General features: G+C 47.6%; 22 non-coding genes and 2 pseudogenes across 22 annotated transcripts; all 24 read left to right on the top strand.

The window, feature by feature from the left end:
• The first annotated feature begins 37,834 nt into the window (after window positions 1–37,834).
• Window positions 37,835–37,998, top strand: LOC135021148 (U1 spliceosomal RNA). The gene has a single exon (XR_010218462.1). It is a non-coding gene; the product is annotated as a U1 spliceosomal RNA (small nuclear RNA).
• Window positions 37,999–38,150: 152 nt separating this feature from the next.
• LOC135021053 (U1 spliceosomal RNA) lies at window positions 38,151–38,302 on the top strand (annotated as a pseudogene).
• Window positions 38,303–38,984: 682 nt separating this feature from the next.
• Window positions 38,985–39,148, top strand: LOC135021115 (U1 spliceosomal RNA). Its single transcript, XR_010218430.1, has one exon. It is a non-coding gene; the product is annotated as a U1 spliceosomal RNA (small nuclear RNA).
• A 152-nt stretch (window positions 39,149–39,300) lies between these two features.
• Window positions 39,301–39,463, top strand: LOC135021057 (U1 spliceosomal RNA). The gene has a single exon (XR_010218374.1). It is a non-coding gene; the product is annotated as a U1 spliceosomal RNA (small nuclear RNA).
• A 671-nt stretch (window positions 39,464–40,134) lies between these two features.
• LOC135021099 (U1 spliceosomal RNA) lies at window positions 40,135–40,298 on the top strand. The gene has a single exon (XR_010218414.1). It is a non-coding gene; the product is annotated as a U1 spliceosomal RNA (small nuclear RNA).
• Window positions 40,299–40,450: 152 nt separating this feature from the next.
• LOC135021074 (U1 spliceosomal RNA) lies at window positions 40,451–40,613 on the top strand. Its single transcript, XR_010218391.1, has one exon. It is a non-coding gene; the product is annotated as a U1 spliceosomal RNA (small nuclear RNA).
• Window positions 40,614–41,287: 674 nt separating this feature from the next.
• Window positions 41,288–41,451, top strand: LOC135021134 (U1 spliceosomal RNA). The gene has a single exon (XR_010218449.1). It is a non-coding gene; the product is annotated as a U1 spliceosomal RNA (small nuclear RNA).
• A 152-nt stretch (window positions 41,452–41,603) lies between these two features.
• On the top strand, window positions 41,604–41,766 carry LOC135021073 (U1 spliceosomal RNA). The gene has a single exon (XR_010218390.1). It is a non-coding gene; the product is annotated as a U1 spliceosomal RNA (small nuclear RNA).
• A 671-nt stretch (window positions 41,767–42,437) lies between these two features.
• Window positions 42,438–42,601, top strand: LOC135021132 (U1 spliceosomal RNA). The gene has a single exon (XR_010218447.1). It is a non-coding gene; the product is annotated as a U1 spliceosomal RNA (small nuclear RNA).
• A 956-nt stretch (window positions 42,602–43,557) lies between these two features.
• On the top strand, window positions 43,558–43,721 carry LOC135021122 (U1 spliceosomal RNA). Its single transcript, XR_010218437.1, has one exon. It is a non-coding gene; the product is annotated as a U1 spliceosomal RNA (small nuclear RNA).
• A 956-nt stretch (window positions 43,722–44,677) lies between these two features.
• LOC135021112 (U1 spliceosomal RNA) lies at window positions 44,678–44,841 on the top strand. Its single transcript, XR_010218427.1, has one exon. It is a non-coding gene; the product is annotated as a U1 spliceosomal RNA (small nuclear RNA).
• A 152-nt stretch (window positions 44,842–44,993) lies between these two features.
• Window positions 44,994–45,156, top strand: LOC135021065 (U1 spliceosomal RNA). Its single transcript, XR_010218382.1, has one exon. It is a non-coding gene; the product is annotated as a U1 spliceosomal RNA (small nuclear RNA).
• A 674-nt stretch (window positions 45,157–45,830) lies between these two features.
• On the top strand, window positions 45,831–45,994 carry LOC135021151 (U1 spliceosomal RNA). The gene has a single exon (XR_010218464.1). It is a non-coding gene; the product is annotated as a U1 spliceosomal RNA (small nuclear RNA).
• A 152-nt stretch (window positions 45,995–46,146) lies between these two features.
• Window positions 46,147–46,309, top strand: LOC135021104 (U1 spliceosomal RNA). Its single transcript, XR_010218419.1, has one exon. It is a non-coding gene; the product is annotated as a U1 spliceosomal RNA (small nuclear RNA).
• Window positions 46,310–46,980: 671 nt separating this feature from the next.
• LOC135021131 (U1 spliceosomal RNA) lies at window positions 46,981–47,144 on the top strand. The gene has a single exon (XR_010218446.1). It is a non-coding gene; the product is annotated as a U1 spliceosomal RNA (small nuclear RNA).
• Window positions 47,145–48,100: 956 nt separating this feature from the next.
• Window positions 48,101–48,264, top strand: LOC135021121 (U1 spliceosomal RNA). Its single transcript, XR_010218436.1, has one exon. It is a non-coding gene; the product is annotated as a U1 spliceosomal RNA (small nuclear RNA).
• A 956-nt stretch (window positions 48,265–49,220) lies between these two features.
• On the top strand, window positions 49,221–49,384 carry LOC135021111 (U1 spliceosomal RNA). The gene has a single exon (XR_010218426.1). It is a non-coding gene; the product is annotated as a U1 spliceosomal RNA (small nuclear RNA).
• Window positions 49,385–49,536: 152 nt separating this feature from the next.
• Window positions 49,537–49,699, top strand: LOC135021064 (U1 spliceosomal RNA). Its single transcript, XR_010218381.1, has one exon. It is a non-coding gene; the product is annotated as a U1 spliceosomal RNA (small nuclear RNA).
• A 674-nt stretch (window positions 49,700–50,373) lies between these two features.
• Window positions 50,374–50,537, top strand: LOC135021150 (U1 spliceosomal RNA). Its single transcript, XR_010218463.1, has one exon. It is a non-coding gene; the product is annotated as a U1 spliceosomal RNA (small nuclear RNA).
• Window positions 50,538–50,689: 152 nt separating this feature from the next.
• LOC135021103 (U1 spliceosomal RNA) lies at window positions 50,690–50,852 on the top strand. Its single transcript, XR_010218418.1, has one exon. It is a non-coding gene; the product is annotated as a U1 spliceosomal RNA (small nuclear RNA).
• Window positions 50,853–53,472: 2,620 nt separating this feature from the next.
• Window positions 53,473–53,636, top strand: LOC135021139 (U1 spliceosomal RNA). Its single transcript, XR_010218453.1, has one exon. It is a non-coding gene; the product is annotated as a U1 spliceosomal RNA (small nuclear RNA).
• A 151-nt stretch (window positions 53,637–53,787) lies between these two features.
• On the top strand, window positions 53,788–53,929 carry LOC135021092 (U1 spliceosomal RNA; annotated as a pseudogene).
• Window positions 53,930–54,621: 692 nt separating this feature from the next.
• Window positions 54,622–54,785, top strand: LOC135021048 (U1 spliceosomal RNA). Its single transcript, XR_010218368.1, has one exon. It is a non-coding gene; the product is annotated as a U1 spliceosomal RNA (small nuclear RNA).
• A 152-nt stretch (window positions 54,786–54,937) lies between these two features.
• LOC135021107 (U1 spliceosomal RNA) lies at window positions 54,938–55,100 on the top strand. The gene has a single exon (XR_010218422.1). It is a non-coding gene; the product is annotated as a U1 spliceosomal RNA (small nuclear RNA).
• The last annotated feature ends 14,365 nt before the right edge of the window (window positions 55,101–69,465 follow it).

Genomic DNA, 69,465 nt, shown 5'->3' with positions numbered 1-69,465 from the left:
GGTCATAGGGGGAGGAGCCAGTGCACACCACCTGATACTCAAGCTTTTATTTTGTGCCCTGTCTCCTGCGGAGCCGCTATTCCCCATGGTCCTTACGGAATCCCAGCATCCACTACGGACTATGAGAAATAGATTTATCGGTAAGTAAAATCTTATTTTTGTATTGTTCATACTGTTAACTGGGTTTGGTTATCACAAGTTATACGGTGTGATTGGTGTGTCTGGTATGAGTCTTACCCTGGATTCCAAAATCCTTTCCTTGTAATGTTTCCTTAACTGAGGTCTGGAGGATGGACATAGGGGGAGGAGCCAGTGAACACCAGTAGACCTAATTCTTTTCTAGAGTGCCCTATCTCCTGCGGAGCCAGTCTATTCCCTATGGTCCTTACGGAGTCCCCAGCATCCACTACGGACTACGAGAAATAGATTTACCGGTGAGTAAAATCTTATTTTTGCTATGTGTGTTTAGCTGTTTGTGTGTTTTGTTATATGTGTGTATGTATGTTTTGCTATATGTTTGTCTTTTACTATGTGAGTGTATATACAGGGCCGGCCTGACCGTTACATCGCGGAGAGTACCATATGTGGAGGGTGCTGCTGCTGCCTTCTCATGTCCTCCCGAGGTGTGCTCGCACACCTGCTGCACTGCTCAAAGAGAGAGCCTGGATCACAGGGTGAGGTGAGTGGGGAGCCAGGGAGGGAAACCACTGGGACAGGGTCGCACACTGCGGCCGCCATCTTTCTGCACCTCTGCCTTAGTCACTCTATACCTGTCACCCACTATCTCCCTGTCAGCCCTGTCTCAGTCAAAGTATAGATAGCGTGGCGAGCCACCGTGCCCGCAGCATGGCGAGCCCGCAAGGGGCTCTTTTGCGCTTGCCCAGCTGTCGGTATGCCGGCGGTCGGGATTCCGGCGCCGGTATGCTGGTCGACGGGAGCCCGGCCGCCAGCATACCCTGCTACACCCGGGCAAGCGCAAATGAGCCCCTTGTGGGCTCGCCACGCTGCACGCACGGTGGCTCGCCATGCTATCTATACTTTCTCCAGGGCGCTCATGGACCCCCAAGAGGGAGAAAAGATGTCGGTATGCCGGCGGTCGGGATTCCGGCGCCAGTATGTTGATCGTTAGGAGTCCGGCCAACAGAAGACCACCCCAGTCACCCACTGTCTCCCTGTCACCCCTGCCTCAGTCACCCACTATCTCCTTGTCTCTCCTGCCTCAGTCACCCACTATCTCCCTGTCATCCCTGCCTCAGTCACCCACTATTTCCCTGTCGCCCCTGCCTCAGTCACCCACTATCTCCCTGTCCCCCTGGCCTCAGTCACCCACTATCTCCCTGCCACCCCTGCCTCAGTCATCTACTCTCTACTTGTCACCCCTGCCTCAGTCACCCACTATGTCCATGTCACCCCTGCCTCAGTCACCCACTATATCCCTGTCAGCTCTGCCTCAGTCATCCACTATCTCCCTGTCACCCCTGCCTCAGTCATCTACTCTCTACTTGTCATCCCGGCCTCACCAGTCACCCACTATCTCCTTGTCACCCCTGCCTCAGTCACCCACTATCTACCAGTCACTCCTGCCTTACTCGCACACTATCTCCCTGTCACCCCTGCTTCAGTCACCCACTATCTCCCTGTCACCCCTGCCTCAGTCACCAACTCTACCTGTCACCCTTGCCTCAGTCATCTACTCTCTACTTGTCACCCCTGCCTCAGTCACCCACTATGTTCATGTCACCCCTGCTTCAGTCACCCACTATCTACCTGTCACTCTTGCCTTACTTGCATACTATCTCCCTGTCTACCCTACTTCAGTCACCCACTTACAGTTTTTTTTGTGGTGCATGCGATCCCTAATTTTAGTAAGGGAGAGGGGCCCAATGCATATTGTTGCACCTGGGCCCACTATTCTCTAATTCCGCCACTTCCTTTGTCTGTCTCTGTCTCTCTCGTTGGCCCTGGTATCTCTGTCTCTCTCGCTGCCCCTGGTCTGTCTGTCTCTCTCTTGCTGCCCCTGGTCTTTCTCTCTCTCTCTCTCATGCTGCCCGTGGTCTGTGTCTCTTTCCTCTTTCGCTGTTCCGCCATTGTGGAAATGTAAAAGCTGCAGAATGCTGTGCTCCAGGCAAGGGGCGTGTGCTCATTAAAATGGGCATGACCTCACCAGAAAAGACTACCTTACAGCCCAGTTTTTGGCCCTGCACCAACAGACCTTGGCCACCACAGGGAAAAAAATATTTCACCATATTAAGCCCCACACTGCACCATATGCCCCACACTTTAATGCTCGTGATACATTATGCCCTACAGTAAAGCTTCTACACGCTGTGTGTCATGCTCGTTCCCTGGGGTTTCTTAGGCTTGCTGTCTTGCTCATTGCCAGGGATTTCATGCTCTGGGACAGGTGTCATACTCATGTCAGGGGTTTGTAATGCTTGTGGCCAGGGGAAATGCTTGTTGCCAGGGGTGTGTTATTGTTAAACATTTTAAAAAAATCAAATGTTTATTCTTACAGTGAAATTTTACATTTCTGAATTACAAAAAATAAATTGAAAAAAAGCTATGAAATTCCATAGACAAAAAACCTTACGGTTTCACAGGTCCCATTAAGGCTTCTTACACATGATCTGGCATTTCAGAAACCTGTTGTGACTCTTCCACTCAAACTCCAAAAAGCAATGAAATTCCGATTATTAAGGCTGACGCCTTAATGGACGTGTTCCTTGCGCAATACAGATATGGTATGCCATCACAGCCTGTGGGTAAGTTTAGATTCAGCACTCTCACAGAGTGAGATTGCTGTCACTCACACAATGGTGGAGCTGCTAATTCACAGATTTGTGTGCTCATTGGAATACACACATGCAGTCTATGCAACTGAAGGTCTGAGCAGTGTTGTGGAGCTCCCATCCCACACAGTGCCCACAACCATCCCATTCGGTCATCACAACAATCCCACCATTTTACAACAGCCTTCTCACTCCATCTCATTTAGTCTACAGATTTAGCTCCCTCAAACATCTTGGTTAATTGCTAAAACTATAATACCCCATCTATGGTCTATGCATCTACACTTAATTCCCCTATACACCCCCATGCTGCCCTGTCTTCCCCAATCCCTACTGCTGTGTTCTTCCATCTGTGCTAGTCTGTACTAACTTATCTGCACCATCTGTCTTTCCCCACCTGTGCCTTGTCTGTATCACCGTTTCCTTCTCTCTGTGCTGCTCAGTGTTTCCCTCTTCAACGTCACTCTGTCTCCTCCAGTACAGGGCACACTGTCTTCTCTCCCATCTGCACCAGTTTTCTACCCATCCGTGCCAGTGTTTTCAACCCATCTGCACCATTTCCCCCATCCGCACCGCTCTGTCTCCCTTCCCATACTTACTGCTTAATCTACCCCCTATCCACACCACTCTTACCCTATTCATATAGCTGTCATCCTGAAGGTAAGTTCCGTGGGTCACTATTGGGGGGGGGGGGGGGGGAGTTTCCCTATCCAACCCACCCAAGGATTGGGCCTAGCTGCCACCCCCCAAGGGGAGGTAAAAATACTTATCCCCTCCGATGTTGGGACTGTATTCCCCTCATCCATGCTGCTCTGCCTTCCTCATCCATGCCATTTCTTTCCATCTATACTGCTCTTACCCCTCCCACATCTGTGCTGCTTTTTCCCCCTCATCCACACGGCACTGTCCACCCATCCACGCAGCTGTCTCCCCACCATCTGTACCACTGTCTTTCCCCCATCTGTCTTACCCCCCCCCCCATCTACAATCTATTCAGAATTGATTGTAGATGTGCCAAATTTCGCACATCTACAATCATTTACTCTAACATGCGATGTGACGCCCAGCACAGGGCTTGTCCGCCCCGCATGTCAGGCCCTCCCCCTCCCCTCACTGGACTCCCGGGTACGCACGCACAGTGCGGCCATTGCGCATTCGCACCCCACAAACTAATTTAGACTGCGGTCGCTGCAGTCTGAATTATCCCGTGTTTCTTTGTCCCCACCCATCAATGCTACTTAGTCTTCCCTCGATCCACACACCCCCATCCACAATGCTCTGTCTTCTCCCTCCAATCAACAACACTCTTACCTCATCCGAGCATCTTTGTCTTCCGCTGAGACCTTCAGTTGCATAGACTGCATGTGGTGTATTCCAATGAGCACACAAATCTGTGAATTAGCAGCTCCACCATTGTGTGAGTGACAGCAATCTCACTCTGTGAGAGTGCTGAATCTAAACTTACCCACAGGCTGTGATGGCATACCATATCTGTATTGCGCAAGGAACACGTCCATTAAGGCGTCAGCCTTAATAATCGGAATTTCATTGCTTTTGGAGTTGAGTGGAAGAGTCACAACAGGTTTCTGAAATGCCAGATCATGTGTAAGAAGCCTTAATGGGGCCTGTGAAACCGTAAGGTTTTTTGTCTATGGAATATATATATATATATATATATATATATATATATATATATTATATGTAATAAAAAATATAGAATATATGAAATTATTTATTTGTTTTTATTGAACTTTGAGCCATATCATACTATTTATAGCGCAAGAGGAGATTAGTTCAGTGAACTGATAAAGTGCAAGGTGATAAAGTACAAGCCAGTCTGCTCCTAACTGTCATTTTTCAAACCCAGCCTGTGACATGGCAATTAGGAGCTGATTGGCTGGTACTTTATCACCATGCAAATTATCATTTCACCAGGTTTAATAATCGTCCGCTTATTCATTTATGTACGAGTAGTTAGAAGTAGAAGAACTCTAACAGAAACCACTAAGCTCATCTACAGCCACACCACACTGTATATGCCAATATCACCTGATTTTAGGCCTGGTTTGTTCTTGGATGTGAGACCACTGGGAATACCAGGTGCTGTAGGTAGTTTTATACTACCAACACCGTTCTCTTGATGCATTCTATTTTGAAACTTATTCATTGATGTTGAAGTTAGAAACAGCAAAAATCATCTACAGCCGCATCACACTGGATATGTCCAATCTCATCTGATGATGGAAGCTAAGCAGTGTTGTGCCTGGTTTGTTTTGGATTTCAAGTCCTGCCTTCTGGTTTGGCCACGGCACCTCGGATATTCACCAAGGTCATGGCCGTGATGACGACCCTTCACCATCAGAGAATCAGGATCCTGCCAAATCTGGACGACTTGCTGATCCTGGTGAACTCCCAAGAGGTTCTCCACAGTTATCTGGAACTGGCGGTCCAATTCCTACAAGTCCACGGGTGGCTCATCAACTGAAAAAAGTCCTCGCTGGTCCCTGCTCGGAACATGGTGCACCTAGGGGCACTGCTGGACACACACAGCCAACAATTGTTTCTGTCTCCAGAGAAAGTCCTGAAAATTCAGGACAGTATCTTTCTCTCTCGCCCAAGAGTGTTGATACACACGGCGATGCAAGTACTAGACCTCATGGTGTCGGCTTTCGATATGGTAGAGTACGCTCAATTTCATTACCGCCCTCTGCAGAGGTTAATCCTCTCCAAGTGGGACGGCCTGCCTCATCGGATAATGTCTCAAATGATCTCCTTGACTCCGGAGGTTCGTCTGACACTGAGCTGGTGGCTACAGGACCAACAGTTGAGCAGGGGCCATCCCTTCTGGATCTCCAACTGTGTCCTCCTGACAATGGATGCCAGTCTTTTGGGCTGGGCCACGGTGTTGGAGCAACACTTTCTCCAGGGTCGGTGAACCTGGGAGGAATCTCTCCTCCTGATATACATTCTGGAATTGCAGGCAGTGTTCAATTAATTGACACTGGCCCTGCCTCTAGTACAGAACAGGCCTGTTCAAGTACAATCTGACAACGCCACCACGGTAGTGTACACAAATCATCAAGGCGGCACTCGAAACTAGGCGGCACTCGAAACTGCATGGCAAAGCTGGAAGTATCAAAAATCCTCCGTTGGGTAGAATGTCATCTGACAGCAATATCGGCAGTGTTCATTCCCGGAGTCCTCAACTGGGAAGCGGATTTCCTCAGTCGTCAGGACGTTCACGCTGGAGAGTGGAGAGGCCGCAGCAGAAATGTCTGCACTGGTGTCAGTAGGTGACTGAGGCAGGGATGACTGGGAGATAGTGGGTGACTCAAGCATGTATGAGTGGGAGATTGTGGGTGACTGAGGCCGGGGTGACTGGGAGATAGTGGGTGACAGGGAGATAGTGGGTTACTGAGGGAGGGGTGATAGGAAGGGGTTGGGTAAGTATGGGAAGAAAGTGGGTGACAGGGATAATAAATGACTAAGGCAGGGGTGATAGGGAGATAGTGGATGATTGTGGCAGGGGTGACAGGGACAGTAAGAGACTGAGGCAGGGGTGACAGGGATAGTGGCTGACTGAGGCAGGGGTGACTGGGAGATAGTGGGTGACTGAGGCAGGGTTGACAGGGATAGTGGGTGACTGAAGCAGGGGTGATAGGGTGACAGTGGGTGACTAAAGCAGGGGTGACTGGTATAGTGGGTGACTGAGGCAGGGATCGCAGGTATAGTGGTTGACTGAGGCAGCGGTGACTGGGAGATAGTGGGTAACTGAGGCAGGGGTGACAGGGAAAGTGTGTGACTCAGGCAGGGGTGACAGGGAGATAGTGGGCAGCATATCTCTGCCTCACTGCAGCAGCACATTCCTGCTTCAATGACAGCAGCACATCCCTGCCTCGCTGACAGCAGCACATCCCTGCCTCGCTGACAGCAGCACATCCCTGCCTCGCTGACAGCAGCACATCCCTGCCTCGCTGACAGCAGCACATCCCTGCCTCGCTGACAGCAGCACATCCCTGCCTCGCTGACAGCAGCACATTTCTGCCTCGCTGACAGCAGCACAGCACTGCTTCGCTGACAGCAGCACATCACTGCTTCACTACCAGCAGCACTTCCCTGCCTCACTGGCAGCAGCACATCCCTGCCTTACTGACAGCTGTATATAGGGCCTAATTCAGACCTGATCCCTGCTGTGTATATTCACACAACAGGAGATCAGGTCTGAAGTGCGTGTGTGCTGGTGCCGCAGTGCACCGGCACATGCCAGAGATGCGATCAGCATCTCTGCCCAGTGAGCGCCTCTGCCTGATTGACAGGCATAGGCGGTCACTGGGCAGGAGGAGTCGGGCCAGCGGCGTTGTGCCGCCATTTTGGGGGCACAGTCCGGACAACGCAGACATGACCGGACCGTATGGGGGCGGGCCGTGACGGCTGCGTGACCCGGACAGCAACGGGCCTTATTTACTAAAATCTCAGATAAATTTTATGGCATTTATGTGCAGTCTAGTTTGCACAGTTGATAGTGTTGATCTTGCACTATCAATGTAAGCCTCACATAGGTTTGATACACATGTAAGTTTGTTTTTATTTTACTACATTGTGGTTTGTGGCTCTATACCATGTAATGCATGTCTTTTAACAGTAGTCAAGTCTTCCAATGTGCTTGTTAGTGAAACCCAATAGATAGCTTTATTTTATTTTGTTTCTTCAAATATTGAATGCATATGTCTTATAACTTTTTTTTTTTTATATATATATACATTTTTATTATAAGATTTTCAATGACACAAAACCATCCAAGTTGCAGATTATGGATTGTGAAGGACAAATCAACCATATAAACAATTTAAGCAATTTAAATTGCATGCAGGTAGTAGAATATCAAACTCCTTGGATGAGAGTGGGTCGTAATAAACTAGGATAGAAAAGAATACAGTAGAAAATAAGATTTTAAACCTACCGGTAAATCTTTTTATCGTAGTCCGTAGAGGATGCTGGGGACTCCGTAAGGACCATGGGGATAGACGGGCTCCACAGGAGACATGGGCACTTTAAGAAAGACTTTAGTTCTGGGTGTGCACTGGCTCCTCCCTCTATGCCACAGTTAGAGAAACTGTGCCCAGAGGAGACGGACAGTATGAGGAAAGGATTTTGTTAATCCAGGGCAAGATTCATACCAGCCACACCAATCACACCGTATAACTTGTGATAAACTACCCAGTTATCAGTATGAAAAAACAACATAGCATCAGTGCAGGACCGATGCAACTATAACATAACCCTTATTGAAGCAATAACTATATACAAGTATTGCAGAAGTAGTCCGCACTTGGGACGGGCGCCCAGCATCCTCTACGGACTACGAGAAAAAGATTTACCGGTAGGTTTAAAATCTTATTTTCTCTAACGTCCTAGAGGATGCTGGGGACTCCGTAAGGACCATGGGGATTATACCAATGCTCCAAAACGGGCGGGAGAGTGCGGATGACTCTGCAGCACCGATTGAGCAAACATGAGTTCCTCCTCAGCCAGGGTATCAAACTTATAGTATTTTGCATAGGTGTTTGAACCCGACCAAGTAGCAGCTTGACACAGCTGTAGTTCCGAGACCCCTCGGGCAGCCGCCCAAGAAGAGCCCACTTTCCTCGTGGAATGGGCCTTGACCGATTTCAGTAACTGCAATCCAGCCATAGAATGCGCTTGCTGAATCGTGTTACAAATCCGGCGAGCAATAGCCTGCTTTGAAGCAGGGGCACCAATCTTGTTGGTTGCATACAGGACAAACAGCGCTTCAGTTTTCCTGACTCTAGCCGTCCTGGCCACGTAAATTTTCAAAGCCCTGACCACATCAAGTAACTCGGAATCCTCCAAGTCACGCGTAGCCACAGGCACCACAATAGGTTGGTTCATATGAAAAGATGAGACCACTTTTGGTAGGAATTGAGGACGGGTCCGCAATTCCGCTCTATCCACATGGAATACCAAATATGGGCTTTTATGTGACAAAGCCGCTAATTCCGACACTCGCCTAGCCGAAGCCAAGGTTAATAACATGACCACCTTCCACGTGAGATAATTTAACTCCACTGTTTTAAGTGGTTCAAACCAGTGTGATTTTAGAAAACTTAACACCACGTTAAGGTCCCAAGGTGCCACCGGAGGCACAAAAGGAGGCTGAAGATGCAGCACTCCTTTTACAAAAGTCTGAACTTCTGGAGGAGAAGCCAATTCTTTTTGAAAGAAAATGGATAAGGCCGAAATCTGGACCTTAATAGAGCCTAATTGTAGGCCCAAATTCACTCCAGTTTGTAGGAAGTGAAGGAAACGGCCCAGATGGCATTCTTCCGTAGAAGCATTCCTGGCCTCACACCAAGAAACATAATTTTGCCATATACGGTGTAATGTTTTAACGTTACATCCTTCCTAGCCTTTATTAGCGTAGGGATGACCTCAACCGGAATGCTAGGATCCGGCATTCAACCGCCATGCCGTCAAACGCAGCCGCGGTAAGTCTTGGAACAGACAGGGCCCCTGATGCAACAGGTCCTGTCTTAGAGGGAGAGGCCACAGATCTTCTGTGAGCATTTCCTGCAGATCCGGATACCAGGTCCTCCGTGGCCAATCTGGAACAATGAGGATTGTTCTCACTTTTCTTTGTCTTATTATCCTCAACACCTTGGGTATGAGAGGAAGAGGAGGAAATACATAGACCGACCGGAACACCCACGGTGTCACTAGGGCGTCTACAGCTACTGCCTGAGGGTCTCTTGACCTTGCGCAATACCTCTGTAGCTTTTTGTTGAGCCGGGACGGCATCATGTCTATCTGTGGCAGTTCCCACCGACTTGTAATCTGTGCAAAGACTTCCTGATGAAGTCCCCACTCTCCCGGATGTAGGTCGTGTCTGCTGAGGAAGTCTGCTTCCTAGTTGTCCACTCCCGGAATGAACACTGCTGACAGTGCGCTTGCGTGATTCTCCACCCAGCAAAGAATTCTGGTGGCTTGTGCCATCGCCACTCTGCTCCTTGTGCCGCCTTGGCGGTTTACATGAGCCACTGCAGTGACGTCTGACTGGATCAGAACCGGTTGGTCGCAAAGTAAGGTCTCCGCTTGACGTAGGGCATTGTATATGTTGATGTGAAGACAAGTCTCTTGACTTGACCAAAGACCTTGGAAATTTCTTCCCTGTGTGACTGCTCCCCAACCTTGGAGGCTTGCATCTGTGGTCACCAGGATCCAGCCCTGAATGCTGAATCTGCGTCCCTCGAGAAGGTGAGCACTCTGCAGCCACCACAGGAGTGATACCCTGACCCTGGGGGACAGGGTGATCAACCAATGCATCTGTAAATGTGACCCGGACCACTTGTCCAGTAGGTCCCATTGGAAAGTCCTCGCATGGAACCTGCCGAATGGAATGGCCTCGTATGATGCCACCATCTTTCCCAGGACTCGAGTGCAGTGATGCACTGACACAAGTTTTGGTTTCAATAGGTTCCTGACAAGAGTCATGAGTTCCTGGGCCTTTCCTATCGGGAGATAAACCCTCTTCTGGTCCGTGTCCTGAATCATGCCCAAGAAAGACAGACGAGTAGGAGGAATCAACTGCGACTTCGGGATATTGAGAATCCAGCCGTGTTGCTGTAACACTTTCAGTGAAAGTGATACGCTGTTCAGCAACTGCTCTCTTGATCTCGCTTTTATGAGATCGCCCAAGTACGGGATAATTGTGACACCTTGCTTGCACAGGAGCACCATCATTTCCGCCATTACCTTGGTGAAAATTCTCAGGGCCATGGAGAGACCAAACAGCAACGTCTGAAATTGGCAATGACAGTCCTGTACCGCAAATCTGAGGTACGCCTGATGAGGTGGATAAATGGGGACATGAAGGTATGCATCCTGTACACAAATGCGGACAACAGGTGTCAAGCCGTGTGTTGCCTTTGTCAAGCTGTAATAAGTAGGGATAAGGACGTTAACCACCTCGGAACATCCTCCCTTATACGACACCTGCAGCGCATTCATCATAAGTCAGTGACAAGTTCAAAAACTTTGGATGACAGCGGAAGCAGTCCACTGACCACTAAATCCCTTCCTCTTGTAACCAAGCTCCTGCAAACCACACCACCAACTCCCTCAGTGTCAATTTCCTCCTTAGACAGGAGAGCCAATAGTCCTGCAGGCCATGTCACTGGCAAGTCTGACGAGTCCTCTCCTGCCTGGGATTCCTCCGATGCATCCTTGAGTGTAACGCCTACTGCTGCTGGCGCTGCTGTTGTTGCTGCTGGGAGTCGATCGTCATCCCAGAGGGGAAGTCGGAAGACCACTTGTACTACTTCCAGTAAGCAATTGACTGTCCAACAGTCCTTTGCGAGGAAGATGAAATATCACAGCAGTCATCCTGCTGCAAAGCGGATAACTCGGGTCTTGTCAGCCTGGGTGGTGAGAAACGTGGTTCCGGTATCCATCGTTAATTTACAGGCAACTAGAGACTTGATTGAGGTACTGTGTCCCCGGTACCAAATACCCTCTAGGTTCCATTTCTCTAGGCAGGCGATACCGAAAATGTACACAGACCTCAGAAAAAGAGTCACCAGTGTCCTAAAAAATGCAGTTGTACCCAATGTCCACTTGTCTGTGGTTAAGTGGAGCAGGGCAGACTCAGGACTATATGACTGTGACAGCCCACTGGGTAGATGTATTGCCCCCCGCAGCAAGAACAGCAGCGGCGGCACCAGTAGCAGCATCTCGCAATTGCCAACTCGTTCCTAGGCAGGCTACGCTTTGTATCACCGCTTTCCATAAGAGGCACACAGCTGACAACCTCTTACGGAAACTGAGGAACATCATCGCAGAATGGCTTACCCCAATTGGACTCTCCTGGGGATTTGTGACATCGGACAACGCCACCAATATTGTGCGTGCATTACATCTGGGTAAATTCCAGCACGTCCCATGTTTTGCACATACATTTAATTTGGTGGTGCAGAATTATTTAAAAAACGACAGGGGCGTGCAAGAGATGCTGTCGGTGGCCCGAAGAATTGCGGGCCACTTTCTGCCTTCAGCCACCGCATGTCGAAGACTGGAGCACCACCAAACATTCCTGAACCTGTCCTGCCATCATCTGAAGCAAGAGGTGGTAACGAGGTGGAATTCAACCCTCTATATGCTTCAGAGGATGGAGGAGCAGCAAAAGGCCATTCAAGCCTATACATCTGCCCACTAAATAGGCAAAGGAGGGGGAATGCACCTGACTCAAGCTCAGTGGAGAATGATTTCAACGTTGTGCAAGGTTCTGCAACCCTTTGAACTTGCCACACGTGAAGTCAGTTCAGACACTGCCAGCCTGAGTCAGGTCATTCCCCTCATCAGGCTTTTGCAGAAGAAGCTGGAGACATTGAAGGAGGAGCTAAAACAGAGCGATTCCACTAGGCATGTGGGACTTGTGGATGGAGCCCTTAATTCACTTAACCAGGATTCAATCTGTTAAAATCAGAGCACTACATTTTGGCCACCGTGCTCGATCCTAGATTTAAAACCTACATTGTATCTCTCTTTCCGGCAGACACAAGTCTGCAGAGGTTCAAAGACCTGCTGGTGAGAAAATTGTCAAGTCAAGCGGAACGTGACCCGTCAACAGCTCCTCCTTCACATTCTCCCGCAAGTGGGGGTTCGAGGAAAAGGCTAAGAATTCCGAGCCCACCCGCTGGCGGTGATGCAGGGCAGTCTGGAGTGAGTGCTGACATCTGGTCCGGACTGAAGGACCTGGCAACGATTACTGACATGTCATCTACTGTCACTGCATATGATTCTGTCACCTTTGAAAGAATGGTGGAGAATTATATGAGTGACTGCATCCAGGTAGGCACGTCAGTATGTATACTGGCAGGAAAAAGAGGCAATTTGGAGGCCCTTGCACAAACTGGCTTTATTCTACCTAAGTTGCCCTCCCTCCAGTGTGTACTCCAAAAGAGTGTTTAGTGCAGCCGCTCACCTTGTCAGCAATCGGCGTACGAGGTTACTTCCAGAAAATGTGGAGAAGATAATGATCATCAAAATGAATTATAATCAATTCCTCCGTGGAGACATTGACCAGCAATTGCCTCCAGAAAGTACACAGGGATCTGAGATGGTGGATTCCAGTGGGGACGAATTAATAATCTGTGAGGAGGGGGATGTACACAGTGAAAGGGGTGAGGAATCGGAGGATGATGAGGTGGACATCTTGCCTCTGTAGAGCCAGTTTGTGCAAGGAGAGATTGATTGATTGATTCTTTTTTGGTGGGGGCACAAACCAACCAGTCATTTCAGTCAGTCGTGTGGCAGACCCTGTCGCTGAAATGATGGGTTCATCAATGTTTTTCTTTTCAATCTAAGCCCCTGCAGTTTTCTGTAAGCATCTGCTTCGCTATGATGATCAACAAGTCACATGGGCAAACACTCAGGGCTGGAGGCGTAGATCTTAGGACCAGCTGCTACAAGCATGGCAGAGGTGTCACTATCACTGGTGACACCCAGAGAGGTGGCGAAGGAGATTGTAATGCAGTGCGCGCAGATAAGCAGCGCAATGGTAAAAAGGAGGCATGGTCTCATAGGTAGGGGCGTGGCCTGAATCACCATTTTGTTGCTCCGGGTATCCCGGGGGTTGGGGGCTGCACCCGGGGACTAGTGTGTGAGTGGTGCTGGCTCCTGCACAGTGACAGAAACTGGGTGTTGCACGTAATGTCACAATGAAACACCCATATTCTGTCACTGAAGAAGAGCCGGCACTTTGGTGTCACCGCCCTTGGCGGGTGACACTCGGGTGTGTGCCGCAACCCTGTTGTGATGCCACTGACCCATGGGAAGCTTTACGTGGCTTACCCATGTGTTAGTAGCCCCAAGCATCTTTTGTGTTAGTCCCTGAAGAAAAACTTCAAATATTGTTTACAATTTTGTAATCAATGGGCCTAATTCAGTAAGGATTGCAAATTCTGCTAAGTAACAGAATTTGCAATCCTTTGGTTCGCATGCTGGGGCCACCCATCACAGGGCATGGCCACCCAGCATGCCGCCTCCCTTCTTGACCACGCTGAAATTGCAGTCTCAGTGCAGTTCAGCGTGATCATAAAAAATGGGTTAGCCTCCTGTTAGTGCAGACTGTACGTGTGCGCAGGAAGCCGCCACCATTTTTGTGATCGCAGCGGCTGCATGTGATGTCATGCAGCCGCTCTGACCACGCCTCCTGTTTCTCCGTTGCCGACCCCATTTTGTAGCCCTGCCCCTGCACCGCTCCATCTCCGACTTTGAAATGGATTGTTGCTGACCCCCCCCCTGCACCGATTGACAGTCAGAGGTGATCGCATTATCTGCGGGGTGCCACAGAAAATGCAGGCGCATGCGTATGCTCTTAGCAATTTTTGCAGTTGGATTGCTTATTGCGATTACAATCCAACCTGAATCAGGCTCTATTACCTATCACAATGCACTGCAGGTAGTACAAAATGGGGTTAATATAGGAGAAAAACCCCCAGAGCTGTGCTCCTTAACTGTCCCTGGTGGCTAGTGGAGCAGCTGCCCAGTAATCAGTGTCCACGCCAGTGCGCACACAGCCCGCCCCCTACAGCCACGCTGGATCTCGGTATAGTGTGGGCACAGAAGCCCCTTACCTCCCTTTCATCAGCGGCCTCGTGATCCCGGAGGGCGGTGTGTGTGTGACTGACCTTAGGAAGAAACCGGAGCCTCCGCTGCAGTGACCCAGCAACCAGGGCACGGGAGTATACTGCGCCGCTGGGAGTGATGGAGCTGCAGTAAAGATGTCTATTAGACCTAGCCTGCTGCAGCCCTTGTTGATTCTTATAAAAAAAGTTCTTCTTTTCTTGTCAAAATTAATAGCTAAGAATAGGCTGCCTGAGGCAGCCCCCTGTTAAGTGGCCTGCTACTGAAGGCACCAACTACAAACTGAGCTCCCTGTTCATGGAAGCGAGGTTATAGAGCAGGGGGCGCTGAGCATCTTGGGAACAGTCAAAAGCTTTGAGCCTGTTGGTGCCTCAGATCAAGATCCTACTCTACACCCCAATGTGAATCCTTGTGGAGTCCAGTGTACCCCACAGAAGAAATGAATGTGTCACACCCATTGGCAGCAACATTAGAATAGCTGCTGATGGGCACAATTGAGAAAGGAAGGGGGGAAAACATTTGAATCCAGCACATATATGTAATTTGAATATGTAATTTGTACCTTCCTACTTTAAAATGTAATGGATGAACCTCACCCTGTGAGAACTATCTTTATGATCAAGAGATCTCATATGCAAGATAAGTATGTGTTGGCAGAGGCGCTCACTGGGCAGAGATGCTGATCGCATCTCTGGCATGTGCCGGTGCACTGCGGCACCAGCACACACACACACTTCAGACCTGATCTCCTGTTGTGTGAATATGCACAGCAGAGATCAGGTCTGAATTAGGCCCTATATACAGCTGCCAGTGAGGCAGGGATCTGCTGCTGCCAGTGAGGCAGGGATCTGCTGCTGCCAGTGAGGCAGGGATCTGCTGCTGCCAGTGAGGCAGGGATCTGCTGCTGCCAGTGAGGCAGGGATCTGCTGCTGTCAGTGAAGCAGTGATCTGCTGCTGTCAGTGAGGCAGTGATCTGCTGCTGTCAGTAAGGCAGGGATGTGCTTCTATAAGTGAGGCAGGTATGTGCTGCTGTCAATGAGGCAGGTATGTGCTGCTGTCAATGAGGCAGGTATGTGCTGCTGTCAATGAGGCAGGGATGTGCTGCTGTCAGTGAAGCAGGGATGTGCTGCTGTCAGCAAGGCAGTGATCTGCTGCCCACTATCTCCCTATCACCCCTGCCTGAGTCACACACTTTCCCTGTCCCCCCTGCCCCAGTTACCCACTATCTCCCAGTCACCGCTGCCTCAGTTAACCACTATACCTGCGACCCCTGCCTCAGTCACCCACTATACCAGTCACCCCTGCCTCAGTCAACCACTATCTCCATATCACCCCTGCCTCAGTCACCCACTATCCCTGTCACCCCTGCCTCAGTCTCCTACTGTCCCTGTCACCCCTGCCACAGTCATCCACTATATCCCTATCACCCCTGCCTTAGTCACTGACTATCTCCCAGTCACCCCGGCCTCAGTCACCCACTATCTCCCACTCATACATGCTTCAGTCACCCACTATCTCCCAGTCATCCCTGCCTCAGTCACCTACTGACACCAGTGCAGACATTTCTGCTGCGGCCTCTCCACTCTCCAGCGTGAACGTCCTGACGACTGAGGAAATCCGCTTCCCAGTTGAGGACTCCGGGAATGAACACTGCCGATATTGCTGGCAGATGACGTTCTACCCAACTGAGGATTTTTGATACTTCCAGCTTTGCTATGCAATTTCGAGTGCCGCCTTGATGATTTGTGTACACTACCGTGGTGGCGTTGTCCGATTGTACTTGAACAGGCCTGCAAGGTGATATCTAATTAGCACACAGGTAAGGAATTAAGAAAATCTTTATTTAAGGGTGAAGATGTTTCTCACAAAATCGTTGCCCCAATGCATCATTGAAATTCAAGCTGGAAAGATGATTTTAATATATCACTTGTACATTTTGTATTGCTCTTCTGGTGACAATGTAGTTTGTTTTTGTCAATTACCCTTTTAATAATAGGGTAAAGAAAATTAAGTGGATTTTTTAAAGAAAACTATACTGTCAATATACTATTAAAACAAATTAAAATGGTAAAAGTTATTGTACTTTAAGTAAAAATAAAAGAGCAAAAATATCAATCCCAGTTTTGATTACTTAAATTAACAAAAAAAAATGCATATAGCAGAGGATAGTTTCAATCTGCCTACCTCTGGGTTATGTGCCCAGCATGCTTCCATTGCTGTACTCTGCTGCACATGTAAGTGCAATAGATCCTGAAGCACTCACTCATCATGGGAAAGTACCAATGTGTTTCTTCGTTGGTTGATGGAAGAAACATCTTACAAAAACTCTCCAGATTATTGACTTTTTAAAGTTTTTCTAGGAAACGTTTTAGATGAATGCTTATTAGCCTTTGTCAGTATGGACTTTTGCAAAGTGTCTCTGTGGCGAAATCAGTTAGTGTGTACGGCTATAAACCAAAAGGTTGGTGGTTCAATCCCACCCAGGGACGTAATTGACCTTGTTATCAGATTTTGGTAATCTTTAAGTAGACAAGTCAAAATTTTAAACCCCCTCTTATGGTGTAGGGTACCTGGCCTTCTCTGATGTAATCAGAGTTAGATTTGATTCAGTGATTTTATAAAAACAGCTAGGAAGCACAATTTAGCAGTGGGTTGCAGAGAAAAAGAAATATGCTGGCAAAAAAATCCAATTGAGTGATTAAACAGCTCTTAATTTTCTGGCTTTATTTTTATGCTAACAAATTTGTTCTCTGAAAAGTGTCCACAAAGCCAAGTCTCTGATTAACACCTTTGTAAGGATGGTTTTTCACCTATTACTAAATTAAATTTGCTTCATTGGAAAGGCAGCAAGATGCATCCTCATTTCAATGTCTACTGAAATAATACGGGTTGACACCAGGAAACATTAACGCCACTGCATCCTTGCTGCTTTCTCATGTGGAAGTCTGTTTAATGTGAAAACAAGGTGATATCTAATTAGCACACAGGTAAGGAATTAAGAAAATCTTTATTTAAGGGTGAAGATGTTGCTAACAAAATCGTTGCCCCAATGCATCATTGAAATTCAAGCTGGAAAGATGATTTTAATATATCACTTGTACATTTTGTATTGCTCTTCTGGTGACAATGTAGTTTGTTTTTTGTCAATTACCATTTTACTAATAGGGTAAAGAAAATTAAGTGGATTTTTGAAAGAAAACAATACTGTCAATATACTATTAAAACAAATTAAAATGGTAAAAGTTATATTACTTTAAGTAAAAATAAAAGAACCAAAATATCAATCCCAGTTTTGGATTACTTTAATTAACAAAAAAAAAAATGCATATAGCAGAGGATAGTTTCAATCTGCCTACCTCTGGGTTATGGGCCCAGCATGCTTCCATTGCAGTACTCTGCTGCACATGTAAGTGCAAGAGAACCTGAAGCACTCACTCATCATGGAAAAGTACCAATGTGTTTCTTCGTTGGTTGATGGAAGAAACATCTTACAAAAACTCTCCAGATTATTGACTTTTTAAAGTTTTTCTAGGAAACGTTCTAGATAAATGCTTATTAGCCTTTGTCAGTATGGACTTTTCGCAAAGTGTCTCTGTGGCGCAATCGGTTAGTGTGTTCGGCTATTAACCAAAAGGTTGGTGGTTCAATCCCACCCAGGGACGTAATTGACCTTGTGATCAGATTTTGGTGATCTTTAAGTAGACAAGTCAAAATTTCAAACCCCCTGTTATGGTGTAGGGTACCTGGCCTTCTCTGATGTAATCAGAGTTAGATTTGATTCAGTGATTTTATAAAAACAGCTAGGAAGCACAATTTAGCAGTGGGTTGCAGAGAAAAAGAAATATGCTGGCAAAAAAATCCAATTGAGTGATTAAACAGCTCTTCATTTTCTGGCTTTACTTTTATGCTAACAAAGTTGTTCTCTGAAAAGTGTCCACAAAGCCAAGTCTCTGATTAACACCTTTGTAGGGATGGTTTTTCACCTATTACTAAATTAAACTTGCTTCATTGGAAAGGCAGCAAGAAACACTAGACTAATTGGAGGTGCGCCCTAAAGCAAATTACAATGTTAGGATTAGGGGGTTCGGAAAGACCTCTAGTGTATACTGTCACGATCCGGGTATCTGGACGCCATAACTTACCTTTCAGATGCCTCCTAAGGCTGGCTCAGCGCTCCAGGACCGGATCCCATCTGTTATTCTGATGTCCCCATTCCTGCCTCCTCTCCTGTCACTCTGAGACGCTGTCACAGCGGCGCCATGTTACATCTTGAATGGCATCTCCCGCGGCCTCCGCCGCCATCCCTGAGTTTCTGCATGCAGGATGTCAGAGTGGCGCTTATGTCAGCCGCGGCCTCCGCTGTTGCCCGCGTGGTTCAAATGTGCACTCATCAGTCTGGCGTCTCCTGTTTACTGTGGCCGGCGCCGCCATTGCTGTTAAAGTTCCCACATGGATTATCAAACCAATCTTCCCTCCAAGTGTCTGCATGGGCGCAGCCATGTTGGATTCTGTCACCTGTTCATTTCCACCAATCCGCTGTTTCCATTGTAATCTGCATAATTGCCTAGCCAATCCCTTCCTTGCTGCAGGTATAAGTATTCTGTGCCTGAGCAAGGAAGGCGTCAGTGATTTGGTTGTCAAACCTAGTTCCAGTTTGTCTCTCTCCCGTGGTTGTTTTCCAGGTTCCAGTTACCATCTCCAAACCTCCACTAAAGAGACCCGCTCTAGTCTACCACCTGCGGTGCAGCCTGACTCTCCAGTCCTCTGGGACTCATCTGTTTCCAGTTACAGATTTACCTGCTTCCAGCCTAGCTTCCAGCAGAGATCAGCTCTTCTTAAAGTGCCGGTATCATTTCCGCAGATTACCACTCACCACCGGCACTATTATTTCACCGCTCTCAAACGCCATATATCAATCATATTTCATCGCTCTCAAGCTTCATTTATTATTTGGCTGGTTCCATCCAGCAATCCACTCCGTGCTTACATCAGTTTGGTTTCAGCCAGTACCCACAGCAGCCATTTTATCCACAGCAGCCCAGCTTTTCCTGGAACACCAGCTAGTATGATCCTGGGCTATCTCCATTGCTACAGTCGGGCCTGGTAAGGACTTTCCAACTAGAAGATAATAAGAACTGTCTCATACTACCAGAGCCCTGTGGTCCTTGTCCTCCTGTAGTACCCAGGAACTGTATTATTTCTCTGCTGATTTTATGTTTCTCTTTTATTACTGCTGTGATGCATGGAGTTTGTCAAAATAAACATCATTGACTTTTATCCTGGTTGTCGTGGGCACGCCTTCGGGCAATTCTTCTACATTTAACTTACATGTCCAGGGGTCTGATACAACCTCCCAGGTTCCACTACACCTCAGCCCCTACAACTGAGGCTGCCTCCAGTCAGCTCAGGCCCTCAGTTGTGACATATACACTGTATATACATTTTAAGATAGGAAGGTACAAATTACATATTCACATTGCATCTATGGGCTGGATTCAAATGTCCCTTTCCTCCCTCAATCGTGCCCGTCAGCAGCTATTCTATTCTATATAAGGAGCCACGAGTCGCCACCATTTTCACTTGTGCATTGGAGATGATAGGGAGAGGACGTGCAGCGTTTTCTCAGTTTCTGTGTTCAGTGTGCTGCAAATATCTGTGCTCAGTGTGCTTGCAAATATCTGTGCTCAGTGTGCTGAAAATATCTACGTTCTCTGCCTGAAAAATGCTCCATATCTGTGCTGCATTGTATTATATAGTATGAGGACAGGGCAGAATTTTGCTGACCACCAGTATATAATATATAGCAGTACGGTACAGTAGGCCACTGCTCTACCTACCTCTGTGTCGTCAAGTATACTATCCATCCATACCTGTGGTGTATTTTAGTAGTTGTGCGCAGTATATATAGTAGGAGGACAGGGCAGAATTTTGCTGACCACCAGTATATAATATATAGCAATACGGTACAGTAGGCCACTGCTCTACCTACCTCTGTCGTCAAGTATACTATCCATCCATACCTGTGGTGTATTTTAGTAGTTGTGCGCACTATATATAGTAGGAGGACAGTGCAAAATTTTGCTGACCACCAGACTTCTACTTAAGTCCAATGGTGTAGGATGTGCAAAGCTGTTTGGCTGTGCATTTATTGATCTAAGCATGCATTTTTATCAAAGCGTGATAAAATTGACACAACGCAGCGTTCAATCAGCGTTAATTTATCTTCAGCTGATATCGATTGTGAATTGACGTTTCTTCTCTTCTTGTCACCTACAGGTAATTACAATTGACTACAACCACCAATCTATTCTGCTGCACTATATCTATATATGCAAAGCTAATTCTGCTGGGTAATTACAATTGACTACAACCACCAATCTATTCTGCTGCACTATATCTATATATGCAAAGCTAATTCTGCTGGGTAATGCAAATTGAAACATTATTGCATAGTATGTTATTTTGAAGTACTTTTTTAAAGTTTTGAATGATATAGACCCAGTTTAATCTTTGTGGAATGCCTGGTTGTTGTTTTTAAGGTAATTTATTGCCTGGCATTTGAGGGGGTGGGGTGTGGTTACAGATTTCAATTATTGGTTTCACTTGTAATAGTCTTCTACTAAAGTCCAATGGTGTAGGCTGTGCAAAGCCATTTGGCTGTGCATTTATTGATCTAAGCGTGCATTTTTATAAAAGCGTGATAAAATTGACACATAACAGCAGTGTTCAATTAGCGTTCAATCGAAGTGAAAAAAGAAGGAAAACAGAAGCACACCAATCTAACAAAACAAAGAAAACTGAAGAACTAATAACAAATGTGAGTCACTTACTCCTCAGATCACTCACCTCCTGATTGTTGCATCTGATTACATAGCACAGAACTACCTTACTTGGACATTTCATAAACCATCCATTTCACCTACAAATGCCTGTATCTGTATTATTGTAATTTTGTTTTTTAAGCACAGCTGCACCAATGCAATTTTACCTGCAAACACTTAAAACATCTAACATAATTACCATTGCTTCTTAAACCTCTCACAATCCTTTCATTTCTTACACTCCAAATACATTTCTGCACCCACTTTATCTACGCTTTTGACTCATTTCATACTAAATCTACACCCCTTGAGCCTACACTGCTTTTCTCACCTGCATTTCTACAATTCTTCTGCTCGGATTCCCTTACAGTCTCCTCTCCTACTTCCACTTTCCCTCAACCTATTTACCTACTTAACACTATGTGAATGCTTTCTTATACTCCCCACATCACTCAGTGTCTACCTAATAATGTATCTTTATCCTTCCCCCCTAGTCTCCTCCACCTCCTCCTCTGTCTCCCCTCCATCCCTCTGTTTCCTTCCCCCACCTTTCCTGTTACCCCACTTTCATTCACCTCTGCCCCATGGTCCTGCTACCCCACAACTCAGCCCTGCTCCCTCTCTCCCTTCCCTGTCACCTCCCCACACCCCATCCACATCACACTGACCTCCCTCCCTGCCCACCTCCTGCAGTTTCCCCTCCTATCTCAGGCACCCGTACCATCACTACTCTCTCATCCCTGCCCTCAAAGTTAATCCCACCTCATCGCTACAGCAACCCTGAAAATCTAATTCACATCTCTCCCACAAACTCATACCCCCTATCCTGTGCCCTCTGGAATGCCAGATCCGTTTGTAACAAACTGGTCCCCACTCATGACCTTTTCATTTCCAACTCCCTACACCTACTAGCCATTACTGAAACTTGGATTACGCCCTCTGACACTACTTCTGCTGCTGCTCTCTCTGCTGGGGGCCTTACATTCACACACACCCCCCGACCTGGGGGTCGCCATGGGGGTGGTGTTGGGGTCCTTTTACCTTCTAGTTACTCCTACCAACTCATACCACCAGAACCATCCCTTATATTATCTACATTTGAGGTCCACTCCATATGTCTCTTCCAACCAGTCCATCTTAGAGTAGCTGTCATTTACCGCCCCCCTGGCACTGCTTCCAAATTAATCGACAACTTTGCTTCCTGGCTTCCTCACTTCCTCTCTTCTGACATTCCCACCATTATCCTAGGCGATTTCAACATCCCTATTGACATCCCCACACAATCCCCTGCCTCTAAACTCCTTAACCTCACCTCTTCACTTGGTCTCTCCCAGTGGACCTCCTCACCCTCCCATGTGAATGGGAGCTCACTGGATCTGGTCTTCACTCACCGCTGTGATATTTCTGATTTTTCCAACTCCCCATTTCCCCTCTCTGACCACCACCTGCTCTCCTTCAACCTATCTCTCTCGACTTCCCCATCTCAACCTCCTAAGGCTACCATCACTAAGCGTAACATTGAAGCTATTGACACCACATTCCTTTCCTCCCTGTTTGACTCACTTCTCTCTCCTATTCTCTCTCTCTCTCATGCCCTGAACAAGCCACTTCCACATACAATGCTTCCCTTACTTCTGCTCTTGACTCTGTTGCTCCACCAACCACTGTTCACCCTCGCAAATTAACACCTCAACCCTGGCACACCAAATGCACCAGATATCTGCAAAAATGCTCACGTACTGCTGAGCGACACTGGAGGAAATCACGCTCTAAGGCAGACTTCCTCCATTTCAAACTTATGCTCTCATCCTTCAGTGCTGCCCTTTCTCTTGCTAAACAGTCATACTTCAAGAACCTCATCTCCTCCCAGTCTTCCAACCCCCGGCGCCTCTTTGCCACTCTCAACTCACTCCTCTGCCCACCTCCACCTCATCTCCCTTCCTCACTCTCTGCTCTTGACTTTGCCACTTACTTCACATCCAAAATTGACTCCATACGTCAGGACATCACATCACACCAGACTATCAGAAACCAGCCTTCTCCCATCCCTTACCAACCCTCCCCATCCCTCGCACCAACTCTGTCATCTTTCTCCCATGCATCTGGAGAGGAAGTCATGGCCCTCATTCGTTCCTGTTCCCTCACCACCTCCCCACTTGACCCTAACCCCCCCGCCTCCTCTGCCACATCTCTTCTTCTGCTTGTTCACATCTTTCCCACCTTCTCAATCTCTCCCTCTCATCAGGCACTGTCCCCTCTGCCTTCAAGCACGCTCTCATCTCTCCTATTCTTAAAAAACCTACCCTTGATCCAAACTCTCTCTTTAACTACCGACCCATCTCTCTTCTCCCTTTTGCCTCCAAACTCCTTGAGCGTATTGTCTACAACCGCCTTACTTCCTTTCTTTCCTCACACTCACTGCTTGACCCATTCCAGTCTGGCTTCCGTCCTCTCCACTCCACTGAAACTGCCCTTACAAAAGTATGCAATGACCTCCATGCTGCTAAATCTAAGGGACACTACTCTCTACTTATTCTACTTGATCTCTCTGCTGCTTTTGACACTGTGGACCATCCTCTCCTACTGCAAATCCTTCACTCCATTGGTCTGCGTAGCACTGCCCTCTCTTGGTTGTCGTCCTACCTTTCTGACCGTTCATTCTCTGTCTCCTCTCATGACTCCACCTCCCCCTCACTTCCACTAACTGTAGGGGTACCCCAAGGTTCTGTCCTTGGTCCTCTTCTCTCTCTATACGTCCTCACTAGGTAAGCTCATTAGTTCTTTTGGTTTCCAATATCATCTCTATGCTGATGACACTCAAATCTATCTTTCCTCTCCAGACCTCTCCCCTACTCTCCTCACTCGTATCTCCAACTGTCTCTGCTATCTCTTCCTGGATGTCCCAGCTCTTTCTTAAACTTAACATGTCTAAGACCGAGCTGATCATCTTCCCTCCCTCCCGCATAACCTCACCTCCTACAATCTCATTATCTATTGATGGCACTACTATCTCCTCTACCCCCCAAGTGCGCTGTCTTGGAGTAATCCTTGACTCCTCCCTCTCCTTCAAACCACACATTCAGCACCTCTCACAAACCTGCCGTTTTCATCTAAAAAATATTTCCAGGATCAGACCCTTTCTGACCCAGGATGCTACTAAGACTCTTATCCACTCACTGGTCATCTCCAGACTGGACTACTGTAATCTCCTCCTGACTGGCATTCCTGACAAATACCTCTCTCCACTCCAATCTATCCTCAATGCTGCTGCCCGGCTAATTTTCCTCACCAAATGCACTACGTCCACCTCTCCTCTCTTACTAGTCCTTCACTGGCTCCCCTTCCCTTTCAGAATCCATTTCAAGCTTCTCACACTTGCTTACAAAACCCTCACCCACTCCTCTCCCATCTACATCTCTGATCTTATCTCGCTTTACACTCCCACCCGTCCTCTTCGCTCTGCTAATGCACGCCGACTCTCCTGCCTACGGATTACTTCCTCCCACTCCTACCTCCAAGATTTTTCACGTGCTGCACCACTTCTCTGGAATTCCCTACCTCTCCCCCTCAGACTCTCCACCTCTCTACAAAACTTCAAATGGGCTCTCAAGACCCACTTCTTCACCAAACCCAGCCAAATCTCATCCTAAACCTCTGTTCCACGCTCTCTATGTACCCCATCTGTCTCACCCCTGTCTGTCTACCCCTCCCCTTTAGAATGTAAGCTCTCATGAGCAGGGCCCTCTTCCCTCATGTGCTTACTCTTTTCTTACTTTAATAATCTTCAGCTGCACCAAATCCAGCAGTCTTCTGCCACCTGATACTTATTCCAGTGTCATCTGCTGATGTAGCTATGTTTATTTACCCTGTACTTGTCCTATATTGTCATCAACTGTAAGTTGCTGTTTTCCTGTTTGATTATTTGTTTATGTACTCTGTAATTTGGTGCTGCGGAACCCTTGTGGCGCCATATAAATAAAGGATAATAATAATAAATAATATATTATATAGCAGTACGGTACAGTAGGCCACTGCTCTACCTACCTCTGTGTCGTCAAGTATACTATCCATCCATACCTGTGGTGCATTTTAGAAAAAAAACATATCTCGGCAGAGCAATCTATATATCCATCATTTTTCAGACAGCAACAGTGGGTATTGTAATAGTCACCCAATCCATCACTTTTATAGGGTTACATGCATCCACATGCTACAGCCTGTCTCAATAATTTTACTGTCACGGTGTGTGTGTTTGTGTTTTTATTTGGGTATTTTTTGTTGTTGTAGAACTACAGGTACCAGCGAGCCCGTTATTTCCCCGCCTGCTGGTACTTGAGGTTCTCCAAGTACCAGCAAGTGGGGGAGGCTTGCTGGGCCTTGTAGTTCCACAACAAAAAAAAATATTCTTTTTTTACACATATGGCTATCAGCCCGGCACCCACCACACAGGGGTGCTGGGGACAGCCTCGGGCTTCACCCCTGGCCCTTGGGTGCCTCGAGGGGAGGAACCTCTTGATTTAAGGGATCCCCACTCCTCCAGGGAACCCCGGCCAGGGGTGACTAGTTGGAGGGGTAATGCCAGGGCCGCAGGGACCTACATAAAAGTGTCCCCTGGCTGTGGCATTCTCTCTCTGGCTAGTGGAGCCCGGTGCTGGTTTTAAAAATATGGGGGACCCCTACATCTTTTGTCCCACGTATTTTTTGGAACCAGGACCCGTCTAAGAGCCCGGTGCTGGTTGTCTAAATACGGGGAACCTCTGTCCAATTTTTCCCCAAGTATTTAAATAACCAGGACCGGCTCAAAGAGGCTGGTTATACTAAGGAGGGGGGACCGCACACATTTTTTTTAACCCATTCAGACCCTTCTCCTTTAAGTTAATGGAAGCCCTGGACAACAAAATTGCATTCATGTCCTCCTCCCTCACCCTTCCCAGTCCCAAACACTCATTTTTTTTTCTTTAAAAATTTATAATATATCACAAGAACAATGAGCAGGCAGGCAGCGGGCATTGGCGGCATCGGACTGATATAGAAATTAGTGGTGGAGGGCTGGGTCAGTTGATTGTGGGAGAGTTTGTAAGCCATTGGCGGTGGCAGTGGGTATCGGCTCAGAGGCAGTAGCGGGCATTGGCTAAGGGTCATCGGCAGGATTCGGAGGACATTATGGCTGTAGTGCCTCACTAGCCACTGACCTCACCGCACGCCACTGTGGGACAGATGTAACATGCAGAGAGAGGTAGATTTTGGGAGAAGGAATGTCCTAGCATAACTGTTAATTGCAGTGTAATACTGTAATTCAACTGTGCAGCATTTGTGGCTAAATGTCAAAGAAGCCAGTATTTACCCTGCATGCAAAACAATAAATGTATTTGCACATACCTCCAAACTAACCCAATTTTTGCAGGACAGTCACTTTTTTTGGGAATGTCCAGCTAACCCAAATAACCCCCCCCCCCAGTGTCCCATAGTCATGGGGAAGGGGGGGGGTGGAAGGCTCCCTGTAGCTTGTTGCTCTGCAAATATGCACATTGTGGGTAATTCAGACCTGATCGCTAGGGTGTGTTTTTTGCATCCCTGTGATCAGGTGGTTGCCGCCTACAGCGGAAGGGAAAATTTGCTGTGCAGGTGTGTGATCACATGTGCACAAGAGCTGCACAGCTCAGCACTTACTCAGCCATTGAGGTGACGTCACAAATCCTCCCACAAAACGCCGGGTCCCTCCAGTGTTTTTCCGGACACTCCCTAGAAACATTCAGTTGCCACCCACACAAACACCCTCTTCTTGTCAATCTTCTTGTGATCTCCGGACCGTCGCACCTACGCATTGTGGCGCATACGCATGTGCAGTGCAGACCTGATTGCCCGCTGGGTGAAAATAAATTGAAGCGATCTGGTCTGAATAAGCCCCAATGTCTATTCACGGGAGACAGAGGGGCTGGGGTATGGTCAGCAGCTCACAGAGCACCTATAATGACAAAAATGGGAGACATGGCTCATGATCGCGATATACCTGCGAAGGTACGCCCTCTATTGATTGACAGGCAGAGGCATTCGCATTTTCTGCGGAGCACCCGGAGAAAATGTAGGCACATGCACAGGATGGACCCTGCGTATATGCCCCCATCCTCTTCATAGTTTTTGGGGTTGGAACGAGCAGTGTGAAAACATCAATCGATGGGGGTAATTCCAAGTTGATCGCAGCAGGAATTTTGTTAGCAGTTGGGCAAAACCATGTGCACTGCATTTACGAACAGATGATTTTTTATATAAATTTTAAAATGTTAGTAAATGTGTGTTTTTTTCAACCTGGAAGCCCAACATCGATTAAGATCGATCTTAAATAGACCCCTGGGTTTTAAGGATAACCATGGTTGAGTCCAATAATTAATTCACATTGACCGAAGTTCTAATTAAGTAGTGATGTGCACCGGAAATTTTTCGGGTTTTGGGTTCGGTTCCGCGGCCGTGTTTTGGGTTCGGACGCGTTTTGGCAAAACCTCACCGAAATTTTTTTGTCGGATTCGGGTGTGTTTTGGATTCGGGTGTTTTTTTCAAAAAACCCTAAAAAACAGCTTAAATCATAGAATTTGGGGGTCATTTTGATCCCATAGTATTATTAACCTCAATAACCATAATTTCCACTCATTTTCAGTCTTTTTTGAACACCTCACAATATTATTTTAATTGGTATTTGGTACCGGGGACACAGTACCTCAATCAAGTCTATAGTTGGCTCTGAAATCAGCATTAAACTGGATCCACACTTAGATTATCTGTCCAATTTTTTTTTCTAGTTGAAACAAAATTATGCTAATATGTGGCAGCAAATGACAATTGACCATTTGCTCCCAAACACTGGAAAACATCCAAAAATGGTCATTTAGATAAATTGGTTAAATCCATTTCATTTAGCTAATTTATCCAAACTACCTTTATTGTATCTTTGTGGGTGAATGATGTGTGGGTCAGTGTTGAGGGTGGTGGAGGAGATGGGTAATAGGCACAGCAGGGTGTGGACAGTCAAATAGTGTGCTTAGAGGTGCAGATAAATAGGGATATCTAATAATTCACCCACTATTCTATAGAATTATTAGATATCCCTATTTATCTGCATTACTCACCTAACACTCAGCATTTATCTACATGCTGATGCTATTCATAGCACTTAGCTTGCAAGTATTTTACCCATAAGAAGACACATTAGATGTTCCCTCTCTTTTCATTAAAGACGTCCCCAGCAACCATACTGTACTATACTACAACAGGAATAATTACTGTGGGGGATTATACCATTTGATCTGGAATAAAGGGAAAATATTGTGGAAAGAGTGCTGTAAGTGTATGATATGTAGAACTATTGCCAGGTTCTGACATTTGTCAAGTGAATTACTAATATACATTCAACTAATATTACATAGTGTCCAGTAATTCAGTATCAGACTAATTGATAAAGTCAATTTGGATCAATAATAAAGACACAACACAGGTAGCGAACCTTGATATTAATAAATGTATTTCCATTTATTATATATGGTAATTACATTATACAAACTTATTGTACTTTATCTCGTGTTTAGACAATTTTAACGAATTTATTAAAAGTAAATTTTTAAATCATCATTTGTGCGCCAGCAAAAGAGACATTCTTTTCTCTTCTCCTTTCCTGCATAACATTACTTGTCTCTGGTAGCACCCCCGAACGTCCTACAATTAATATTTAATATAACTGATGGACATTTATTGGGGCCTCTTCATACAAATATTTAGAATTTAATAGCTGGTGCAGAACACATCCCCTTCCCCCCATTCCCTGTATATCTGGATTCACCAAGGAAATGCTGATACTGACTCCAAGAAGAAAGGGAGTCTCTTCCCTATGAAGGTGAAGCCTTGTTTGGCGACGGCCTAGTTAATTTGATCTCGGCAGCTCCCGCAGGTAAGTCAACCTTCTTGCACTATGTTCCCTCTCAACGGATAAAGACGCATCATTATCTGATGCAGTCATTTCGGCCCAATAGATATGCAAGAAGTTAAGATTCCCCTTTCTTTGCAGGTAGAGGAAGAAGAAGAGGGAAGAGGTCTGTAGCCTCTTCAAGATTGCAGGAGCAGAGATTGTCCTCTGCTTCTGCCAAATCAACTGCATGACGCTAGGGCTTTCTTGCAGGAGCCCGCACCAGTGGGGGCACGTCTAAAACTCTTCAGTCAGTTCTGGATTCATTCGGACCTGGACTCGTGGGTTTTATAAATAGTGTCCCAAGGGTACAAACTGGGGTTTCAAGACGTTCCCCCTCACCGATTGTTCAAATCAGCCTTAGACAGCAGGGAGAAGGTTTTTATTCAAGCCACTTCGTGGTCCCGAAGCCGGACGGCTCAGTCAGACCAATCTGAAATCTGAAATCCCTCAATTTCTACCTAAAGAAATTCAATTTCAAGATGGAATCTCTCACGGTAGTGATCTCCAGTCCGGAGGAAGGAGATTTCATGGTTTTGGTAAACTTAAAGGATGCCTACTTACATGTTCCCATTTAGCCACTGCATCAAGCTACCTGAGGTTTGCAATTCAGGATTGTCATTACTAATTTCAGACGTTGCCATTTGGTCTGTCCACGGCTCCGAGGATTTTCACCAGGGTGATGGCGGAAATGATGGTTCTCCTTCGCAAGCAAGGAGTCACAATTATCCCGTACTTGGATAATAGTTTGCTGTCTGTTTCCACTTCTCTTTTCTTGAGCCGCTCCCTTCTATGCCCTTGCGCACTATCCTAACTTCTCCCGTCTGCTTACTTTGTGCCTTCCAACGCACAATGCGAACTACAGGTAGTGCTGCAGGGCCCACACCTTTTTACTTGCCTTACAGAGCAGCTCTGGAGCTGTTACAGTGCCCAGCTGCTGCAAGAAATCAGCTTGAATGCTTCAGGGGCTGGGGCATAGCCAACATGAGCCCCACACCGAAGGAGGGTGGAGGTGTTTAATGCGAACTAGGGGTCATCCAAGCGCCGCAAAAGGCCGCCATGCCCTGCATAACCCTTTTCTCTTTTCATATGCAGATGAGGGTTCCAGCCAACTTTGGCCCACTGCTTGGATGACATCACCGTATGCAAATCCGTCTTCTGCAGACCTTCTCCCAGGAATGCTTTTACTAGTTGTTGCATTTGGTTTGTTGTTTGGGGGTGCTTCAGTATTAGGCAGCCTTCTACCCTCCCATGTTCATCTCACCTGCCAGGTGAGATACTATGATCATGAAGTTGCTTCTCCCAGGGCAAGGCTCACCCATTGCCAGGCTGATGCAAGAACTGGCAGCCCGACTAGAACATCAGGAGGCTGCACAGGGCCACATCATCCGCTGTCTCCAGGATCTCTCTACTCGGCTGGATGGGATTCAGACAACTCTCCGTGGATCAGGCGCGTCTGGTGCGTCAACCACAGTGACTCCAGCTATAACCCCACCCACCTTACCCATTTCTGCTCCACGTCTTCATCTTCCAACGCCAGCAAAATTTGACGGATCTCCAAGATTCTGCAGGGGATTTCTCAACCAGTGTGAGACTGCAAGGGATATTGGACTCTTGAGTTCACGGGCCAATTTCATGGCAGTCTCGGATAGGAGGGCATTGTGGATTCACCAAGGGAATGCTGATGCTGACTCCAAGAAGAAAGGGAGTTTCTTCCCTATGAAGGTGAAGCCTTGTTTGGCGACGGCCTAGTTAATTTGATCTCGGCAGCTCCCGCAGGTAAGTCAACCTTCTTGCCCTATGTTCCCTCTCAACGGATGAAGACGCATCATTATCTAACGCAGTCATTTTGGCCCAATAGATATGCAAGAAGTTAAGATTCCCCTTTCTTTGCAGGTAGAGGAAGGAGAAGAGGGAAGAGGTCTGTAGCCTCTTCAAGATCGCAGGAGCAGAGATCGTCCTCTGCTTCTGCCAAATCCACTGCATGACGCTGGGGCTCTCTTGCAGGAGCCCACACCAGTGGGGGCACGTCTAAAACACTTCAGTCAGTTCTGGATTAATTTGGACCTGGACTCGTGGGTTTTACAAATAGTGTCCCAAGGGTACAAACTGGGGTTTCAAGACGTTCCCCCTCACCGATTGTTCAAATCGGCCTTAGTCAGCAGGGAGAAGGCTTTTATTCAAGCCTCTTCGTGGTCCCGAAGCCGGAAGGCTCAGTCAGACCAATCTGAAATCTGAAATCCCTCAATTTCTACCTAAAGAAATTCAATTTCAAGATGGAATCTCTCAGGGTAGGGATCTCCAGTCCGGAGGAAGGAGATTTCATGGTTTTGGTAGACATAAGGATGCCTACTTACATGTTCCGTTTAGCCACTGCATCAAGCTACCTGAGGTTTGCAATTCAGTATTGTCAAAACCAATTTCAGACGTTGCCGTTTGGTCTGTCCACGGCTCCGAGGATTTTCACCAGGGTGATGGCGGAAATGATGGTTCTCCTTCGCAAGCAAGGAGTCACAATAATCCCATACTTGGATGATCTCTTGATAAAGGCGAGACCCAGGGACCAGTTGTTGCAAAACATTGCACTCTCCCTGACCGTTCTTCAACAACATGGTTGGCTCCTAAACTTGCCAAAATCGCAGTTGGTCCCAATGACGCGGTTGTTGTTTTTGGGAGTGATACTGGACACAGAAGAGGTTTTCTTCCAGTGGAAAGGCTATGGAGATCCAGAGTCTGGTCAAACAAATTCTGAAACCAGCAAGAGTGTTAATCCATATTGATGGATTAACACTCTTGCTGGTTTCAGAATTTGTTTGACCAGACTCTGGATCTCCATAGCCTCCATAGCATTCGGTTGCTGGGGAAGATGGTTGCGGCCTACGAGGCCATTCAGTTTGGCAGGTTCCATGCTAGAGTGTTCCAGTGGGACCTGTTGGACAAGTTGTCCGGATCCCACCTACACATGCACCGGAGGATAATCCTGTCTTCCAAGACCAGAATATCACTCCATTGGCGGCTGCACAGTTCTCACCTCCTAGAGGGGCGATGGTTCGGGATCCAGGACTGGATCCTAGGGACCACGGATGCAACCCTCCGAGGCTGGGGAGCAGTCACACAGGGGGAAAACATCCAAGGAAGATGGTCAAGTCGGGAAAGTTGTCTCCACATAAATGTTCTGGAGTTAAGGGCCATTTAATAACTGCAGACACAGTACGCACTGGGACGGGTGCCAAGCATCCTCTACGGACTAAGAGAAAAGGATTTACCGGTAGGTATTAAAATCCTATTTTCTCTAACGTCCTAGAGGATGCTGGGGACTCTGTAAGGACCATGGGGATAGACGGGCTCCGCAGGAGACATGGGCACTTTAAGAAAGACTTTAGTTCTGGGTGTGCAGAGGCTCCTCCCTCTATGCCCCTACTCCATACCTCAGTTTGATACTGTGCCCAGTGGAAACTGTGTGCTTTTCAGGAGCTCTCCTGAGCTTTCTGACAGAAAGTATTTTGTTAGGTTTTTAATTTTCAGGGAGCACTGCTGGCAACAGACTCCCTGCATCGAGGGACTGAGGGGAGAGAAGCAGCCCTACTCTCTGAGTTGCAAGGTCCTGCTTCTTAGGCTACTGGACACCATTAGCTCCAGCGGGATTGGTACGCAGGATCTCACCCTCACCGTCCGTCCCAGAGCCGCGCCGCCGTCCCCCTCGCAGAGCCGGAAGATAGAAGCCGGGTGAGTATGAGAAGAAAAGAGACTTCAGCGGTGGCAGAAGACTTCATGATCTTCACTGAAGTAACGCACAGCACTGCAGCTGTGCGCCATTGCTCCCATACACCTCACATACTCTGGTCACTGTAAGGGTGCAGGGCGCCCTGGGCAGCAATATAAACCTCTTTTTGCCAAAAATATAACATATATACAGCTGAGCACTGTATATATGTATGAGCCCCCGCCAATTTTACAGTTTAAGCGGGACAGAAGCCCGCCGCCGAGGGGGCGGGGCTTCTCCCTCAGCACTCACCAGCGCCATTTTTTCTCCACAGCACCGCTGAGGCAGCTCCCCAGACTCTCGCCTGCTGAAACCACGGTAGACAAGAGGGTTGAAAAGAGGGGGGGGGGCACATAATTCGGCGCAAATTACATACAGCAGCACTACTGGGCAAACATTAAGTTACTGTGTTATTCCTGGGTTATATAGCGCTGGGGTGTGTGCTGGCATACTCTCTCTCTCTGTCTCTCCAAAGGGCCTTGTGGGGAAACTGTTTTCAGAAAAAGCATTCCCTGTGTGTGTGGTGTGTCGGTACACGTGTGTCGACATGTCTGAGGAAGAAGGCTATATTAGAGAGGAGCGGGAGCAAATTAATGTGGTGTCTCTGCGACAGCTGATTGGATGGATATGTGGAATGTTTTAAATGCTAGTGTAAACTCAGTGCACAAAAGATTAGACAAGGCTGAAGCTTCGGGACAGTCAGGGTCTCAACCCATGCCTGATCCTATGTCGCAGGGACTGTCAGGGTCTCATAAGCGCCCACTATCCCAGATTGTTGACACAGATACTGACACGGATTCTGACTCCAGTGTCGATTACGATGATGCAAAGTTACAGCCAAAATTGGCAAAATCCATTCGATATAGGATTATGGCAATAAAAGATGTTTTGCACATCACAGAGGAACCCCCTGTCCCTGACAAGAGGGTACATAAGTACAATGGAAAGAAGCCTGAGGTAACCTTTCCCCCCTCACACGAGCTGAACGAGTTATGTGAAAAAGCTTGGGAATCTCCAGATAAAAGACTGCAGATTTCCAGAAGGATTCTTATGGCGTATCCTTTCCCATCAATGGATAGGTTAAGATGGGAATCCTCCCCTAGGGTGGACAAAGCATTAACACGCTTATCCAAGAAGGTAGCCCTCCCGTCCCAGGATACGGCTACCCTCAAAGAGTCTGCTGACCGCAAACAGGAGATAACCCTGAAGTCCATTTATACACATTCGGGTACCTTACTCAGACCGGCAATTGCGTCGGCCTGGGTGTGTAGTGCTGTAGCAGCATGGACGGATACCTTATCTGAGGGGAAGGATACCCTAGATAAGGATACTATTTTATTGACCCTGGGGCATATAAGAGATGCTGTCCTATATGTGTGTATGCAAAGTACAGGTGGTGCTGCAGGGCTCACACCCTTTTACTTGTCTTGTAGAGCAACTCTGGAGCTGTTATTGGATCCATCTGCTGCAGGCCTTCCCCCAGGAATGCTTGCACTAGTTGTTGCATTTGGTTTGTTGTTTGGGGGTGCTTCAGTATTAGGCAGCCTTCTGCCCTCCCACATTCATCTGAAAATGTGTTCTCCCTGCAGTTGTTGTCCCCAGATGAGAGTTCCCTTGTGCTTCCTCAGTTGAATCTCCTTAACTTGACGGGGGTGTGCCCGAGCAGCCGCCCTCCACAGCCCTATCCCAACACATACTTATCTTGCATATGAGATCTCTTGATCATGAAGATAGTTCTCACAGGGTGAGGTTCATCCATTACATTTTAAAGTAGGAAGGTACAAATTACATATTCGAATTACATATATGTGCTGGATTCAAATGTTTTCCCCCTTCCTTTCTCAATTGTGCCCATCAGCAGCTATTCTTATGTTGCTGCCAATGGTTGTGACACATTTTTTTCTTCTGTGGGGTACACTGGACTCCACAAGGATTCATATTGGGGTGTAGAGTAGGATCTTGATCTGAGGCACCAACAAGCTCAAAGCTTTTGACTGTTCACAAGATACTCAGCGCCCCCTCCTCTATAACCTCGCTTCCATGAACAGGGAGCTCAGTTTGTAGTTGGTGCCTTCAGTAGCAGGCCACTTAACAGGGGGCTGCCTCAGGCATCCTATTCTTAGCTATTAATTTTGACAAGAAAAGAAGAACTTTTTTAATAAGAATCTACAAGGGCTGCAGCAGGCTAGGTCTAATAGACATATTTACTGCAGCTCCATCACTCCCAGCGGCACAGTATACTCCAGTGCCCCGGTTGCTGGGTCACTGCAGCGGAGGCTCCGGTTTCTTCCTAAGGTCAGTCACACACACACCGCCCTCCGGGATCACGAGGCCGCTGATGAAAGGGTGGTAAGGGTCTTCTGTGCCCGCTTTATACTGTGATCCAGCGTGGCTGTAGGGGGCGGGCCGTGTGCGCACTGGCGTGGACACTGATTACTGGGCAGCTGCTCCACTAGCCACCAGGGACAGTTAAGGAGCACAGCTCTGGGGGGTTTTCTCCTATATTAACCCCATATTGTACTACCCGCAGTGCATTGTGATAGGTAATAGGGCCTGATTCGGGTTGGATTGCAATCGCAATAAGCAATCCAACTGCAAAAATTGCTAAGAGCATACGCATCCGCCTGCAGATAATGCGATCGCCTCTGCCAGTCAATCGGTGCAGGGGGGGGGGAGGGGGGTCAACAACACTCCATTCCCAAGTCAGAGATGGAGCGGTGCGGGGGCAGGGTTTCAATATTGGGTCGGCAACGGAGAAACAGGAGGCGTGGTCAGAGCGGCTGCATGACATCTCATGGGCCGGACTCCGCCAGTAGAGCCCCAGCGTCATGCAGTAGATTTTGTAGAGGCCGGGGAGGACTTCTGTTCCTGGGAGCTAGCTGTGTTGTGCATCTTTTTTCCTCTGCCCCTACCTCTGGCAAGAAAGGACGCACCTCACACTTTCTTGTTTCTTTGTGACCGAAAGGACTGCATTTGATAATGCAGAGCTTTCTTATGCTGTGAGGGAACATAAGGTAAAAAATTTGATTTTCCAGCTGTAGCTGTGCGTGTTAATGCTTTGTCCATCCTAGGGGAGGATTCCCATCGTAACCTATCCGTTGATGGGAAAGGATACGCCATAAGAATCCTTCTGGAAATCTGCAGTCTTTTATCTGGAGATTCCCAAGCTTTTTCACATAACTCGTTCAGCTCGTGTGAGGGGGGAAAGGTTACCTCAGGCTTCTTTCCCTTGTACATATGTACCCTCTTGTCAGGGACAGGGGGTTCCTCTGTGATGTGCAAAACATCTTTTATTGCCATAATCCTATATCGAATGGATTTTGCCAATTTTGGCTGTAACTTTGCATCAACGTAATCGACACTGGAGTCAGAATCCGTGTCGGTATCTGTGTCAACAATCTGGGATAGTGGGCACTTATGAGACCCTGACAGTCCCTGCGACATATGATCAGGCATGGGTTGAGACCCTGACTGTCCCAAAGCTTCAGCCTTGTCTAATCTTTTGTGCAATGAGTTTACACTAGCATTTAAAACATTCCACATATCCATCCAATCAGGTGTCGGCGGAGACACCACATTCATTTGCTCCCGCTCCTCTCTAATATAGCCATCTTCCTCAGACATGTCGACATACGTGTACCGACACACCACACACACACAGGGAATGCTTTTCTGAAGACAGTTTCCCCACAAGGCCCATTGGAGAGACAGAGAGAGAGAGCATGCCAGCACACACCCCAGCGCTATATAACCCAGGAATAACACAGTAACTTAATGTTTGTCCAGTAGCGCTGCTGTATGTCATTTGCGCCGAATTATGTGCCCCCCCTCTCTTTTCAACCCTCTTGTCTACCATGGTATAAGCAGGGGAGAGTCCGGGCAGCTTCCTCTCTGCGGTGCTGTGGAGAAAAAATGGCGCTGGTGAGTGCTGAGGGAGAAGCCCCGCCCCCTCGGCGGCGGGCTTCTGTCCCGCTTAAACTGTAAAATTGGCAGGGGCTCATACATATACAGTGCCCAGCTGTATATATGTTATATTTTTGCCAAAAAGAGGTTTATATTGCTGCCCAGGGCGCCCCCCCTGCGCCCTGCACCCTTACAGTGACCGGAGTATGTGAGGTGTATGGGAGCAATGGTGCACAGCTGCAGTGCTGTGCGTTACCTCAGTGAAGATCATGAACTCTTCTGCCGCCTCTGAAGTCTTCTTTTCTTCTCATACTCACCCGGCTTCTATCTTCTGAATCTGCAAGGGGGACGGCGGCGCGGCTCTGGGACGGACGGCGAGGGTGAGATCCTGCGTACCAATCCCTCTGGAGCTAATTGTGTCCAGTAGCCTAAGAAGCAGGACCTTGCAACTCAGAGAGTAGGGCTGCTTCTCTCCCCTCAGTCCCTCGATGCAGGGAGTTTGTTGCCAGCAGTGCTCCCTGAAAATTAAAAACCTAACAAAATACTTTCTGTCAGAAAGCTCAGGAGAGCTCCTGAAAAGCACCCAGTTTCAAATGGGCACAGTATCAAACTGAGGTATGGAGGAGGGGCATAGAGGGAGGAGCCAGTGCACACCCAGAACTAAAGTCTTTCTTAAAGTGCCCATGTCTCCTGCGGAGCCCGTCTATCCCCATGGTCCTTACGGAGTCCCCAGCATACTCTAGGACATTAGAGAAACTAGAATTTTAGTTTGGGGGTGCTTCAGTATTAGGCAGCCTTCTGCCCTCCCATGTTCATCTAAAAAAGATGTGTTCTCCCTGCAGTTGTTGTCCCCAGATGAGAGTTCCCTTGTGCTGCCTCAGTTGAATCTCCTTTACTTGACAGAGATGTGCCTGAGCAGCGGCCCTCCCCAGCCCTATCCCAAATCATACTTATTTTGCATAGGAGATACCATGGTCATGAAGATTGTTCTCCCAGGGTGAGGTTCATTCATTGCATTCTCGGTATGCTGACTCCTGTGATTTCCCCAAATGGGGGAAACTCGACTGCATTATTTGTGGTAGTGGGGGACTGTGTTTGTGCTTTCCTCTGGTCAGCTCTGGTAAAAGTCAGATTTCTTTGTCTCAGATATTCCTCTAGCCTTGTTTTTCTTTCGAGAGTTCCCTTGTGCTGCCTCAGTTGGATCTCCTTCACTTGACAGGGGGGTGCCCGAGCAGCGACCCTCCCCAGCTCTAGCCCAACTCCTACTTACCTGCCAGGTGAGATACTATGATCATGAAGGTGCTTCTCCCAGGGCAAGGCTCACCCATTGCACTCTGGGTGTGCTGCTCCTGCGATTTCCCCAAATGTGGGAAACTTGACTGCATAATTTGTGTTTCCCGTGGTCGGATCTCGTATAATTCAGATCTCTTTGTCTCAGGTCTCTCTCCAGCCTAGTTTGCTGTCTGTTTCCACTTCTCTTTTCTTGAGCCGTTCCCTTCTATGCCCTTGCGCACGATCCTGACTTCTCCCGTCTGCTTACTTTGTGCCTTCCAATGCACAATGCAAACTACAGGTAGTGCTGCAGGGCCCACACCCTTTTACTTGCCGTACAGAGCAGCTCTGGAGCTGTTACAGTGCCCAGCTACTGCAAGAAATCAGCTTGAATGCTTCAGGGGCTGGGGCATAGCCAATATGAGCCCCACACCGAAGGAGGGTGGAGGTGTTTAATGCAAACTAGGGGTCAGCCAAGCGCCGCAAAAGGCCGCCATGCCCTGCACGCCCCTTTTCTCTTTTCATATGCAGACGAGGGTTGAAGCCAACTTTGACCCACTGCTTGGATGACATCACCATATGCAAACCCATCTGCTGCAGGCCTTCCCCCAGGAATGCTTGCACTAGTTGTTGCATTTGGTTTGTTGTTAGGGGGTGCTTCAGTATTAGGCAGCCTTCTGCCCTCCCATGTTCATCTGAAAATATGTGTTCTCCCTGCAGTTGTTGTCCCCAGATGAGAGTTCCCTTGTGCTGCCTCAGTTGAATCTCCTTTACTTGACAGAGATGTGCCTGAGCAGCAGCCCTCCCCAGCCCTATCCCAAATCATACTTATTTTGCATAGGAGATACCATGGTCATGAAGATTGTTCTCCCAGGGTGAGGTTCATTCATTGCATTCTGGGTATGCTGACCTCTGTGATTTCCCCAAATGTGGGAAACTCGACTGCATTATTTGTGGTAGTGGGGGACTGTGTTTGTGCTTTCCTCTGGTCAGCTCTGGTAAAAGTCAGATTTCTTTGTCTCAGATCTTCCTCTAGCCTTGTTTTTCTTTCGAGAGTTCCCTTGTGCTGCCTCAGTTGGATCTCCTTCACTTGACAGGGGGGTGCCCGAGCAGCGACCCTCCCCAGCTCTAGCCCAACTCCTACTTACCTGCCAGGTGAGATACTATGATCATGAAGGTGCTTCTCCCAGGGCAAGGCTCACCCATTGCACTCTGGGTGTGCTGCTCCTGCGATTTCCCCAAATGTGGGAAACTTGACTGCATAATTTGTGTTTCCCCTGGTCGGCTCTCGTATAATTCAGATCTCTTTGTCTCAGGTCTCTCTCCAGCCTAGTTTGCTGTCCGTTTCCACTTCTCTTTTCTTGAGCCGCTCCCTTCTATGCCCTTGCGCACTATCCTGACTTCTCCCGTCTGCTTACTTTGTGCCTTCCAACGCACAATGCAAACTACAGGTAGTGCTGCAGGGCCCACACCCTTTTACTTGCCTTACAGAGCAGCTCTGGAGCTGTTACAGTGCCCAGCTGCTGCAAGAAATCAGCTTGAATGCTTCAGGGGCTGGGGCATAGCCAACATGAGCCCCACACCAAAGGAGGGTGGAGGTGTTTAATGCAAACTAGGGGTCAGCCAAGCGCCGCAAAAGGCCGCCATGCCCTGCATAACCCTTTTCTCTTTTCATATGCAGACGAGGGTTGAAGCCAACTTTGACCCACTGCTTGGATGACATCACCATATGCAAATCCATCTGCGGCAGGCCATCCCCCAGGAATGCTTGCACTAGTTGTTGCATTTGGTTTGTTGTTTGGGGGTGCTTCAGTATTAGGCAGCCTTCTGCCTTCCCATGTTCATCTGAAAATATGTGTTCTCCCTGCAGTTGTTGTCCCCAGATGAGAGTTCCCTTGTGCTGCCTCAGTTGAATCTCCTTTACTTGACAGAGATGTGCCTGAGCAGCGGCCCTCCCCAGCCCTATCCCAAATCATACTTATTTTGCATAGGAGATACCATGGTCATGAAGATTGTTCTCCCAGGGTTAGGTTCATTCATTGCATTCTGGGTATGCTGACCCCTGTGATTTCCCCAAATGTGGGAAACTCAACTGCATTATTTGTGGTAGTGGGGGACTGTGTTTGTGCTTTCCTCTGGTCAGCTCTGGTAAAAGTCAGATTTCTTTGTCTCAGATCTTCCTCTAGCCCTGTTCTTCTTTCGAGAGTTCCCTTGTGCTGCCTCAGTTGGATCTCCTTCACTTGACAGGAGGCTGCTCGAGCAGCGACCCTCCCCAGCTCTAGCCCAACTCCTACTTACCTGCCAGGTGAGATACTATGATCATGAAGTTGCTTCTCCCAGGGCAAGGCTCACCCATTGCACTCTGGGTGTGCTGCCCCTGCGATTTCCCCAAATGTGGGACACTTGACTGCATAATTTGTGTTTCACCTGGTCGGCTCTCGTATAATTCAGATCTCTTTGTCTCAGGTCTCTCTCCAGCCTAGTTTGCTGTCTGTTTCCACTTCTTTTTTCTTGAGCCCCTCCCTTTTATACCCTTGTACACTATCCTGACTTCTCCTCCCGTCTGCTTACTTTGTGCCTTCCAATGCACAATGCAAACTACAGGTAGTGCTGCAGGACCCACACCCTTTTACTTGCCTTACAGAGCAGCTCTGGAGCTGTTACAGTGCCAAGCTGCTGCAAGAAATCAGCTTGAATGCTTCAGGGGCTGGGGCATGGCCAACATGAGCCCCACACCGAAGGAGGGTGGGGGTGTTTAATGCGAACTAAGGGTCATCCAAGCGCCGCAAAAGGCCGCCATGCCCTGCATACCCCTTTTCTCTTTTCATATGCAGATGAGGGTTCCAGCCAACTTTGGCCCACTGCTTGGATGACATCACCGTATGCAAATCCGTCTTCTGCAGACCTTCCCCCAGGAATGCTTGTACTAGTTGTTGCATTTGGTTTGTTGTTTGGGGGTGCTTCAGTATTAGGCAGCCTTCTGCCCTCCCATATTCATCTGAAAATATGTGTTCTCCCTGCAGTTGTTGTCCCCAGATGAGAGTTCCCTTGTGCTGCCTCAGTTGAATCTCCTTTACTTGACAGAGATGTGCCTGAGCAGCGGCCCTCCCCAGCCCTATCCCAAATCATACTTATTTTGCATAGGAGATACCATGGTCATGAAGATTGTTCTCCCAGGGTGAGGTTCATTCATTGCATTCTGGGTATGCTGACCCCTGTGATTTCCCCAAATGTGGGAAACTCGACTGCATTATTTGTGGTAGTGGGGGACTGTGTTTGTGCTTTCCTCTGGTCAGCTCTGGTAAAAGTCAGATTTCTTTGTCTCAGATCTTCCTCTAGCCTTGTTCTTTTTTCGAGAGTTCCCTTGTGCTGCCTCAGTTGGATCTCCTTCATTTGACAGGGGGGTACCCGAGCAGCGACCCTCCCCAGCTCTAGCCCAACTCCTACTTACCTGCCAGGTGAGATACTATGATCATGAAGTTGCTTCTCCCAGGGCAAGGCTCACCCATTGCACTCTGGGTGTGCTGCCCCTGCGATTTCCCCAAATGTGGGACACTTGACTGCATAATTTGTGTTTCACCTGGTCGGCTCTCGTATAATTCAGATCTCTTTGTCTCAGGTCTCTCTCCAGCCTAGTTTGCTGTCTGTTTCCACTTCTTTTTTCTTGAGCCGCTCCCTTCTATGCCCTTGTGCACTATCCTGACTTCTCCCGTCTGCTTACTTTGTGCCTTCCAACGCACAATGCAAACTACAGGTAGTGCTGCAGGGCCCATACCCTTTTACTTGCCTTACAGAGCAGCTCTGGAGCTGTTACAGTGCCCAGCTGCTGCAAGAAATCAGCTTAAATGCTTCAGGGGCTGGGGCATAGCCAACATGAGCCCCACACCGAAGGAGGGTGGAGGTGTTTAATGCAAACTAGGGGTCAGCCAAGCGCCGCAAAAGGCCGCCATGCCCTGCACGCCCCTTTTCTCTTTTGATATGCAGACAAGGGTTGAAGTCAACTTTGACCCACTGCTTGGATGACATCACCATATGCAAATCCATCTGCGGCAGGCCTTCCCCCAGAAATGCTTGCACTAGTTGTTGCATTTGGTTTGTTGTTTGGGGGTGCTTCAGTATTAGGCAGCCTTCTGCCCTCCCATGTTCATCTGAAAATATGTGTTCTCCCTGCAGTTGTTGTCCCCAGATGAGAGTTCCCTTGTGCTGCCTCAGTTGAATCTCCTTTACTTGACAGAGATGTGCCTGAGCAGCGGCCCTCCCCAGCCCTATCCCAAATCATACTTATTTTGCATAGGAGATACCATGGTCATGAAGATTGATCTCCCAGGGTTAGGTTCATTCATTGCATTCTGGGTATGCTGACCCCTGTGATTTCCCCAAATGTGGGAAACTCGACTGCATTATTTGTGGTAGTGGGGGACTGTGTTTGTGCTTTCCTCTGGTCAGCTCTGGTAAAAGACAGATTTCTTTGTCTCAGATCTTCCTCTAGCCTTGTTCTTCTTTCGAGAGTTCCCTTGTGCTGCCTCAGTTGGATCTCCTTCACTTGACAGGGGGCTGCTCGAGCAGCGACCCTCCCCAGCTCTAGCCCAACTCCTACTTAGTTGCTTCTCCCAGGGCAAGGCTCACCCATTGCACTCTGGGTGTGCTGTCCCTGCGATTTCCCCAAATGTGGGACACTTGACTGCATAATTTGTGTTTCACCAGGTCGGCTCTCGTATAATTCAGATCTCTTTGTCTCAGGTCTCTCTCCAGCCTAGTTTGCTGTCTGATCCACTTCTCTTTTCTTGAGCCGCTCCCTTCTATGCCCTTGTGCACTATCCTGACTTCTCCCGTCTGCTTACTTTGTGCCTTCCAACGCACAATGCAAACTACAGGTAGTGCTGCAGGGCCCATACCCTTTTACTTGCCTTACAGAGCAGCTCTGGAGCTGTTACAGTGCCCAGCTGCTGCAAGAAATCAGCTTAAATGCTTCAGGGGCTGGGGCATAGCCAACATGAGCCCCACACCGAAGGAGGGTGGAGGTGTTTAATGCGAACTAGGGGTCATCCAAGCGCCGCAAAAGGCCGCCATGCCCTGCATAACCCTTTTCTCTTTTCATATGCAGATGAGGGTTCCAGCCAACTTTGGCCCACTGCTTGGATGACATCACCATATGCAAATCCATCTGCGGCAGGCCTTCCCCCAGGAATGCTTGCACTAGTTGTTGCATTTGGTTTGTTGTTTGGGGGTGCTTCAGTATTAGGCAGCCTTCTGCCCTCCCATGTTCATCTGAAAATATGTGTTCTCCCTGCAGTTGTTGTCCCCAGATGAGAGTTCCCTTGTGCTGCCTCAGTTGAATCTCCTTTACTTGACAGAGATGTGCCTGAGCAGCGGCCCTCCCCAGCCCTATCCCAAATCATACTTATTTTGCATAGGAGATACCATGGTCATGAAGATTGTTCTCCCAGGGTTAGGTGCATTCATTGCATTCTGGGTATGCTGACCCCTGTGATTTCCCCAAATGTGGGAAACTCGACTGCATTATTTGTGGTAGTGGGGGACTGTGTTTGTGCTTTCCTCTGGTCAGCTCTGGTAAAAGTCAGATTTCTTTGTCTCAGATCTTCCTCTAGCCTTGTTCTTCTTTCGAGAGTTCCCTTGTGCTGCCTCAGTTGGATCTCCTTCACTTGACAGGGGGCTGCTCGAGCAGCGACCCTCCCCAGCTCTAGCCCAACTCCTACTTAGTTGCTTCTCCCAGGGCAAGGCTCACCCATTGCACTCTGGGTGTGCTGTCCCTGCGATTTCCCCAAATGTGGGACACTTGACTGCATAATTTGTGTTTCACCTGGTCGGCTCTCGTATAATTCAGATCTCTTTGTCTCAGGTCTCTCTCCAGCCTAGTTTGCTGTCTGATCCACTTCTCTTTTCTTGAGCCGCTCCCTTCTATGCCCTTGTGCACTATCCTGACTTCTCCCGTCTGCTTACTTTGTGCCTTCCAACGCACAATGCAAACTACAGGTAGTGCTGCAGGGCCCATACCCTTTTACTTGCCTTACAGAGCAGCTCTGGAGCTGTTACAGTGCCCAGCTGCTGCAAGAAATCAGCTTAAATGCTTCAGGGGCTGGGGCATAGCCAACATGAGCCCCACACCGAAGGAGGGTGGAGGTGTTTAATGCAAACTAGGGGTCAGCCAAGCGCCGCAAAAGGCCGCCATGCCCTGCACGCCCCTTTTCTCTTTTGATATGCAGACAAGGGTTGAAGTCAACTTTGACCCACTGATTGGATGACATCACCATATGCAAATCCATCTGCGGCAGGCCTTCCCCCAGAAATGCTTGCACTAGTTGTTGCATTTGGTTTGTTGTTTGGGGGTGCTTCAGTATTAGGCAGCCTTCTGCCCTCCCATGTTCATCTGAAAATATGTGTTCTCCCTGCAGTTGTTGTCCCCAGATGAGAGTTCCCTTGTGCTGCCTCAGTTGAATCTCCTTTACTTGACAGAGATGTGCCTGAGCAGCGGCCCTCCCCAGCCCTATCCCAAATCATACTTATTTTGCATAGGAGATACCATGGTCATGAAGATTGTTCTCCCAGGGTTAGGTTCATTCATTGCATTCTGGGTATGCTGACCCCTGTGATTTCCCCAAATGTGGGAAACTCGACTGCATTATTTGTGGTAGTGGGGGACTGTGTTTGTGCTTTCCTCTGGTCAGCTCTGGTAAAAGTCAGATTTCTTTGTCTCAGATCTTCCTCTAGCCTTGCTCTTCTTTCGAGAGTTCCCTTGTGCTGCCTCAGTTGGATCTCCTTCACTTGACAGGGGGGTGCCCGAGCAGCGACCCTCCCCAGCTCTAGCCCAACTCCTACTTACCTGCCAGGTGAGATACTATGATCATGAAGTTGCTTCTCCCAGGGCAAGGCTCACCCATTGCACTCTGGGTGTGCTGCCCCTGCGATTTCCCCAAATGTGGGAAACTTGACTGCATAATTTGTGTTTCCTCTGGTCGGCTCTCATATAATTCAGATCTCTTTGTCTCAGGTCTCTCTCCAGACTAGTTTGCTGTCTGTTTCCACTTCTTTTTTCTTGAGCCCCTCCCTTCTATACCCTTGTGCACTATCCTGACTTCTCCTCCCGTCTGCTTACTTTGTGCCTTCCAACGCACAATGCAAACTACAGGTAGTGCTGCAGGGCCCACACCCTATTACTTGCCTTACAGAGCAGCTCTGGAGCTGTTACAGTGCCCAGCTGCTGCAAGAAATCAGCTTGAATGCTTCAGGGGCTGGGGCATAGCCATCATGAGCCCCACACCGAAGGAGGGTGGAGGTGTTTAATGCGAACTAGGGGTCATCCAAGCACCGCAAAAGGCCGCCATGCCCTGCATGCCAATTTTCTCTTTTCATATGCAGACGAGGGTTGAAGCCAACTTTGACCCACTGCTTGGATGACATCACCATATGCAAATCCATCTGCTGCAGGCCTTCCCCCAGGAATGCTTGCACTAGTTGTTGCATTTGGTTTGTTGTTTGGGGTTGCTTCAGTATTAGGCAGCCTTCTGCCCTCCCATGTTCATCTGAAAATATGTGTACCTCCTGCAGTTGTTGTCCCCAGATGAGAGTTCCCTTGTGCTGCCTCAGTTGAATCTCCTTTACTTGACAGAGAAGTGCCTGAGCAGCGGTCCTCCCCAGCCCTATCCCAAATCATACTTATTTTGCATAGGAGATACCATGGTCATGAAGATTGTTCTCCCAGGGTGAGGTTCATTCATTGCATTCTGGGTATGCTGACCCCTGTTATTTCCCCAAATGTGGTAAACTTGACAGCATTATTTGTGGTAGTGGGGGACTGTGTTTGTGCTTTCCTCTGGTCAGCTCTGGTAAAAGTCAGATTTCTTTGTCTCAGATCTTCCTCTAGCCTTGTTCTTCTTTCGAGAGTTCCCTTGTGCTGCCTCAGTTGGATCTCCTTCACTTGACAGGGGGGTGCCCGAGCAGCGACCCTCCCCAGCTCTAGCCCAACTCCTTCTTACCTGCTAGGTAAGATACTATGATCATGAAGGTGCTTCTCCCAGGGCAAGGCTCACCAATTGCACTCTGGGTGTGCTGCTCCTGCGATTTCCCCAAATGTGGGAAACTTGACTGCATAATTTGTGTTTCCCCTGGTTGGCTCTCGTATAATTCAGATCTCTTTGTCTCATGTCTCTCTCCAGCCTAGTTTGCTGTCTGTTTACACTTCTCTTTTCTTGAGCCACTCCCTTCTATGCCCTTGTGCACTATCCTGACTTCTCCCGTCTGCTTACTTTGTGCCTTCCAACGCACAATGCAAACTACAGGTAGTGCTGCAGGGCCCATACCCTTTTACTTGCCTTACAGAGCAGCTCTGGAGCTGTTACAGTGCCCAGCTGCTGCAAGAAATCAGCTTAAATGCTTCAGGGGCTGGGGCATAGCCAACATGAGCCCCACACCGAAGGAGGGTGGAGGTGTTTAATGCAAACTAGGGGTCAGCCAAGCGCCGCAAAAGGCCGCCATGCCCTGCACGCCCCTTTTCTCTTTTGATATGCAGACAAGGGTTGAAGTCAACTTTGACCCACTGCTTGGATGACATCACCATATGCAAATCCATCTGCGGCAGGCCTTCCCCCAGAAATGCTTGCACTAGTTGTTGCATTTGGTTTGTTGTTTGGGGGTGCTTCAGTATTAGGCAGCCTTCTGCCCTCCCATGTTCATCTGAAAATATGTGTTCTCCCTGCAGTTGTTGTCCCCAGATGAGAGTTCCCTTGTGCTGCCTCAGTTGAATCTCCTTTACTTGACAGAGATGTGCCTGAGCAGCGGCCCTCCCCAGCCCTATCCCAAATCATACTTATTTTGCATAGGAGATACCATGGTCATGAAGATTGATCTCCCAGGGTTAGGTTCATTCATTGCATTCTGGGTATGCTGACCCCTGTGATTTCCCCAAATGTGGGAAACTCGACTGCATTATTTGTGGTAGTGGGGGACTGTGTTTGTGCTTTCCTCTGGTCAGCTCTGGTAAAAGACAGATTTCTTTGTCTCAGATCTTCCTCTAGCCTTGTTCTTCTTTCGAGAGTTCCCTTGTGCTGCCTCAGTTGGATCTCCTTCACTTGACAGGGGGCTGCTCGAGCAGCGACCCTCCCCAGCTCTAGCCCAACTCCTACTTAGTTGCTTCTCCCAGGGCAAGGCTCACCCATTGCACTCTGGGTGTGCTGTCCCTGCGATTTCCCCAAATGTGGGACACTTGACTGCATAATTTGTGTTTCACCAGGTCGGCTCTCGTATAATTCAGATCTCTTTGTCTCAGGTCTCTCTCCAGCCTAGTTTGCTGTCTGATCCACTTCTCTTTTCTTGAGCCGCTCCCTTCTATGCCCTTGTGCACTATCCTGACTTCTCCCGTCTGCTTACTTTGTGCCTTCCAACGCACAATGCAAACTACAGGTAGTGCTGCAGGGCCCATACCCTTTTACTTGCCTTACAGAGCAGCTCTGGAGCTGTTACAGTGCCCAGCTGCTGCAAGAAATCAGCTTAAATGCTTCAGGGGCTGGGGCATAGCCAACATGAGCCCCACACCGAAGGAGGGTGGAGGTGTTTAATGCGAACTAGGGGTCATCCAAGCGCCGCAAAAGGCCGCCATGCCCTGCATAACCCTTTTCTCTTTTCATATGCAGATGAGGGTTCCAGCCAACTTTGGCCCACTGCTTGGATGACATCACCATATGCAAATCCATCTGCGGCAGGCCTTCCCCCAGGAATGCTTGCACTAGTTGTTGCATTTGGTTTGTTGTTTGGGGGTGCTTCAGTATTAGGCAGCCTTCTGCCCTCCCATGTTCATCTGAAAATATGTGTTCTCCCTGCAGTTGTTGTCCCCAGATGAGAGTTCCCTTGTGCTGCCTCAGTTGAATCTCCTTTACTTGACAGAGATGTGCCTGAGCAGCGGCCCTCCCCAGCCCTATCCCAAATCATACTTATTTTGCATAGGAGATACCATGGTCATGAAGATTGTTCTCCCAGGGTTAGGTGCATTCATTGCATTCTGGGTATGCTGACCCCTGTGATTTCCCCAAATGTGGGAAACTCGACTGCATTATTTGTGGTAGTGGGGGACTGTGTTTGTGCTTTCCTCTGGTCAGCTCTGGTAAAAGTCAGATTTCTTTGTCTCAGATCTTCCTCTAGCCTTGTTCTTCTTTCGAGAGTTCCCTTGTGCTGCCTCAGTTGGATCTCCTTCACTTGACAGGGGGCTGCTCGAGCAGCGACCCTCCCCAGCTCTAGCCCAACTCCTACTTAGTTGCTTCTCCCAGGGCAAGGCTCACCCATTGCACTCTGGGTGTGCTGTCCCTGCGATTTCCCCAAATGTGGGACACTTGACTGCATAATTTGTGTTTCACCTGGTCGGCTCTCGTATAATTCAGATCTCTTTGTCTCAGGTCTCTCTCCAGCCTAGTTTGCTGTCTGATCCACTTCTCTTTTCTTGAGCCGCTCCCTTCTATGCCCTTGTGCACTATCCTGACTTCTCCCGTCTGCTTACTTTGTGCCTTCCAACGCACAATGCAAACTACAGGTAGTGCTGCAGGGCCCATACCCTTTTACTTGCCTTACAGAGCAGCTCTGGAGCTGTTACAGTGCCCAGCTGCTGCAAGAAATCAGCTTAAATGCTTCAGGGGCTGGGGCATAGCCAACATGAGCCCCACACCGAAGGAGGGTGGAGGTGTTTAATGCAAACTAGGGGTCAGCCAAGCGCCGCAAAAGGCCGCCATGCCCTGCACGCCCCTTTTCTCTTTTGATATGCAGACAAGGGTTGAAGTCAACTTTGACCCACTGATTGGATGACATCACCATATGCAAATCCATCTGCGGCAGGCCTTCCCCCAGAAATGCTTGCACTAGTTGTTGCATTTGGTTTGTTGTTTGGGGGTGCTTCAGTATTAGGCAGCCTTCTGCCCTCCCATGTTCATCTGAAAATATGTGTTCTCCCTGCAGTTGTTGTCCCCAGATGAGAGTTCCCTTGTGCTGCCTCAGTTGAATCTCCTTTACTTGACAGAGATGTGCCTGAGCAGCGGCCCTCCCCAGCCCTATCCCAAATCATACTTATTTTGCATAGGAGATACCATGGTCATGAAGATTGTTCTCCCAGGGTTAGGTTCATTCATTGCATTCTGGGTATGCTGACCCCTGTGATTTCCCCAAATGTGGGAAACTCGACTGCATTATTTGTGGTAGTGGGGGACTGTGTTTGTGCTTTCCTCTGGTCAGCTCTGGTAAAAGTCAGATTTCTTTGTCTCAGATCTTCCTCTAGCCTTGCTCTTCTTTCGAGAGTTCCCTTGTGCTGCCTCAGTTGGATCTCCTTCACTTGACAGGGGGGTGCCCGAGCAGCGACCCTCCCCAGCTCTAGCCCAACTCCTACTTACCTGCCAGGTGAGATACTATGATCATGAAGTTGCTTCTCCCAGGGCAAGGCTCACCCATTGCACTCTGGGTGTGCTGCCCCTGCGATTTCCCCAAATGTGGGAAACTTGACTGCATAATTTGTGTTTCCTCTGGTCGGCTCTCATATAATTCAGATCTCTTTGTCTCAGGTCTCTCTCCAGACTAGTTTGCTGTCTGTTTCCACTTCTTTTTTCTTGAGCCCCTCCCTTCTATACCCTTGTGCACTATCCTGACTTCTCCTCCCGTCTGCTTACTTTGTGCCTTCCAACGCACAATGCAAACTACAGGTAGTGCTGCAGGGCCCACACCCTATTACTTGCCTTACAGAGCAGCTCTGGAGCTGTTACAGTGCCCAGCTGCTGCAAGAAATCAGCTTGAATGCTTCAGGGGCTGGGGCATAGCCATCATGAGCCCCACACCGAAGGAGGGTGGAGGTGTTTAATGCGAACTAGGGGTCATCCAAGCACCGCAAAAGGCCGCCATGCCCTGCATGCCAATTTTCTCTTTTCATATGCAGACGAGGGTTGAAGCCAACTTTGACCCACTGCTTGGATGACATCACCATATGCAAATCCATCTGCTGCAGGCCTTCCCCCAGGAATGCTTGCACTAGTTGTTGCATTTGGTTTGTTGTTTGGGGTTGCTTCAGTATTAGGCAGCCTTCTGCCCTCCCATGTTCATCTGAAAATATGTGTACCTCCTGCAGTTGTTGTCCCCAGATGAGAGTTCCCTTGTGCTGCCTCAGTTGAATCTCCTTTACTTGACAGAGAAGTGCCTGAGCAGCGGTCCTCCCCAGCCCTATCCCAAATCATACTTATTTTGCATAGGAGATACCATGGTCATGAAGATTGTTCTCCCAGGGTGAGGTTCATTCATTGCATTCTGGGTATGCTGACCCCTGTTATTTCCCCAAATGTGGTAAACTTGACAGCATTATTTGTGGTAGTGGGGGACTGTGTTTGTGCTTTCCTCTGGTCAGCTCTGGTAAAAGTCAGATTTCTTTGTCTCAGATCTTCCTCTAGCCTTGTTCTTCTTTCGAGAGTTCCCTTGTGCTGCCTCAGTTGGATCTCCTTCACTTGACAGGGGGGTGCCCGAGCAGCGACCCTCCCCAGCTCTAGCCCAACTCCTTCTTACCTGCTAGGTAAGATACTATGATCATGAAGGTGCTTCTCCCAGGGCAAGGCTCACCAATTGCACTCTGGGTGTGCTGCTCCTGCGATTTCCCCAAATGTGGGAAACTTGACTGCATAATTTGTGTTTCCCCTGGTTGGCTCTCGTATAATTCAGATCTCTTTGTCTCATGTCTCTCTCCAGCCTAGTTTGCTGTCTGTTTACACTTCTCTTTTCTTGAGCCACTCCCTTCTATGCCCTTGCGCACTATCTTGACTTCTCCCGTCTGCTTACTTTGTGCCTTCCAACGCACAATGCGAACTACAGGTAGTGCTGCAGGGCCCACACCCTTTTAGTTGCCTTACAGAGCAGCTCTGGAGCTATTACAGTGCCCAGCTGCTGCAAGTAATCAGCTTGAATGCTTCAGGGGCTGGGGCATAGCCAACATGAGCCCCACACCGAAGTAGGGTGGAGGTGTTTAATGCGAACTAGGGGTCATCCAAGCGCCGCAAAAGGCCGCCATGCCCTGCACGCCCCTTTTCTCTTTTCATATGCAGACGAGGGTTGAAGCCAACTTTGACCCACTGCTTGGATGACATCACCATATGCAAATCCATCTGCTGCAGCCCTTCCCCCAGGAATGCTTGTACTAGTTGTTGCATTTGGTTTGTTGTTTGGGGGTGCTTCAGTATTAGGCAGCCTTCTGCCCTCCCATGTTCATCTGAAAATATGTGTTCTCCCTGCAGTTGTTGTCCCCAGATGAGAGTTCCCTTGTGCTGCCTCAGTTGAATCTCCTTTACTTGACAAGGGAGGCATTTTGGATTTTTTCTTTGGGTACCCTTACACCTGATGGTCTGAATGAGAGCATCGAACAGAACAACATTGGCAGTCTCTGAAGATTTTATCTATTGATTTACCTAATATATTATTTATTGAATATCCATTTATTGTATGTTTAATAAATAAACAAAATTATTAGAAGTAGCTATTTTGGAAACAGCTTTCCTCTTAGGATGAAACTGTATAACCCTGTTGTGTGTATTTCTTTAAAGTTCCTTAGTAAAATCCACTAGTAATGATGAACATCAGATTTCTTCCTCCATCCTCTTTTTACACTTTCTCTTGGTTCTATATATATATTTTTTTTTCTATTTTTATTATTTTCCCCTCCTTCTCCCAAAAGGCCCCCCTCCCTCCCCCCCCTCCCTGTTTTAAATTTTAAAATCTTTAAATATTTAAATCTTCGAATCCTTAAATTGTCTGTTTAATATTTATTTTTTCTTCAATTCTTTTTGTTGTTTAAACAGCAATGTAATTATTCCAGGGGTTAAAATAATGAAATATAGAAATAATATTAACAAAAATTAAAGGTAAAAATGAATTGATAGAATGATCCCATTAAAAGTAAATAAATAATATTGATGTTAAGCTGAGCGGGTTGGATTCGAACATGGGACTAGCTGCATAGAATGCAGGTGATGTTTCCCCTGCGCCACAAGAACTGCTTTAGTAGTGGCCTGGATTTATGTTACCCTAAAAGGTTTTATATAAGTAAATGGGGATCCTTAGTGCTGAGTCTCTGAATTATGTATATGTGATTATAGATATGAGGTATTGATTGAAAGATTATAGGTTAATCTGTATATAGATTATATATTTTCTGTTATTTTTTAAACCACCTTGTTGCTTATTTTATTATTTTTAATCACCATGTTGCTTATTTTTATATTATGAAATGCCTTTATATGTGCAAATGCAATTAGAAAGTTGTTCCATATGTGAGTCATTACATGTATGCATCCAATTAGTACATGTATGTATCCAATCAACTAATTAGTAATACTATTGGTCCGGTGCATTTTAAAAAGAGCCTGCTAGGCTGCTGATGTATCCTCTGACGAAACCGCTCTTGGATAACAGCGGAGAAACGCGTAAGGAAGGTGATTACCGGACACTCTGATTGCTGAGATATAAGCCCGTTCATGAACGAGCTACATCACGGCGGACGTCTGATGTAAAGACAGCGGTGAAGGGGAAAAAGCAATTTGAGACCGAGCAAAAGGAGGTCTCTACCCACGGCAGGAAGAAATATCCCGACCGCGAGTGCCAATAAGATCCAGCCACGGTTAACGGGGGTCGTAGCATACCGCTGTGTTTCACCAACCATCACAGCGCTCTCCCCCTGTTTTCTTTCATTACTCACGTGAGTTACATATGAACTTTAACTGCAGTAAATAAGAGGCGTTGGTTACAACTGTTGCTGTTCATCCACAAGAAGGAATTTAATGTATCAATTACAATTGGAAAGTAACGATTAAATTACAACAGCTGTATCCAGGAGGATTTTTTGGACACTTTAATAAACATTCCGTTGTCATCAAGGGCAATATGAAATAGATCCTGATTACATTTAGATATGGATAGTGGTGCCTATATATGTTGACTCCATTGTATTTTATTGAATGTGGGTTTCTTCTGTCTATATATATTTTTTAAAAATAAAGAGCTTGTATATTTTATTTTTTGCGCTCCCTTGATAACAAGTGTGATTATCTTTAAAATTTGGTTTATTATTAGTAGAACAGTACTACCTATGGGAGCACCATTTTATAATATATGGTGAAAATTAATAGATGTATAAAGATTAAATAAGCAACAAATTGGTGAAATAGATAAGTTTTGATAGGAGCACTGGGTTCTATATATATATTGACATTTGGTTATATATATGTATAGACTTTATAAATTCTTGACAGAGATGTGCCTGAGCAGCGGCCCTCCCCAGCCCTATCCCAAATCATACTTATTTTGCATAGGAGATACCATGGTCATGAAGATTGTTCTCCCAGGGTGAGGTTCATTCATTGCATTCTGGGTTTGCTGACCCCTGTGATTTCCACAAATGTGGGAAACTCGACTGCATTATTTGTGGTAGTGGGGGACTGTGTTTGTTCTTTCCTCTGGTCAGCTCTGGTAAAAGTCAGATTTATTTGTCTTAGATCTTCCTCTAGCCTTGTTCTTCTATCGAGAGTTTCCTTGTGCTGCCTCAGTTGGATCTACTTCACTTGACAGGGGGGTGCCCGAGCAGCGACCCTCCCCAGCTCTAGCCCAACTCCACTTACCTGCCAGGTGAGATACTATGATCATGAAGTTGCTTCTCCCAGGACAAGGATCACCCATTGCACTCTGGGTGTGCTGCTCCTGCGATTTTCCCAAATGTGGGAAACTTGACTGCATAATTTGTGTTTCCCCTGGTCAGCTCTCATATAATTCAGATCTCTTTGTCTCAGGTCTCTCTCCAGCCTAGTTTGCTGTCTGTTTCCACTTCTTTTTTCTTGAGTTGCTCCCTTCTATGCCCTTGCGCACTATCCTGACTTCTCCCGTCTGCTTACTTTGTGCCTTCCAACGCACAATGCAAACTACAGGTAGTGCTGCAGGGCCCACACCCTTTTACTTGCCTTACAGAGCAGCTCTGGAGCTGTTACAGTGCCCAGCTGCTGCAAGAAATCAGCTTGAATGCTTCAGGGGCTGGGGCATAGCCATCATGAGCCCCACACCGAAGGAGGGTGGAGGTGTTTAATGCGAACTAGGGGTCATCCAAGCACCGCAAAAGGCCGCCATGCCCTGCATGCCAATTTTCTCTTTTCATATGCAGACGAGGGTTGAAGCCAACTTTGACCCACTGCTTGGATGACATCACCATATGCAAATCCATCTGCTGCAGGCCTTCCCCCAGGAATGCTTGCACTAGTTGTTGCATTTGGTTTGTTGTTTGGGGGTGCTTCAGTATTAGGCAGCCTTCTGCCCTCCCATGTTCATCTGAAAATATGTGTACCTCCTGCAGTTGTTGTCCCCAGATGAGAGTTCCCTTGTGCTGCCTCAGTTGAATCTCCTTTACTTGACAGAGATGTGCCTGAGCAGCGGCCCTCCCCAGCCCTATCCCAAATCATACTTATTTTGCATAGGAGATACCATGGTCATGAAGATTGTTCTCCCAGGGTGAGGTTCATTCATTGCATTCTGGGTATGCTGACCCCTGTTATTTCCCCAAATGTTGTAAACTTGACAGCATTATTTGTGGTAGTGGGGGACTGTGTTTGTGCTTTCCTCTGGTCAGCTCTGGTAAAAGTCAGATTTCTTTGTCTCAGATCTTCCTCTAGCCTTGTTCTTCTTTCGAGAGTTCCCTTGTGCTGCCTCAGTTGGATCTCCTTCACTTGACAGGGGGGTGCCCGAGCAGCGACCCTCCCCAGCTCTAGCCCAACTCCTTCTTACCTGCTAGGTAAGATACTATGATCATGAATGTGCTTCTCCCAGGGCAAGGCTCACCAATTGCACTCTGGGTGTGCTGCTCCTGCGATTCCCCCAAATGTGGGAAACTTGACTGCATAATTTGTGTTTCCCCTGGTCGGCTCTCGTATAATTCAGATCTCTTTGTCTCATGTCTCTCTCCAGCCTAGTTTGCTGTCTGTTTACACTTCTTTTTTCTTGAGCCGCTCCATTCTATGCCCTTGCGCACTATCCTGACTTCTCTCGTCTGCTTAATTTGTGCCTTCCAGCGCACAATGCGAACTACAGGTAGTGCTGCAGGGCCCAAGCCCTTTTACTTGCCTTACAGAGCAGCTCTGGAGCTGTTACAGTGCCTAGCTGCTGCAAGAAATCAGCTTGAATTCTTCAGGGGCTGGGGCATAGCCAACATGAGCCCCACACCGAAGGAGGGTGGAGGTGTTTAATGCGAACTAGGGGTCATCCAATTGCCGCAAAAGGCCGCCATGCCCTGCACGCCCAGGGGTACAAGCTGGAATTCGAGATGTCTCCCCCCAGCCGTTTCCTAAAATATGCCTTGCTGACAACTCCCTCAGGCAGGGAGGCTGTGCTAGAGGCAATTAATAAGCGGTATTCCCAGCAGGTAATACTCAAGGTGCCCCTACTTCAATAAGGACGGGGTTACTATTCCACACGGGTTGGGGTACCGAAACCGCATGGTTCGGTGTGACCCATTTTATATTTAAAATCCTTGAACAAAAAAATTCAAGTTCAAGATGGAATCGCTCAGGGCGGTTATTCCAAGCCTGGACGAGGGGGATTACATGGTATCCTGGGACATCAAGGATGCTTACCTGCATGTCCCCATTTACCATCCTCGCCAGGAGTACCTCAGATTTGTGGTACAGGATTACCATTACCAAGTCCAGACACTGCCGTTTGGACTGTACATTGCACCGAGGGTGTTTTATTAAGGTAATGGCCGAAATGTTGATACTCCTTCAAAAAAAAGGGAGTTGTAATTATCCCGTACTTGGACAATCTCGTTATAAGGGCGAGGTCCAAGGAGCAGTTGGTAGTCGGGGTAGCACTATTTTGGAAAGTGCTACAACAGCATGGTTGGATTCTAAACAGTCCAAAGTCACAGCTGGTTCCTATGACACGTCTACTGTTCCTGGGGATGGTTCTGGACATAAACCAGAAATAGTGTTTCTCCCGGAGGAGAAAGCCAAGGAGTTGTCATCTCTAGTCAGAGACCTCCTGAAGCCAAAATAGGTAGCGGTGCATCATTGCACGCGAGTCCTGGGAAAAATGGTAGCTTCCTACGAAGCAATCCCATTAGGCAGGTTCCATACAAGAACTTTTCAGAGGGACCTGTTGGACAAGTGGTCCGGATCGCATCTTCCGATGCATAGGCTGATAACCCTGTCTCCAAGGACCAGGGTATCTCTACTGTGGTGGCTGCAGAGTGCCCATCTTCAAGAGGGCCGCAGGTTCGGCATACAGGACTAGGTCCTAGTGACCATGGATTCCAGCCTTTGAGGCTGGGAGGCAGTCACACAGGGAAGAAATTTCCAGGGACTTTGGTCAAGTCAGGTTATTTCCCTACACATAAATATTCTGGACCTGAGGGCCATTTACAATGCCCTGAGGCCGGCAAGTCCTCTGCTTCAAAACCAGCCGGTACTGATCCAATCAGACAACATCACGGCAGTCGCCCATGTAAACCAACAGGGCGGCACAAGAAGCAGGATGGCGATGGCAGAAGCCACAAGGATTCTCCGATAGGCGGAAAATCATGTGTTAGCACTGTCAGCAGTGTTCATTCCCGGAGTGGACAACTGGGAAGCAGATCTTCTCAACAGACACGACCTCCACCCGGGAGAATGGGGACTTCCTCCAGAAGTCTTCCAATAGGATTGTACACCATTGGGAAAGGCCACAGGTGGACATGATGGCGTCCCGCCTCAACAAAAAGCTATAAAAGATATTGCACCGGGTCAAGGGACCCTCAGGCGATAGCTATGGACGCTCTGGTAACACCGTGGGTGTACCAGTCGGTTTATGTGTTCTCCCCTCTGCCTCTCATACCAAAGGTACTGAGAATAATAAGAAGGCGAGGAGTAAGAACGATACTCGTGGATGGCCAAGAAGAGCTTGGTACCCAGAACTTCAAGAATTTATATCGGAGGACCCATGGCCTCTGCCACTCAGACAGGACCTGCGGCAGCAGGGGCCCTGTCTGTTCCAAGACTTACCGCGGCTGCGTTTGTCGGCATGGCGGTTGAACGCCGGATCCTGAAGGAAAAGGGCATTCCGGAGGAAGTCATTCCTACGCTTACTAAAGCCAGGAAAGAGGTTACAGCAACTCATTATCACCGCATATGGCGAAAATATGTTGCATGGTGTGAGGCCGAAAGGGCCCCAACAGAGGAATTTCAACTAGGTCGATTTCTGCATTTCCTGCAAGCAGGAGTGACTATGGGCCTTAAATTGGGTTCCATTAAGGTACAGATCTCGGCTCTGTCGATTTTCTTTCAAAAAGAACTAGCTTCAGTACCTGAAGTTCAGACATTTATAAAAGGAGTGCTGCAGAGTCAGCCCCCGTTTGTGCCTCCTGTGGCACCTTGGGATCTCAACGTGGTGTTGAGTTTCTTAAAATCACATTGGTTTAAACCACTAAAAACCGTGGATCTGAAATATCTCACGTGGAAGGTGGTTATGTTATTGGCCTTGGCTTCTGCCAGGCGAGTATCAAAGTTGGCGGCTTTGTCTTGTAAAAGCCCTTATTTGATTTTCCATATGGATAGGGCAGAATTGAGGACTCGTCCCCAGTTTCTCCCAAAGGTGGTGTCAGCGTTTCACCTGAACCAGCCTATTGTGGTGCCTAGGCTACTAGGGACTTGGAGGACTCCAAGTTGCTAGACGTTGTCAGGGCACTGAAAATATATGTTTCCAGAATGGCTAGAGTCAGAAAATCTGACTCGCTGTTTATCCTATATGCACCTAACAAGCAGGGTGCTCCTGCTTCTAAGCAGACTATTGCTCGTTGGATTTGTAGTACAATTCAGCTTGCACATACTGTGGCAGGCCTGCCACAGCCAAAATCTGTCAATGCCCATTCCACAAGGAAGGTGGGCTCATCTTGGGCGGCTGCCCGAGGGGTCTCGGCTTTACAACTTTGCCAAGCAGCTACTTGGTCAGGGGCAAACACGTTTGCAAAATTCTACAAATTTGATACCCTGGCTGAGGAGGACCTGGAGTTCTCTCATTCAGTGCTGCAGAGTCATCCGCACTCTCCCGCCCGTTTGGGAGCTTTGGTATAATCCCCATGGTCCTTACGGTGTTCCCAGCATCCACTAGGACGTTAGAGAAAATAAGAATTTACTCACCGGTAATTCTATTTCTCGTAGTCCGTAGTGGATGCTGGGCGCCCATCCCAAGTGCGGTTTATCTGCAATACTTGTACATAGTTATTGTTAACTAAATCGGGTTATTGTTGAGCCATCTGTTGAGAGGCTCTATTGTTTCATACTGTTAACTGTGTTTCATATCACGAGTTGTACGGTGTGATTGGTGTGGCTGGTATGAGTCTTACCCGGGATTCAAAATCCTTCCTTATTGTGTACGCTCGTCCGGGCACAGTACCTAACTGAGGCTTGGAGGAGGGTCATAGTGGGAGGAGCCAGTGCACACCAGGTAGTCTAAGATCTTTCTAGAGTGCCCAGCCTCCTTCGGAGCCCGCTATTCCCCATGGTCCTTACGGAGTTCCCAGCATCCACTACGGACTACGAGAAATAGAATTACCGGTGAGTAAATTCTTATTATAGTAGTGTATACACTAGAGGTCTTTCCGAACCCCCTAATCCTAACATTGTAATTTGCTTTAGGGCGCACCTCCAATTAGTCTAGTGTTTCGTATTTTCACATTAAATACTTTCTTGCATTGGTTGGTTAAAGATTAGATCGTATATTTTTCTAGATATAGCTGTGCATAGTCTACAAGGCTACATGCTTCTCCCCTAACTAGAGATGTGCAGCGGGCATTTTTCGTGTTTCATGTTTTGGTTTTGGTTTCGGATCCACAGTTGTGTTTTGGATACGGACGCGTTTTGGCAAAACCACCCTTTTGGGTTTTGGATTCGGGTGATTTTTTTTTAAAACCTCAAACAGCTAAAATCATAGAATTTCGGGGTAATTTTGATCCTATAGTATTAAGCTCAATAACCATAATTTCTACTCCTTTCCAGTCTATTCTGAACACCTCACACCTCTCAATATTATTTTTAGTCCTAAAATTTGCACCAAGGTCCCTGGATGACTAAGCTAAGCGACCCAAGTGGGCAGCACAAACACCTGGCCCATCTAGGAGTGGCACTGCAGTGTCAGACAGGATGGCACTTAAAAAAATAGCCCCAAACAGCACATGATGCAAAGATAAATAAAAAAAGAGGCGCAAGATGAAATTGTAGTGTGTCTCTCCTGCTCAGTGTCAGTTCTCAGTAGTATCCTCATCAGTGCTCAGTATCACTGCTCATTGTCTTGTGCTGCATTGTGGTGCTCAGTATACTAGAGTACATTACTAATAGTCCAGTGCTGCATCTTGCTGCTCAGTGTCAGTTCTAGTATCCTCATCAGTGCTCAGTATCACTGCTCATTGTTTTGTGCTGCATTGTGGTGCTCAGTATACTACAGAACATTACTAATAGTCCAGTGCTGCATCTGGCTGCTCAGTGTCAGTTCTAGTAATCTCATCAGTGCTCCGTATCACTGCTCATTGTCTTGTGGTGCTCAGTATACTACAGTACATTACTAATACTCCAGTGTCTTGTGCCGCATATGGCTGCTGTAGGGTGCTGTGGTAGTGTCCTGTCACTGTGCATATGTCATCATTCCAGTCACAGTGACATACCCTCCAACTGTACCTTTTTAATAGGTACAGTACCTTTTTTTCATGGTCTGTACCTATTTTTAGCTCTCCAAACTTCCATTGAAAGTATAGGAAAAGGGGCGTGACCACGCCCCCTTTACCCATGACCACGCCCCTTTTTCTAATTTGTACCAATTTTTGTGTGTAAAATGTTGGAGGGTATGCAGTGATATCTGGTATCTATCTAGTGGTATCTAATTCCAGACATTACCACCGTCTAATTCCAGATATATTACTGGCATATAATTCCACACATTAAAAAATGGAGAACAAAAAGGTGGAGGGTAAAATAGGGAAAGATCAAGATCCACTTCCACCTAGTGCTGAAGCTGCTGCCACTAGTCAAGGCAGAGACAATTCAATGCCATCAACATTATGTAATGATTATACGATACATTATATATCATATCATTGTATGGTTGTAAAATACAACTTAAAAACTTTAATGAATAAATACATAAAGTAGCTTTTATGTAACCTTTTTAAACCTATTAGCATAGACCGAATCTCATCGTGTGTATAGGCCTTTAGTTCAACAACAGCATGGGACCAGTTAGTGTGTTTTGACCACTGCACAGCACCTGGTGTTATATAGTAAGCACCACTATGGCATAGTATACAGCATTATGGGCCTGATATGAGTGTGACCAGCGGTGATGTGGAATGCAGTAGGAGGTGCTGTTTAGTAAGCACCACTTCTATATTCACCATGCAGTATATTGTGTGAATATAGAAGTGTTGGCTGTGTTATATATTAGAGTAATTATTGCAGCTCCCAGCTAAAATTGCAACAATGTAATTTAGTGACAAGCTGCAGAGATTAACCCTTTCTGTGGCTGCTGCACAACCTCTATTCATATCGCTGAATTCAATTAGGGAGATGTTCTCACCCCGCGAGCAAGCGCAGGTATATGCCACACTTATGGTAACATTGGATTTACAGATATTTTCTTGCAGGGGTGTTTCTAAACAATTTGGCTTCAAATGCGTGCCCCCCGCCACCATTGGCATTAAAAATTGTGCCCCTCCCCCATATATATATATATATATATATATATATATATATATATAAAAAAAACTATATTTGCGTGAGCGCTCCGGACGGGATGGGGGGGGCGTGACCTCGCAAAAATGGGTATGGTCTCCATAAAATGGGCGTAGCCTTGCAGGCAAAGACTACCTTACACCCCAGTTCTTGACCCTGCACCAACTGACCTCGGCCACCACAGGGAAAAAAGTACAGTAATTTCCACCATGTTAAGCCCCACACATTAATGCCCTTTGGAACATATTATGTCACTCACCACAATATCTGTGATACACTATGCCCTACAGTAAAGCTTCTAATTACTTTTACAAAAACTGCTCAATGCCAAGAGTTTCACATGCTGGGTGTCATGCTCATTGCCAGGGGTTTCACTCTCTGGGTGTCATGCTCATTGCCAGGGGGAACGCAGTAGGAGGTGTTATATAGTAAGCACCACTATGGCATAGTATATAGCATTATATATATTGTGAGCACTGGTGATGTTGAGTGCAGTAGAGCTGCTGCTGGGTAATTACAATTGACTACAACCACCAATATATTCTGCTGCACTATATATATGCAAAGCTAATTCTGCTGGGTAATTACAACTGACTACAACCACCAATATATTCTGCTGCACTATATATTTGCAAAGCTAATTCTGCTGGGTAATTACAATTGACTACAACCACCAATATATTCTGCTGCACTATATCTATATATGCAAAGCTAATTCTGCTGAGTAATTACAATTGACTACAACCACCAATATATTCTGCTGCACTATATCTATATATGCGAAGCTAATTCTGCTGGGTAATGCAAATTGAAACATTATTGCATAGTATGTGATTTTGAAGTACTTTTTTAAAGTTTTGAATGATATAGACCCAGTTTAATCTTTGTGGAATGCCTGGTTGTTGTTTTTAAGGTAAGTTATTGCCTGGCATTTGAGGGGGTGGGGTGTGGTTACAGATTTCAATTATTGGTTTCACTTGTAATAGTCTTCTACTTAAGTCCAATGGTGTAGGCTGTGCAAAGCCATTTGGCTGTGCATTTATTGATCTAAGCGTGCATTTTTATCAAAGCGTAATAAAATTGACACATAACAGCAGTGTTCAATCAGCGTTCAATCGAAGTGAAAAAGAAGGAAAACAGAAGCACACCAATCTAACAAAACAAAGAAAACTGAAGAACTAATAACAAATGTGAGTCACTTACTCCTCAGATCACTCACCTCCTGATTGTTGCATCTGATTACATAGCACAGAACTACCTTACTTGGACATTTCATAAACCATCCATTTCACCTACAAATGCCTGTATCTGTATTATTGTAATTTTGTTTTTTAAGCACAGCTGCACCAATGCAATTTTACCTGCAAACACTTAAAACATCTAACATAATTACCATTGCTTCTTAAACCTCTCACAATCCTTTCATTTCTTACACTCTAAATACTTTTCTGCACCCACTTTATCTACGCTTTTGACTCATTTCATACTAAATCTACACCCCTTGAGCCTACACTGCTTTTCTCACCTGCATTTCTGCAATTCTTCTGCTCGGATTGCCTTACAGTCTCCTCTCCTACTTCCACTTTCCCTCAACCTATTTACCTACTTAACACTATGTCAAGTTTTTCTTATACTCCCCACATCACTCAGTGTCTACCTAATAATGTATCTTTAGCCTTCCCCCCTAGTCTCCTCCACCTCCTCCTCTCTCCCCTCCTCTGTCTCCCCTCCATCCCTCTGTTTCCTTCCCACACCTTTCCTGTTACCCCACTTTCATTCACCTCTGCCCCATGGTCCTGCTACCCCACAACTCAGCCCTGCTCCCTCTCTCCCTTCCCTGTCACCTCCCCACACCCCCATCCACATCACACTGACCTCCCTCCCTGCCCACCTCCTGCAGTTTCCCCTCCTAGCTCCGGCACCAGTACCATCACTACTCTCTCATCATCCCTGCCCTCAAACTTAATCCCACCTCATCGCTACAGCAACCCTGAAAATCTAATTCACATCTCTCCCACAAACTCATACCCCCTATCCTGTGCCCTCTGGAATGCCAGATCTGTTTATAACAAACTGGTCCCTACTCATGACCTTTTCATTTCCCACTCCCTACACCTACTAGCCATTACTGAAACTTGGATTACGCCCTCTGACACTACTTCTGCTGCTGCTCTCTCTGCTGGGGGCCTTACATTCACACACACACCCCGACCTGGGGGTCGCCATGGGGGTGGTGTTGGGGTCCTTTTACCTTCTAGTTACTCCTACCAACTCATACCACCAGAACCATCCCTTATATTCTCTACATTTGAGGTCCACGCCATATGCCTCTTCCAACCAGTCCATCTTAGAGTAGCTGTCATTTACCGCCCCCCTGGCACTGCTTCCAAATTAATCGACAACTTTGCTTCCTGGCTTCCTCACTTCCTCTCTTCTGACATTCCCACCATTATCCTAGGCGATTTCAACATCCCTATTGACATCCCCACACAATCCCCTGCCTCTAAACTCCTTAACCTCACCTCTTCACTTGGTCTCTCCCAGTGGACCTCCTCACCCTCCCATGTGAATGGGAGCTCACTGGATCTGGTCTTCACTCACCGCTGTGATATTTCTGATTTTTCCAACTCCCCATTTCCCCTCTCTGACCACCACCTGCTCTCCTTCAACCTATCTCTCTCGACTTCCCCATCTCTACCTCCTAAGGCTACCATCACTAAGCGTAACATTGAAGCTATTGACACCACATTCCTTTCCTCCCTGTTTGACTCACTTCTCTCTCCTATTCTCTCTCTCTCATGCCGTGAACAAGCCACTTCCACATACAATGCTTCCCTTACTTCTGCTCTTGACTCTGTTGCTCCACCAACCACTATTCACCCTCACAAATTAACACCTCAACCCTGGCACACCAAATGCACCAGATATCTGCAAAAATGCTCACGTACGGCTGAGCGACACTGGAGGAAATCACGCTCTAAGGCAGACTTCCTCCATTTCAAACTTATGCTCTCATCCTTCAGTGCTGCCCTTTCTCTTGCTAAACAGTCATACTTCAAGAACCTCATCTCCTCCCAGTCTTCCAACCCCCGGCGCCTCTTTGCCACTCTCAACTCACTCCTCTGCCCACCTCCACCTCGTCTCCCTTCCTCACTCTCTGCTCTTGACTTTGCCACTTACTTCACATCCAAAATTGACTCCATACGTCAGGACATCACATCACACCAGACTATCAGTAACCAGCCTTCTCTCGTGGATGGCCAAGAAGAGCTTGGTACCCAGAACTTCAAGAATTTATATCGGAGGACCCATGGCCTCTGCCACTCAGACAGGACCTGCGGCAGCAGGGGCCCTGTCTGTTCCAAGACTTACCGCGGCTGCGTTTGTCGGCATGGCGGTTGAACGCCGGATCCTGAAGGAAAAGGGCATTCCGGAGGAAGTCATTCCTACGCTTACTAAAGCCAGGAAAGAGGTTACAGCAACTCATTATCACCGCATATGGCGAAAATATGTTGCATGGTGTGAGGCCGAAAGGGCCCCAACAGAGGAATTTCAACTAGGTCGATTTCTGCATTTCCTGCAAGCAGGAGTGACTATGGGCCTTAAATTGGGTTCCATTAAGGTACAGATCTCGGCTCTGTCGATTTTCTTTCAAAAAGAACTAGCTTCAGTACCTGAAGTTCAGACATTTATAAAAGGAGTGCTGCAGAGTCAGCCCCCGTTTGTGCCTCCTGTGGCACCTTGGGATCTCAACGTGGTGTTGAGTTTCTTAAAATCACATTGGTTTGAACCACTAAAAACCGTGGATCTGAAATATCTCACGTGGAAGGTGGTTATGTTATTGGCCTTGGCTTCTGCCAGGCGAGTATCAAAGTTGGCGGCTTTGTCTTGTAATAGCCCTTATTTGATTTTCCATATGGATAGGGCAGAATTGAGGACTCGTCCCCAGTTTCTCCCAAAGGTGGTGTCAGCGTTTCACCTGAACCAGCCTATTGTGGTGCCTAGGCTACTAGGGACTTGGAGGACTCCAAGTTGCTAGACGTTGTCAGGGCACTGAAAATATATGTTTCCAGAATGGCTAGAGTCAGAAAATCTGACTCGCTGTTTATCCTATATGCACCTAACAAGCTGGGTGCTCCTGCTTCTAAGCAGACTATTGCTCGTTGGATTTGTAGTACAATTCAGCTTGCACATACTGTGGCAGGCCTGCCACAGCCAAAATCTGTCAATGCCCATTCCACAAGGAAGGTGGGCTCATCTTGGGCGGCTGCCCGAGGGGTCTCGGCTTTACAACTTTGCCGAGCAGCTACTTGGTCAGGGGCAAACACGTTTGCAAAATTCTACAAATTTGATACCCTGGCTGAGGAGGACCTGGAGTTCTCTCATTCAGTGCTGCAGAGTCATCCGCACTCTCCCGCCCGTTTGGGAGCTTTGGTATAATCCCCATGGTCCTTACGGAGTTCCCAGCATCCACTAGGACGTTAGAGAAAATAAGAATTTACTCACCGGTAATTCTATTTCTCGTAGTCCGTAGTGGATGCTGGGCGCCCATCCCAAGTGCGGTTTATCTGCAATACTTGTACATAGTTATTGTTAACTAAATCGGGTTATTGTTGAGCCATCTGTTGAGAGGCTCTATTGTTTCATACTGTTAACTGTGTTTCATATCACGAGTTGTACGGTGTGATTGGTGTGGCTGGTATGAGTCTTACCCGGGATTCAAAATCCTTCCTTATTGTGTACGCTCGTCCGGGCACAGTACCTAACTGAGGCTTGGAGGAGGGTCATAGTGGGAGGAGCCAGTGCACACCAGGTAGTCTAAGATCTTTCTAGAGTGCCCAGCCTCCTTCGGAGCCCGCTATTCCCCATGGTCCTTACGGAGTTCCCAGCATCCACTACGGACTACGAGAAATAGAATTACCGGTGAGTAAATTCTTATTATAGTAGTGTATACACTAGAGATGAGCGCCTGAAATTTTTCGGGTTTTGTGTTTTGGTTTTGGGTTCGGTTCCGCGGCCGTGTTTTGGGTTCGAACGCGTTTTGGCAAAACCTCACCGAATTTTTTTTGTCGGATTCGGGTGTGTTTTGGATTCGGGTGTTTTTTTCAAAAAACACTAAAAAACAGCTTAAATCATAGAATTTGGGGGTCATTTTGATCCCAAAGTATTATTAACCTCAAAAACCATAATTTACACTCATTTTCAGTCTATTCTGAATACCTCACAATATTATTTTTAGTCCTAAAATTTGCACCGAGGTCGCTGTGTGAGTAAGATAAGCGACCCTAGTGGCCGACACAAACACCGGGCTCATCTAGGAGTGGCACTGCAGTGTCACGCAGGATGTCCCTTCCAAAAAACCCTCCCCAAACAGCACATGACGCAAAGAAAAAAAGAGGCGCAATGAGGTAGCTGTGTGAGTAAGATTAGCGACCCTAGTGGCCGACACAAACACCGGGCCCATCTAGGAGTGGCACTGCAGTGTCACGCAGGATGGCCCTTCCAAAAAACCCTCCCCAAACAGCACATGACGCAAAGAAAAAAAGAGGCGCAATGAGGTAGCTGTGTGAGTAAGATTAGCGACCCTAGTGGCCGATACAAACACCGGGCCCATCTAGGAGTGGCACTGCAGTGTCACGCAGGATGGCCCTTCCAAAAAACCCTCCCCAAACAGCACATGACGCAAAGAAAAAAAGAGGCGCAATGAGGTAGCTGTGTGAGTAAGATTAGCGACCCTAGTGGCCAACACAAACACCGGGCCCATCTAGGAGTGGCACTGCAGTGTCACGCAGGATGTCCCTTCCAAAAAACCCTCCCCAAACAGCACATGACGCAAAGAAAAAAAGAGGCGCAATGAGGTAGCTGTGTGAGTAAGATTAGCGACCCTAGTGGCCGACACAAACACCGGGCCCATCTAGGAGTGGCACTGCAGTGTCACGCAGGATGTCCCTTCCAAAAAACCCTCCCCAAACAGCACATGACGCAAAGAAAAAAAGAGGCGCAATGAGGTAGCTGTGTGAGTAAGATTAGCGACCCTAGTGGCCGACACAAACACCGGGCCCATCTAGGAGTGGCACTGCAGTGTCACGCAGGATGTCCCTTCCAAAAAACCCTCCCCAAACAGCACATGACGCAAAGAAAAAAAGAGGCGCAATGAGGTAGCTGACTGTGTGAGTAAGATTAGCGACCCTAGTGGCCGACACAAACACCGGGCCCATCTAGGAGTGGCACTGCAGTGTCACGCAGGATGTCCCTTCCAAAAAAACCCTCCCCAATCAGCACATGATGCAAAGAAAAAGAAAAGAAAAAAGAGGTGCAAGATGGAATTGTCCTTGGGCCCTCCCACCCACCCTTATGTTGTATAAACAAAACAGGACATGCACACTTTAACCAACCCATCATTTCAGTGACAGGGTCTGCCACACGACTGTGACTGATATGACGGGTTGGTTTGGACCCCCCCCAAAAAAGAAGCAATTAATCTCTCCTTGCACAAACTGGCTCTACAGAGGCAAGATGTCCACCTCATCTTCACCCTCCGATATATCACCGTGTACATCCCCCTCCTCACAGATTATCAATTCGTCCCCACTGGAATCCACCATCTCAGCTCCCTGTGTACTTTGTGGAGGCAATTGCTGCTGGTCAATGTCTCCGCGGAGGAATTGATTATAATTCATTTTAATGAACATCATCTTCTCCACATTTTCTGGATGTAACCTCGTACGCCGATTGCTGACAAGGTGAGCGGCGGCACTAAACACTCTTTCGGAGTACACACTTGTGGGAGGGCAACTTAGGTAGAATAAAGCCAGTTTGTGCAAGGGCCTCCAAATTGCCTCTTTTTCCTGCCAGTATAAGTACGGACTGTGTGACGTGCCTACTTGGATGCGGTCACTCATATAATCCTCCACCATTCTATCAATGTTGAGAGAATCATATGCAGTGACAGTAGACGACATGTCCGTAATCGTTGTCAGGTCCTTCAGTCCGGACCAGATGTCAGCATCAGCAGTCACTCCAGACTGCCCTGCATCACCGCCAGCGGGTGGGCTCGGAATTCTGAGCCTTTTCCTCGCACCCCCAGTTGCGGGAGAATGTGAAGGAGGAGATGTTGACAGGTCGCGTTCCGCTTGACTTGACAATTTTGTCACCAGCAGGTCTTTCAACCCCAGCAGACCTGTGTCTGCCGGAAAGAGAGATCCAAGGTAGGCTTTAAATCTAGGATCGAGCACGGTGGCCAAAATGTAGTGCTCTGATTTCAACAGATTGACCACCCGTGAATCCTTGTTAAGCGAATTAAGGGCTGTATCCACAAGTCCCACATGCCTAGCGGAATCGCTCCCTTTTAGCTCCTTCTTCAATGCCTCCAGCTTCTTCTGCAAAAGCCTGATGAGGGGAATGACCTGACTCAGGCTGGCAGTGTCTGAACTGACTTCACGTGTGGCAAGTTCAAAGGGCATCAGAACCTTGCACAACGTTGAAATCATTCTCCACTGCACTTGAGACAGGTGCATTCCATCTCCTATATCGTGCTCAATTGTATAGGCTTGAATGGCCTTTTGCTGCTCCTCCAACCTCTGAAGCATATAGAGGGTTGAATTCCACCTCGTTACCACTTCTTGCTTCAGATGATGGCAGGGCAGGTTCAGTAGTTTTTGGTGGTGCTCCAGTCTTCTGTACGTGGTGCCTGTACGCCGAAAGTGTCCCGCAATTTTTCTGGCCACCGACAGCATCTCTTGCACGCCCCTGTCGTTTTTTAAAAAATTCTGCACCACCAAATTCAAGGTATGTGCAAAACATGGGACGTGCTGGAATTTGCCCATATTTAATGCACACACAATATTGCTGGCGTTGTCCGATGCCACAAATCCACAGGAGAGTCCAATTGGGGTAAGCCATTCCGCGATGATCTTCCTCAGTTGCCGTAAGAGGTTTTCAGCTGTGTGCGTATTCTGGAAAGCGGTGATACAAAGCGTAGCCTGCCTAGGAAAGAGTTGGCGTTTGCGAGATGCTGCTACTGGTGCCGCCGCTGCTGTTCTTGCGGCGGGAGTCCAAACATCTACCCAGTGGGCTGTCACAGTCATATAGTCCTGACCCTGCCCTGCTCCACTTGTCCACATGTCCGTGGTTAAGTGGACATTGGGTACAACTGCATTTTTTAGGAGACTGGTGAGTCTTTTTCTGACGTCCGTGTACATTCTCGGTATCGCCTGCCTAGAGAAGTGGAACCTAGATGGTATTTGGTAACGGGGGCACACTGCCTCAATAAATTGTCTAGTTCCCTGTGAACTAACGGCGGATACCGGACGCACGTCTAACACCAACATAGTTGTCAAGGACTCAGTTATCCGCTTTGCAGTAGGATGACTGCTGTGATATTTCATCTTCCTCGCAAAGGACTGTTGAACAGTCAATTGCTTACTGGAAGTAGTACAAGTGGGCTTACGACTTCCCCTCTGGGATGACCATCGACTCCCAGCGGCAACAACAGCAGCGCCAGCAGCAGTAGGCGTTACACGCAAGGATGCATCGGAGGAATCCCAGGCAGGAG

Source organism: Pseudophryne corroboree, unplaced genomic scaffold (genome assembly GCF_028390025.1).
Source record: "Pseudophryne corroboree isolate aPseCor3 unplaced genomic scaffold, aPseCor3.hap2 scaffold_367, whole genome shotgun sequence".
Taxonomy (NCBI): domain Eukaryota; kingdom Metazoa; phylum Chordata; class Amphibia; order Anura; family Myobatrachidae; genus Pseudophryne; species Pseudophryne corroboree.
The sequence above is the reverse complement of the archived record's forward strand: the minus strand, read 5'-3'. Positions and strand labels throughout refer to the sequence as shown.